The sequence below is a fragment of the Pithys albifrons genome, chromosome 3 (assembly GCF_047495875.1).
Source record: "Pithys albifrons albifrons isolate INPA30051 chromosome 3, PitAlb_v1, whole genome shotgun sequence".
Lineage (NCBI taxonomy): Eukaryota > Metazoa > Chordata > Aves > Passeriformes > Thamnophilidae > Pithys > Pithys albifrons.
The window spans coordinates 63,476,582-63,537,529 of NC_092460.1; the positions used below are offsets into that span (position 1 = coordinate 63,476,582).

Below are 60,948 nucleotides of genomic sequence, written 5' to 3' on the forward strand. Positions count from 1 at the left end.
AGAAGTAACCAGAAAAAAAGGAATTATTGAAAAACATAAACAGTCTCATGTGCTTCCCCATGAAATTGCAAGAGGTTGTCAACATCCCTAGGGAAGCAAAACAATGTGATTTTCTTACGCTTTAATTTCCCAGCCAGTGATTGTCAGACAATTCTTTGTGATTATGAATTCTCATTAACTGGAATTGATTTTGTGCAGAACTAAGTTTAAGCTGTACGCAACCTGGTGCATTTGCCTATTGCCATTTGGTGACAATATATAGTTTAGTGGCAATGGACTTACAATTACACAGAAGAAAAATTGGGAGAGAACAGATCCCTGAACAAAGAGTCTGTGCTTGGGCCCATGACAGAAATATGTTTCCCTTTCTTTGAAGGAACAGGAAATAGATCTTAAAGCTTTGTCATCTTTCTGAAGGTTGACACTGATGTATAGACAGAGGAAACAGCAAATGAGGCACAGACAGGGTAGTGGCACACAATAGATTGCATGACCTGATAGTGTGGTTGCTGTTAAAAAACATGGATTTACTGCAGTCAAGCTCAAATCCAGACACTCAAGGAGATGGGTTGCAGAGCGTCTTTCTGGGGAAAGGGCAGTTCTTCCTCCCCGGAAAATATGACAGACTGGAAAGGAGCTGGAGACCATGCTGAATACGATCTGCTAACCCATCCCTTCTGCCAAGTGATTAAATACAGGGGAATATTGAGTAGGAGTAACTAGGACATATTACCTTTTTGTTTGGCAGCAGCACACTGGCCAAATGAGTCCATTTCTGGAGTCTGCAATTCAAAGAGAATGTTGAAAAATTGGAGGGGATTCAAGTAAGAACTAATGGAGTGTCAAAAAAATAGAAGAAAAACATGAAGAATTCTCAAGGACAGCAGTCTGTTTATCTCATCAAAAACAAGGCTAGTGCAGCCTGTGAATATCTACAGAAGAAACAAAAATTTATGAGTGAATAGCTCTTCAGCCCAGCAGATAAATACATGGCATTGTCTATCAAGAAGAGACAAAGACAGAAACACTTCAGATTAAAACTATGGTGTAAATGTCTAATAAAAAGAGTAATTAACAATCTAATTAATGACTACCACAGATTTCATTATATTCCTGTTGAAAGACATTCTCTGGATTCAACAAGGGTTAACAGGGAAGTCTGAAGTTAGTGTTCTGCAAAATCTCAAACCAAATGATCTCAGCCATCCTTTCTAGATCTGGCTTTGAATCCTGTAATATATTTTGTTTCTAATTCAATGTTTTCCAGTGTTTTTTATTTCCTGTAATGAGATTTTGGCTGATCTCTAGCTCTTATGCATAAACATTGCTGGCAGATAATGTCTAAGGACTTGTTTCACAACTGAGCAGCAATATCCAAAGCTTCATATGAGCATTCCACAACATAGCATCCAATTATGAAAATGAATTATTAGAGTCTGATTCTGAGTTCTGAGGGAACTTCAGCCAAAATGCCATCCTTTAAAAAAAAATTCAGGGCTTTTACCAAGGGCTTGCAACAAGGAGACTGAAAAAACCTCTGTTTCGCTCCCATGTGTTTCCCATAACCATATTTTATTGTACTTGTGTGTTGTGGATGAGTATTCAGGAGTACACAATTTAAAAAATAAATCTTGCATTGTTTGTACGGGGCCTGATGACATTTTGTGACATGATGTGACACCTTGTTTAAAAGTAGTGCTTGCTGAAATGCATCTCTAATCTGATTTTACCTAGCCTTGTATGCTTTAAAGTCCACACAAGGTAGATGTTAGAAGCTACTGAGCTACAGGATAAATATTTACATTTGTTTTCTGGGGGGAAGAAAAGCAGGGCAAGTATCTGAGCTCAGTTATTGTACTGCTTGCAACACTTTGTCTGTGCTTTGCCTTTAGGAGAACAAAAGTTTCCTTTTTTGAGGGATTTCTGGGTTAGATCATTCACTGGGTTTAGGATATCATCAATGTATTACAATGTCCTTTCATAATTTTTATTGTCGGTATTACCTAAAGAGTTTACAAGGCCATGGCACTTGGACACATCATACATAACATTTGTATTACCATTCGTTTATGAATTGGCTGCATGCATGTGTTAAAAATAATTAAAAAGCACCTATATTTAAGGAGATAATGTTGCAAAATGCTGCTTATAAAATTTGAGGAAAGAAGATTTTTATTAGGTTTAGTTCAATGTGTTCTCTTGCTTTAAGATGTCTGTTTGAATGCCTTGTACAACTCACTTTTCTGCTCTTGACACAGAGCAGTCCAAAGCTCTTCTAATTTCATTTTCAACTAGTATGGTATGTGCAGACTCAGACTGATAACCAAGATCACGTGGACTGATTGGGGCACTGAAGTCAAAAGACCACATTTTCTCAATGAATACGGAGAGGCACACACACTTGTTTGACCAGCTAACTTTGTAGAGCTTTTTTACCAAAATGGAGGAAGCATGGGGGAAAAACCAAAGCAAACAGTATGGAATATTGCCTGGACTTTGAGAGCACCCACAAAAGGATTTACTCTTTACAGGGTTTTAGATTCAGTATTTCAGTGCTATGAACTTCAGTATTAAAGTCAAACTTTGTCTTCAGATTTACCATGTAAAAACACACAGTTAATATAAGCCCTCTGTATAAATAACAATAATTTGAAGGACCAGGAAGACAGACAAATTTAGCTAGAAACCTCCTCACCCTATTTCCATGCTTGCTTTAGAGATAACCTCAAAGACTTGGCTCATACCTCCATTTCTGTTCTTATGAGAAGCTAAAACCTCACATGTTCAAAACACTCACATCCTCAACTCAGATTTTGAGATAAATCTGGTCCACAGATACGTGGGGGCTGAGATTGAGGCTTCTGCCAGAAAAAGACCCAGAATCAACTTTGGTTTTTTACATCAGTAGCCAGTCTGGCTTGGGTTCCTCAGTCCTGTCATAGGAAGGCAGATATAGTTTCGGTGATGCTTCAGTCTCCTTGTTATTGTTTCTTTTTCTTTTTCCGTTTTCGTTAAAGGTGCCTCATGTCCTTATTCATATTTCAAAGCAACACTCCCCACTACAGGTCATCAATGGGAAAGAGGAAAAAGCCATGGCTGCCCTGTGAGGAAGACAGATAAAGATCTGGAGCTTTATACCAAATCCTCTTTACTCTGATATAAATGACCCATGGAGACCTTAAAATAAAATAAATATTTTTATTTAATTAAATTAAATATAGGTAAAAGATAAAAATTATAATTCTATGCTCCTATCAAGTCATAAGCAAGCCATTTTACTAGTGAACTTTTTCTAGCCTATCCATTTAAATGTTTTTGAATTTTTGAGGCTAAATTAGTGCTAAGCTTCGGATGCGCAAGGATATATGGCAGAATTAACAAGGCTAAGGGAAAGAAATAGCTGCCTGTGTTCAGTCTGTAATTTATCAGGTTTTAAATTCTGAGCACTGTACAAGAAGCTGTTCACATTTCTGAATATGAAACTTATGAAGGTGTGACTTCATTCTCACCCTGCCTTCCAGCCAGTTTCCTTGGTTTTGGTCCTGGACAGTCAATAGCCCTTTTAGTGTCCCTGTTACAGCAGATGGCTTTATATTGATCACTCCTGTATTGTCATAATGCAATGATGTACCTGCTTTGAGTTTGAATGTGTGTGAGTCATTAGTCCAAAACAAACATGCATTAGGCTCCTTGTGTCTGGGGGAAGAAGAAAATGCTGGGATGGGTATTTGTATGTTCCAGCCACTGAAATGTGAAAGCAAGAAAAACAGCAGAGGCAAACAAAAACACCATCCTAAGAAAGTCTGCTCTGAGAAGCCCTAAGATATAAAAAAAGAAGTATTACTAAATGTATTTCTGAGGTACGGCTTTGCACAGGATTGAGTTCTCCACATATGCAAGTCACTAAAGATTATTCTCATCAAACCTTCTGCTGGAAATGCTTTCATATACTGTGAGGATACTTGCAGGACATAAGTATTTTAGTCCCTTTTATTCATCTGTATCCTTCTAAGACTTGTTAATCTTTCACTTGGAGTTAGATGTATACATGGTGAAGGTGGGATTATTTCATCAGGACTACCACTCAATTAAATGTCCTCTAGGAATCATGGAAAGTGCATTTAATGCTCCTTCATGCTTCACAAAACAGCATAGGAGCATAAAAAACAAAGTAAAGATGTAATTGAGCATCTGCGTCTGTAAAAACATGGCTAAGTTCTAAGAGGGTTGTATCTGTTAAAAACAGACAGGATTCAGAAACATGGCTTTGCTCGGTGTTCATGTTGGTGTTGAAGAAGGCTGATGTAATTCACAAGGAGGCTTTATTTATCCAGTAATGACCCAAGACAAAAAAAGCGTGATCTTTTAATTATACCCCAGTGACAGAAAAGTGTGAAAACACTATACATGGTACCCTGGAGACCATACAATTATCTTGGTGGCAGTTGTGCTGTCCAAACAAAATTGTATGGAGGAAACCATTTACAGTTAGTGTAAACATGTTCCTTTGAAGATTAATTTTTATAGGGGATGTGGGAAAAATGGTTTCAAATCAACATAGATTATTTAAATGAGAAACTGGACATTTTGTAAGGGATAAAGCATTCCAGAAGAATATAAGACCAGTGGTTCCATTTGCTGGGACAGAGAAACATATGTGCTGGGAATCAGTCTGTAAACCTGACTTTCAGGAACTAGGTTTTAACTGATGCTGGTCCCACTGAGGATGCAGATGGGGCATAAGCAAAGGTGGCTGGACCTCCACAAAAACAAGGGACCATGGCTATCAGCTTTAAAGGAGGATGATGTTTGGAGGTTTGTGGAGTTGCCTCATTCCTTTGTTCGAGAGAAATGAAGACATTTTGAAAGTATATACTTCAATTCCCACTGCTCAACATTGCTGGCCCAGCTGGCAGAGAGATAGATGAGGCTGCCCACAGAGATACTTGTTTTGTCACAGGCCATTCTGGTAACAGACAAAGCTGATTTTCATAAGAAAAAGAGGAAAAAAATACTGGCATTATCTTTCATGTTTCTTATTAGGCTTGCCTCCCTCCCTCTGGGAGGTTTGCACCTTTTTTGGGATGGAACTGGGACTGGTTCCTGATGCAGGCAGGGTGCTGCTCTGCAAGGAATACTGTGGTGAGCCATTTTGGTCATTCTCTGTATTTAAAATGTATAGGTTTTTTGATATGATTTTTTTTATAAAGCTGGGGGAAGGGGGAGAGACAACCACAGCCTTTCAAGGAAGAAGGGAAGGCCAACTGGGGGTTATGATGTGCTCCCAAGTCAATAATTAATATCAGCTGATGAGTCAGAAAAATGTGGCTGTCTGCTGACTTGTATCATGTCTTAGTAACAAAACAGGTTCCTGTTGTTGCAGTTCACCGTTACTAATCCAGAGACAAGCCCTCTGTCAGCCCCACATCCAAATAGAGGGCTGCCTTTTGCTTCCCATTTGCCTTTCTAATCTCTTGGTCTCCCACACTGACCACTGCAGGCAGCCTGATGAAAATAGGATTTCTACAAACGTTTGTGTAATTATATGTTATAGTTTCAAATCTTTCATGGAATTTTTTTTCTGTCCCTTACCAACACCGTAGCTTGGGAGTTGGAGGCCAAGACAGATGGCTTGTTGAAGTCCAGCCCCCCACTCCCTGCTCCCAGAGTCAGCAAACTGTCTAAAGGCTAAACAAAGGGATGGCTGATAGCTTTGCATTCCAACGTGATGGCTGGGGAGAGGATTGTGGGAGGGGTAGGGGGGAGATGAGGGAGAGAGAAGTTTCCAAGTTTTTGCTACACTTCCCTCCTCTGGCTGCTGTGGGTTCCAGCCACCATTTGCTGGGCTAGTGGAAGCACTTGGAGAGGGTTCTGCTGGCTCGGTCCCGGACTCCGCATGCCACGTGCTGTTCTTCAGAGAGAACAGTCACCACTACCTGGATTCGCTACAGACTGTTTGAGATCTGACACCATCTGCAGAGGAGTCACTAACCTCCCCCAGTGCTTTCTGACAAAGAACGGTGAGAGGGGCTTTACACTGCCCATGGGAAAGGTTTCAGCCCATCCCTATGGCTGCCATTCCCATATGAGTTTTCAGCACCAGCACCTCTCCCTACACTCCATCTTTCCCTCGCCGGAGCCCGTGAGGCACCGCAGCTGCTGCCTCCCAAGGTGCGGCATCGCCTCCTGCTGTCTGTAAATACAACTGCACCGAAGGGGCAGAGATAGGACTGGATTTGTTTCAAAGTTTTGGTTACAGTGTTGCTGTTTGTTCTGTTCTGACTTTTTTCTTTGGGTTATACATATATATATATATATACGTAGTAATACGTAATGAACTGTTATCTTTTTTCTCTACATTTTCTGATTAAAGTCTCTTGATTTCAAAGGTTGTGGTGGGTTTTTTGGAGATGTCCTCCCCTTCCTAGTCTGGAAGGGTTCCTCACTTTGCTTGATAGACATCTTAGTTTTCTTTTAAACTAAGACAAGATATATATTCAATTTTAATCAATAAGGATACTAGATTGTGTAATATTTAATAAAAGGGTAATCTCCATTCCCAAGACCATTGAAACTGCAGTGTTTTTGTGAAGCAGTTTCAGATCCTGCTCATGGTGAAGTGCATGAGGCAGTGGCTCCCCACATGATGTATCCCCCCCACAGCAGCCTAGTGCTGCTTCTCTCTGCCCAGAAAAGAAAGCAGTGGCATCAACTATGATACACCACTGCAGGGACCTGGCTGTGTCTGCTGCACTACAATCTGCTCCGTAGGGTCAGCTGTAATGGAGCAGAACTTGGGAAAGACAAAGGCAGATGGCAAATGGGCTCTGAGTGGGAGGCTGGGCTCCTCTAACTCGCCCCAGAGCCACTCAGGACTTGAAGCCCTTGCACCCAGTTGCCTGAGTCAAATATTTTTCTTTCTGGCCTGTTTCCAGCCTTGGCTTTTGGCCACGTTTGTATCTATATCCTCATTTTATGTCTCAGAATTTTGGCCCCTGCTCTACATCTTCAAGATATGCACAAAAAAAGACAGAGCCTTTTATGTTAGGAGAATTATTCAAGCCTGTGTTTTCTGGTGGATTTTTATGTTATGAGACTCAGACTTGCTACCTGCTACTAAAGCTGAGAGAAAGAAGAAACCCTAGGACTCAAGACAAGAAGCATTCAGGGAGGCTGAGCTGGCACTCCTGGGGTATTTGTCCTCTATGATGTTGTGTGGCACACTTTGCCGAAGACACAAACTGCTGTGGCCACCCTTTCCTGACCAGAATAATGCTGTGGTAATGTCACTGTGAGAGGTCAAACACATTGGGATCACAGCGGAGCTCCCAGCCATCCTGGAGTGCCACAGCATCACACCCTTCCCTCTGCGGTGGCTAGGAATCTGTGCTGCCTGTTTTGGCAGGATACACCACCTGTCTGATCCAAGCTCTTGCTGCCTGTCCCACACGGTTGTGTCACGTGTCTTCATTCCTCTATAGATGCTAAAAGTAACAATGAAATCAGGCAGAAAAAAACAGGAGAGACCACGTGAACAAGTTGTTGAAGGATCACAGCTCCCAAAAAAAATGAAAGGAAAGGTGAGGTTGGCCCCTGCCCTTGTAGGGACTGGGACTGGGGAAGCACCCAGCAAGGATACCCACTTCACATACGACTCAAATCCACCACTCATTCTCCTCCATTCAAGTCAAAAAAGCCAATGGTCTCTGCTTTGGTGCCGCTCTCAGGGATCAGACTTCAAAATCACACTATCATTTGGTTTTACTAGAAAATGGGGAGCTGAAAGTGCCTTGGGAAAGTGCACACGGCCACCTGGTTTCCTTGCACCTGCTGGCTCACCTTCTTTTCCCCAGAAGTATCAGGATAGACCTTGTTGTGCAGGTTGTCTGGTGCACCTTATGAGCCTTTCCCCCAGTCCCAAAGTTTGCCAGAAGCTGTGCAGCTTAGAGGCTAAAAGCTCTATAATTGCCCATCTTTAGACTGATGTAGCCATTCCTCTTCCCACTGGTCTCCTAGTGCATCACTGGCTGCCAGTGTTCCTGGTCCCCAGTGTGATGCCTGCTGTGGAGAAGCAGCAACTGGGGCTCACTGGAAACAGCCACTGTGGAGTTAGACATCCCTGCTCATGTGACATGGCAGTGTAAATGGGAGTCTTGCTGCAGGAAGAGTTGGCATTCACATTCAGTGGCTGTGACACTGGGAGGGGGATGAAAAAAATCTAGTTTTCTTTTGCAGGTAGCTTTTAGATATATCAGCATCAGTCAGTGGTTCTGACCTTTAAAACTGTTTTTTTGGGACAACCTCTGGAGGGCTCTCCACAGAATGGGGAAGCAGCGTCTCTATGCTGATCACTGCCTGCTGTGGGAAGGACAAGGGGAAAGGGAACCACCACAACCCACGCCGGGAGGTACCTGAGCCATCCCCTGCACAGCCCTCCTGGCTCAGAGATGTCCCCACAAGTGACAGGCTGCAGGCAGCTCAGTGTCCGTCACCCCCACTGTGCTCCTTCCAGATACAAGCCCATGGCAACCCCGTGGGTTTGTGCTGAGTAGGGAAAGTTTTAGCCAGTGGCTCATCTCTCTGAACTCATGTGACCCATCTCTTTGTGGAACTGGGTTGCAAAAGGAAACCACATTGACTACAATGTGATGGGGGAAAAAGGCATTTCTAAATGTTTGTCCACATGGCAAAAGACCACAAGCAAAGGACCAGCAGTCTACAATATATGTATTTCACGCTGGGATTTTGAACTGCAGTGTCCCTGGTCAAACAAAGGTTCTGTAAATCTCTTCACTCCATCCTACAGGGTAGCAACTGCATGTGAATTATCTAAATTAGTTAATAGCTCTGATCAAACATGGTCATCTACTAATATAGTAAATAATTGCTGGTCTATAGCACCAGGTAAGTGATCACTTAGCAAAGATAGCTGGGTTCCAGGTACCCTCCAGTCACTGCTCATAGTGTTTGGAGACCTAATTGGCAAATAAATTGGGTTTTTAATGGGAACTACATTTTTTTTGCTTGTCTGATTAGTCTTATTTTCCTTCTGGTGAAGTTCTTGGTAGATAAAAGCCAGCTAAGCTAAAAATCAGCTTATAAGGCTGTCCTGTTTAGCTTCACTGGTTTCTATCTTGTTTTTTTTCCAGCTAACTGCAGATTTTTAATTACTTTTCTGTGACAAGCTCAAAGGTAAAGACTTAACTCCCATTTATTCATGTTCAGTGGAAACACAGGCACATCACAATTTGATCATGATCACTGAATCTGGTATTGAGGAAAAATGCTTCTCAGAACCCATAGAACATCACAATGCATGCAATGATTCCCATAAATACAAAGTGAACTAGGGAGCAGGGTAGGAGGGGCAAATATGTTGACATAAATAGATAAAACATGCATTTTTTCTCATAGTTAATTTTCAAAGTAGAAATCCTGTAAAATTTCAAAATAGAAATCACTTCTACGTAATTAAATCTTTTGAGAGGTTCATCTGCATGCATGTACCTGCTAAGGGATTGGTGTTGGGATTATGGATTGCAGGTCCATAATCAGGCTCAGATGGCCCCTCACGCCGTTCCCCAGTGAATCTGTGGTATGGTCAGCAGCTCCCAGTGTGTTTGTGGGGCATGTGACCGCACCTCCAGGCCACCACACACCTGAGAGAGGAATGGCATTATAGTGGCCCAGCTAAAGTAATTAGAGAAGTTATCACAGCCCCCTGGGGCCAGATTTTCAAAGATAAGCACACAAGCATTGTTCCCAGCAGTATTGCACATGTAGCCAGTATTGTCCACCCAGTCTGTACACTTGGAAATACATTAACTGAATGTAAAGAAAATTAAAATGATGAGCTATTATGGACATTTATTTTTCCCTCTCCATGAACTCAGGGTGGGGGGGGGGAATGCATCTGCAAACATGAGTAGTACCCCGCACTAAAAATAATTGGTTAGTTTTTGAGGAGACTGCTTTTGCATGTGAGTGTCTTCTCTTCCATTCTGTTTCTGTCATTAGGTTTCACTGATTTCTCTGCAGAGCAAAGAACAATGGCCTGTTATCTCTTGAAGCGTCTCGTCTCCATTTTTAAGACCTTTGCTGCAGGTATCTTGGGTATAAATTATCCCAAAAGCACCATGCCCGAGTGTGCAGAAACAATGCAAATGCCCATCAGCCAAGCAGTCATCAGCATGGTGATGTGGGAAGTCATTTGTTCCCATGGCGATTGCTGGCAGGCAGCCCTCATCCGCACGCAGGAGGGGGAACAGGGAGATGCTCATGGAGGGGTGACAGGACCTGAGAAATATGTCCTGTGCACTTGGAGATAGATCAGTGCTTGAAGGGAGGCTGGGGAGGGGAGAAGCAGCCCTCTTGCCCAGCATCTCCTGAACCACCCTCAGAACTGGGGTGAACTGTCGCAGCAAAAACAGTGGCTTTATGCACACAGAAAAATAAACAAAGCTCTTCCTAGTGTGCTGGATGTTTGACTTTCCCAGGCACAGAAGGAGGACCCAGATGCCACCAAGGCACCACCTTTTGCCAGTGCTCTAGGGTAGGCAAGCATCAGACAACCTCTGATAGAGGCTTTCCACCCATGGGGATGTCCCCAATAGTCCCGGCTCCCCTTGGTGTCTTTCCCTGGGGATGAAACCAGTGAGGAAAAGCATCACCTCACCAACTCTGCCTGCTGCCCTTGTGCGTGTGAAGGAGCTGCCTGAGTACCTGCTGTTGGAGGCAGGGCTCATTTTCACTGGTGCCTTTTACATGCTCCAGGAACTCAGAGGTAACAGATGGCAGCACTTATTGCGTTGCAGTGGCGTCCCCTGCCAGCTTCACATTGATCTATGTTTGGCAGCACAGGACAATTCCTCCCATTCATAAAATCCTGTGATTTTTATTGTTTCCTTTGACTTTTGGTTTTTTGAATGATACTGATTTACGCTCATGAACAGCTTAGCAATTTTGTGACAAATAACATGGTGGCATGGGGTCAGGGTCAGGGAGGCAAAACCATTTTTCTTTTTCCTCCAGTTCTCTCCCAAGCTGGGTGTGAATTATGGTCAGCAGTTAATGATGAAGTGCTGAGGCTGCTGGGACATTCTGCTTACCCAACAAAAAGAACAAAGCACATCTTTTAGTAAAAAGCAATATTTTTTTTTGTATTTGAAAGACCAACGGTGCCCACAAAGCACTGAGGCTTTGAAGCTGGTGTTTAGGGGGAGGTTAAATGAATGTGGCAGTAAAGCTAAGTAATAGCTTCAGAAATAGGAACACCTGAAAAACCTCCTCAGATAGAACAGTGATGCATTTAAAGTGACCAGGATGGGGTTTTTATCTCTTTATCTGCTATTATTTTACCCTCGCATTTGGATTTGAAGCTTACGAGGAATAAAATTAACCCTGTTTCCATTGCTTTTTAGTAGAATTAAAGATTACACTAACCACGTGTACAAAGTGTGAAGGCTTATTTCAAGAGTTTTCTCAGAGATTGCTTGAAAGAAAAACATCCTCTCCCATAGTGTGTAGTCTAACGGCTTGTAGCCGTGGTTACAGCTGAGAGTAAATGACTGTCAGAATAAAATGCTCTTATGGCATGGTACTTACATGATCCCTTATGCAGCTACAGCACAGTTATAACCTAAAGTCCTGCTGAAAAGGGACTGTAAATGTCAAGACTAAAAGGGTAATATGACAATATAATATAGTTTCTTGGCACTAAAGCTGTGAGTCTGCCCTGGATTTCATAAATACATGAATTGGTATCTTCTGGCATGGTGACTCAGAGAAACCCTGGGCCATAAGGCCTCTCAGTGGGTAGTAGCCTTGGATGCAGCTTGCATTCCCCAAAGTGCCCCAGCACCTCACAGCAAGGGGGGATCACTGCCCTGAAATGCCTCACTCCCCATTCAGAAGTGGGACAACTGGAAAATTACTGCCCCCCATAATCTGATAAATACCCACATCCTACTCATTCAGCATCCTCCATATGGTCCCTACTATTACTATGACTGTGGGTCCAACCCTCCGCTACCCAAGCCCTGTCCTCCTTCATTTCCTGAGGTTGCTGAATCATTAATCTCATCACACGGCTTCAGGCAGATGCTGTAGGGGTACACAGCACTGTAATCCATACTGGGGAGGGATAATAAATAAAATTAAATATTATTTATTATTTAAACAAATGTAACATATTTCTTACCAAATGTTATTAAATATAATTTTCTATGTAAATACTGACCAACTCACATAATATTTTTTTTTCCTTAAAATAAGTATATATTTGAAGTTTGATTTGCAGTCATGATGGTCTATTTTAAGGTTACTGCAAGGTATTAAAATAGCATGAACTGTTAGAAAATATTCAAACAATACTAATTTGCTTTCAAACCTTGAGACAGTTGGAACTCTAGGGCACTCACAGCTGACGATCTTGAACCCAAGTTTCACCAAGGAAATGTACCAGCTTGCAGCAGCAGCAGCATCTTCTCTCGGTACAGAAGCAATATCCACTTTGTTTTCCTTTAGTTGCTTAAAATCCTTGACTATGAATAAGGTTTTCAGCAACCAAGCCATTAATTTCTGGTACAAAATGTAGTTTGAGAAGAGTTATTGATACATATGAAACCAATTTACCATAGATTTAAATTTCTGCACTTTTATTAAATCTCATTTTCCATCCAGAAACAGAGGGATGAAAAAAGAGTTGGCTTTTTCAGTTTTCATTTGCTATTCTCTGTTACACAAAATGAAGAACCTAAGCAGGGTATTTTAAGTTGTGTAATGGCTTAAATATATTCACCATGTGTCCTCAAGGATAGCAAAAAAATGTTAAGTTCTGTGAAAAGATCATATACTATTCCAAACCAACACATCCTAGTGGCTAGTAATCAGCAAGGTCTAACTTTCCCTTGCAAAATAATCAAGGCAAAGAAAAGCAGACCCATATTCAAATCAATTATTTAATAGAAAGTGTCTTGCTGCTAATTTGTATTGCAGTTAAAGATATGATTATAACCACTTCGGTTGAGATTAGTCTATTCATATGCACTGTTCTCTGAAGATGCCTCTCACTGTCTTCTACAACCAGAAGTCATTGATCTGGGTGGACAGAAACTTTGAGGAAAAAACAATGACACTTTAGCCTTCTGATGGAAGTGGAATAAAAATGAAGACTAAATCTGAAGCAGGACCCACTGGTTAGGCAGGCCAGTGAAATTTGGTTTCATGAGAGGAAATGTTTTTTGGCTGTATGACAGGGCAGGCATAGTCAGGATCTCTTCTCCTACCTTAAGAACCTCCTATGAAAATGTTCCTGAGCCAAATCTTGTCCCATTGCAATGTATGCGCTGATTTTACTTCTTCAAGGCAGAGATAAGAGCTGTGGTCCCTGTAGAAGGGGCAATTGAAGGGATTTGTGAAATGTTCTTGCTGCTCTTTCTCATGTGCTACAGGAATTATTCATGAGGTGGTATCTCCTCTAAGATTTGTCACTCGCTATAGAATGTGACAGACTGCTTGTTACCAAACACAGTCTCATAAATTACAAGGAGAGAAGTTTCCTCCTGTATGAAAAGGAGTAAATGACACATTGCAGTATTCAAAACATTGCAGGAGTCATGCAGAGCTTTGTCAAGTGGGCAGGTGTTGCTGCAATGAGATTTCATAAAATCTCTTTAGCAACTTGGGGTCCCTTTTCTGAGTTGCATTGCTCTATGCTGAAACCAGCTCCATCCTACTACTTTGTTCACCCAAGGTCAAGAGATGCTGAGGTACTCTGAAGACTTTCCAGTGATTGCAGCATGCTGCTGGTTTGCAAGAGCACAATTTCATCTGATTTGCCAGTGTTTTCCATAATGTTTATCCCTCTTTGTTTTGCAGTCTCAGTGACTCCTGAATCTCCATGCATCACCCAGCATCTGCTCTGAAACATGATGCTTTCCTGGTGTTTTATCTGGGGTGCCAATATCTTTGCAAACCTGTCTCAACTGTTGAACAGATCACATCTGAAACCAGGAGAATTTTGCCTTAGTTTGGGAAACAGCAGATGCTAGTGAACAATTTGGATGAGGCTGTCTGTAGAAAGCCATGTTTCAGCCAAGCTACTGAAGGAGAACTTTTAGAACTTAATTTTCCCTTAAAAAATTATGACCTGAAATAACCATCACTTAATAGTTCCTGGTATATTAGTCTCTCTGATATTGAGGAAGCAGCAAGACAGAAACTGTTGGGGTTTGTGACTTAATGGGAAATGTAGTTTGTTTACTAGCAATGAATAGGAAGATCATGAAGATAATGGAAGAGCAAGAACCTTAAAGTAATACAGTACCTTTCCCTTCCCTGCCTCCCCCTCCGCATTTTACCAGGGATAGAGAGTTACTGTTTAGTCTATCATCTTTTGACCATCATTCAATTCAATCATAGTGATTATTAAATTCCTGCAAGGTAGATTTAACTAAGTAAGTTTAACTGTTCTCATTTAAAAAACAATCCTCTCTGCAAACTTTCTTTCTCCCCCCCCTTTTTTTTTTATTGGTGATGAAGCAGTCTGTGGTGTCACTACAAATGCTGTGACATTTATAGCAGTCCATCTGGGAACATACTGCCTGCCTGTTCCTTTTATTCCTAATATGCTGATGATTTCCAACAGTGTAAGAGCACAAGCAAGCACTCTGTTTGATAGCAGTGTCTGCTGGTGCCCTTTTTTTTTGGAAACCCTTATCTAATTTAGGCAGGACCGCAGTTCCTGCTCTTAAACCTGGTAACAGAATCAGCCGACAGCCCAAATCTACAGTAAAAGGCTTTGAGAACACTTAGGCAGGGTTGCTTCAGTCCAGCACATGCTAAAATGGGGCCATCTGACACAAGACACTGGCAGTGTCCTTCAGTTCTGGTGAGCTTGCTGGGTGCCCATGACCCTAATAATCCTACCACTTATTACTGCTATTGGCATGTCTTGGCTTTCTTGCTAACTCCCTTTGTTTCCTCTCTCCTGATCTGAAAATTGTCTCAAATCCTAAATAAGAAGTGCTGCTTAACCCCAGTCATTTACATTTTTTAATATTTTCCACTTTATTTATGGTTTCCACAGTGCAATCCTTAATGTGGAGAGCAACGTGGGTAGAGAAGTGGGAGGGTCACTGATCTTAAGGCAAGAAAGAACTATTAGTTTTAGCACAATTACCTGCAAGGAGCAGATCATTAAATTTTGAGTGTTCATATATTCAGCTCAATAACTTGTGTTAGACTACAGCATAATCACCCAGAAAGGCACCAAATCTTCAGCTGATGTCATCAAGGAGTGGGGAAACAATTTATATCTCAACCCTTTGTTAATCATCCTTCTTTCTGAAAAAAGTGTTTGTGTAAAAAATGCATTTCTTATTATTGCTACATAAACCTGATGATTACTATCTGTTGATAATTTGAGTATTACCATTGAATCCTTTATCTGAATTAATACCTTCTTAATATTAGGCATTTTGAGGCCCTATAGAAGCATTGTCTACAGATTTTGACAAGAAAATGACATTTCTTCACAGAGGTTTTGGCAATTTTCCTGTGCTTCAGTTCTTTCGTAGGTCTCTTTTGCAAGTTAAATTTATTTTGTAAGAAATGTAGTTGCTAGCTAACTTGACAGAGGTGTTCAGGATCACCTCACCAATGTTGCATTTAAGTATATGCATCACTGTGTTGCTCACTATCTTCTTGTCCATATATTCTTTTTTCCATAGCATTGTTCCGAGCACTTTGGTTGAATTGCGTGTCCTCCTTAAATTCCCAAACACTATGGAGTCATTTCTTTCCAGCATCCTGTTTTCCATCACACAGGTCCAGCCAGCACACCTCCTCCCTTAGATCTGTGGTTTTGCACTGCCTTGTGTTAAAATCTTCCTTTTTTGGGTGACTTGAGCTGAGCAAGTGCCTCAGTTCATTCTGCATGACTGTGATATCATAGCATATTTCCCTTGCTGCCTGGGCGTATTCCATACATTGGATTTGCAGTGTTCTTGAATCGCTTTGAGGTACTGAACAACTACACTGCCTGGGTCCTACACTGACTGAGTCAGAAACATGGTGGTTCCCTTCATGACTGTTCCTCACTGTTAATCACAAAGGGCTTAATCCACTGGCTCTGTCCTGTGTTATGTAGTGGGGAGGTTTTGTTGATATTGGTGGAGTTTTGCTAAGATAACACCCAGATAGCTTGTTACAACGAGTATGGATTAGCAGTCAGTCATGTGTCCACAATTGCCTTTTTTCAGCCAAACTTTTAAACCAGAAAATAAGAGATATGTTAAATAAACTCTGTTCTTATGAAGAATGGTGTCAGTGATTAAATGTACATCTTCTTGATCACTGAATTGCACATCAAGCTTCTCTATAGTTTCAGTCAGGATGGACATCAGCCAGCCAGTCTATAGCTTTCAACCAGTGACCTCCTACTTGTCCTGTTTAATTAGCACATCACAGTCTTACTTCAAATTTTCTGTAATTTCCCTGGTACTTAAGAAGCTATTCAAAAATCATTTCCTTCTCAGCTTCTTTTGGATCATTTGGGATGCACAATGCACGTTTTCCTCCTGTTACAGGAGCCAGCATTCTGCATCTTCCAAAAGTACAGAAAAAGCACTTTACATTTCTGCTCTTTTTTGTCTCATTTGAAACTCACTTCATTCTCCAGCTATTGGAAGTTCTCAGTCATTTTAAGTTCTTGTTTTGACTATATTTACATTGAATAATTTTCCATGAAAAAATGGTAGATTCCCACAGTAAAAAGATGCATCTATCCAGGATTGGGCATGAGATGTACTAGAGCTACCAGGACAGGTTGTCTTTCTCTAATTTTCGAGAAAATCCTAGCACGTAACTCATGCAGCTGTGGAGTGATGGGACTAATATTGCGATGGGTGCAGCTGTGATGCTCTGCATGGGAAGCTTTGTAATGTCCCCTCTTTCCTATAACCTAGTGATTGTGCTAAAGGAAGGCTGGAGCCCAGCATCTGCTGCCTGTCCCACGACTGACTGCTCACTCTACTTTCCACTTTTCTTTGGAAGCTGCAACAGCAACTTTGTCCTTTACAAGTGTGAGTTCATTTGAGAGAATTCCAAAGCACCCTGCAGCTTTCCCAACCTGCTCAGACTTGGAGTCTCCTTGTATGACAGCCTTTTGAATGGGCCACAAAAATGTTTTCTCGTTACCCATTCATGTATTAAATAATCATCTGAATGATGGAGTTCTTGCCCGGGTCTCTCTTAATGAACAAGTGTCAGATGTTCAGCACCAGTAGACTTTACTGCTCAAAGGCACAGGCTTCTTGGAGCTCCTCTTAGTTACTTCTAGCTCTGTCTGACTTGAAATAATGGGGAAGAGGGAGAGGGAGAGGGAAAGGAAGAGGCTGTTCCTGTCAATGGAATTCCAGCTGGTTTGTATATAAAATCTTTCCAGGACACCCAAAATACTTTATTCACTACTTGGATGTCATATTCTAAATAAAACCAACTATTTTGTTGACATCTACAACCCTGCTGAGGTATGTGATAATGGTGCCCCTTGTCTGCTAAGACAAACACATGCATTCTCCCTGCAGTGAGCAGCCAAGCGGTCCTTGCCAGCCTCGGCAGTGGAAGAATGCACCCCTATTCCCTGATGCTTTCTCTCTTGGCCTGCCCATCCTGGTGAGCCAAGCCTGTGAGAATACCCTGGCATAAATTCCTGGCAAGTACCATCATTTTTATTCTGCTTTTGGGTAAACTTCAATGACTCATCTTGTATTCATACTCATCTATGGCTAGGCTTTCAAAAATTTTTTTCTTCTAATGTTCTGATCTGCCAAGCTGCTCGTAGTTTGCCTAACAAAAAAGTGCAATGCTTGGAGAACAGATGGGCTCTTTTCTTTCAGCCAGTGGCATGCAAAAATGAAATTTTGTCAATCAAACTTCAGTCTGTGACATTTTATTATTTGAAATGGCTGTTTTAACAGCTACTTTGCCACCCACCAGCTCCATTGTATTTCCTTCCACATTGGATATAACTGTCCTAGTTCAGCAGGAGGGACCAGCTAACCCTGTGTGGGGGTGATCAAAGCTGTGTATTCTACCCCCTCTATTCATTCCCCAAGGACAATGGGCCATTAGCAGCAGCTGCCCAGGGAGTCATTATCACCTTCACACTCAGTCTGAGGGGGCGGAGCTGCTAATGGGCCATCAACAGTTCAACACCCCCTGGCTCCCAGAGTTAATCACCCATTGTGTGAGTCCCCGCCCAGGGGGAGGGATTGGGTGCTCTCTGAGGGTACATAAGTGGTGGGTAAGAAGACCTTGGGAGCTTCTCGTTGGATCCAGAGGAGCAGCAGGACCTTGACAGGAGGAGATCACCACTCTTGCCCAGACCACAGCCCTCGCCTGCACCAACAGGTTTTTCATTTCCTTTTGCTCTGGACTTGGGGGAACCACAGGGGTCTCAGCACAAGGGCAAACAAACCCCCTTGGGTTTGTGCCCCAGGACACTGGGTTATACTGCTGGGGTTTTGTGAGTTGAAAGCAATTTCCCTTTTGTGTCAGTGTTGTTATTGTAATATTATTATTAAATTTTAGCTCTGACTTATAATCTCTCTCGTGGTGAGTTCATTTCCCCTGCTGGTTCACCTTTAAACCAGCACACAAACTCAACACTGAGAAGCCAGCAGTCTGCATTGCAGTGGTACAAGATCATCTCAAATGGCTCTCCTGAACAAACACTTGAGAAAGTTTGCACTCTTGAAAATTTACAGTATAGGCAAGGAAAGCCATTTTCCAGGCTTAGTAGCAGCTATGGAAATGGATACCCAGGTCCTCAAGCTCACTGAAGGGCTGAATACATTGCTTGACTCTCCTTTGCCAGGACTAATGCAAAGTCACTATTATTCAACTTACAAACTCTACCTAAACCCAGACAAAACATTTTTGTGAAACAGCATTATGCTTTTCCATACACCACTTCATGAATAGCTAAAGAAAAAGATGAGAAGGAATGTTTCATGCTTTGCTGCTCCAGTTGTTCAGCAATCACCTTTCTAGAGGGTTGAGTAGTATTGTTTTCACTGAAACTTTGTTTGCTACCATTAGCAGCCAGCACGTTCCTCAAATGCACACTGCTCACCTACACGAAATTCTAAGGGCTAAAACCGGAGCTAGCCCAGGACATCATGAATATTGAGAAAGTCAGGTCTGGAACTGCTGCATTGCATACACTCAGTTCAAATGGGTCTGGAAGCCTGTATGGCCAACCATGCAAGAAGAAAGAGTTCACTCCTTGGTTGACTGAAATACATATTTCCCTGTAGGTAAAAGAAAATGCATGTAACAGCTTGGACATCCCATACATTGCTGGTGGAGCTTGCCTTCTTGAAGGTGTTGATACCTGGCACAGTGGTTGCCTTGTTGTAGTTTGGGATTATTATGTAAATTCTCTCCCCTGCCACTTAACTGCCCAGGCCAGCGGTTAACAAAAGAAGCAATTAACTGTTGATCGCTGGGGTGGGGGCAGGTTTGTCTCTTTTGGGTTTTTTTTGGATATTCTCCGGAGTCTTGGCTCGGCGGAACGGGGGAGTGGGGGCTCCAAGGAGGCAGGCTGCCCTGCTGGTTACTGCTGGGGTTTTTCCTGGCTGTCTTGCCGCTGCCCACCTCGGACTACTTTTCGTGCCGTGCTGCTGCTGCTCCCTGCCTTGGATTGCTCGTACCTTTCTGCTTCTTGGACGGGGAACACAGGGGGAAGAGACTGAGTCCATCTGAAAGCCCACTGCTCGTCTGTCTCGCTGGAGAGGGATTGAAACTCACTCTGCAGCCAGCCGGGCTGTGACAAGGACACTTAAGTATAACCTTTCCTCCCGGAGAAAAAACCTGCTGGGTTTTTTTGGGGTTTTTTTTCCTCTCTTGTGGTGTTGGGGAAGTGGGTTGCACTAGTCTGTTTACATATATATATATATCAGTTATCCTTCTTGTATTAAAATTCCTTTTCTTAAATTTGATAAAGAGTGGCGTGATTATCGTGGAGGAGGCCCCTCCCCTGCTTGTGGGTAAAACATTTTGGTTTTTTCCCCTCAAACCGAGACATTTCTTGGCGCCCAACATTTGAGGCTTGTAAACAAAGAAGGATAACTGCTATTTTGTGGCACCATGTGGGTTTTGAGCTTAGGGTTCATCAGGACCATCCTGTATAATATATTGGCTTTTTGTTGGTACAAATTCATGCCAAAAGGAGCGGCAGGTTTAAGTCTTATCAACAAATCAATGAGTAAAACTCAAATAGCCGCAATTATTATTGAGTTCTTACTCTGGATTTATGGTGCCATGAATTCGATGCCTTTGGATGTCATGTGGGTGGTGCTCTCCAGGCTGTTTTCCTGCCGCAACCTAAGCTGCTACCTCTGGGGATTCAGTGATAATAGTACGGACCCTTGGGAAGGAACAAAGGGGAATCTCTTCTCCCAACCCTTTGTCCATTCCCCATTCAAGTCTGCTACAACAGCTTTTGAGATGTTTAAATTCTCCCTGGATGCCAGAGATATCTTGCTCTTTATGGTTTTTCTGCAAGGTTGTATCCCTGCGGCTTGCAGAATGTTTAAAGGTAGGGCCAGGGTTTTTCCAGAATGCATTCAGAAGCCTAGCCCTGTGAACGGGGAAAAGCAAGAGAATAAAACCCCTGATGCCACAGTGAAAGGGGAAAAGCAAGAGAATAAAACCCCTGATGCCACAGTGAAAGGGGAAAAGGAAGAGAATAAAACCCCTGATGCCACAGTGAAGGGAGAAAAGGAAGAGAATAAAACCCCTGACATTACAGTGAAGAGGGAGAAGGAAGAGGGTAAAACCCCTGACGTTACAGTGATGCAGGATGGGGCTAAAAAAAGGGAAGAGGGTAAAACCTCTGATGTTACAGTGATGCAGGACGAGGCTAAACCAGGAGGACAGGCCAAGCCTATGGAAGTTGCCCCTATCCAGAAAAGGAAATATAAGACCAAATTAGACCATCCAGCGGACGATGAGGGGGCTGCTGCACCTCCACAGCAAGCAGACCCAGAGCCTGAGATCATCACTGAGTCATTGTCATTTGATAATCTCCGTAGTTTGCGGAAAGACATTGCTCGACACCCGGGTGAGCCCATCCTGACTTGGTTGATCCGAGTTTGGGACCTTATGGGTGAAACCTTACAACTGGATGGTGCTGAAGCCAGGTTTTTGGGGGCTCTGGCCCAGGATTTGGCTACTGAACAGGTGTTCGTGAGGGAATCAAAGCCCCTTTCACTCTGGGCACGACTTCTAATGAGTGTAAGAGAGAAGTTTGTTTATAGAGAAATCCTGCAGGAACATCATATTAGGAAGACTTGGAAGACGATGGAAGAAGGAATTTTACGTCTGAGGGAGATGGCAATGATGGACGTGCTTTTTGGAAGAGGTGGGCAAACCAATAATGACCCTGACAAGGTCAGATGCACACCACATATGTGGTGGAACCTTTTACACTCGGGGCCAGCTGAATACACCGATTTCCTAGCATCCATGTATAGGGAAGAGAACCAAGAAACAGTGGGCGCGGTAGCAAATAAGCTCCGGATATATGAAGGCATGACCCACAGCCCAATGCAGGCCCGTATTTCTGCTGTAGAGACATTGGTTGAGAGTCTCAAGACGCTGCCTTCAGAGGTAAAAGCGATCAGAGAGGAAATTAGGGAAAGTCTCCAAGTGGCACCAGTGCGAATGAGAACCTCTGAAGTCAGAGCCAGACGCCCCCCAGCCAGAGGAAGTGGACAGACCTCATGAACTGAGATGTGGTACTTCCTGGCCAAACATGGAGAAGACATGGGACGGTGGGATGGGAAACCCACCCGTGCCCTTGCAGCCCGAGTACAAGAACTGAAGGAGAATGGAAGAAGGTCAGTGAGAGTAAGTGCAGTCCCAGTTTCCCACGGGCAAGAATCTGACCCACAGGAGGGCACCTCCCAGGTGTACTCATCGAGAAAAGGTTCTGACCGCTATGACCAGGATCAGTGTTAGAGGGGCCCTGCCTCTAGCCAGGTAGAGGCACGGGACAACTGTGTCTATTGGACTGTGTGGATTCGATGGCGTGGTACATCAGACCCACAAAAGTATAAGGCTTTGGTTGATACTGGCGCTCAATGCACATTAATGCCATCAGGACATGTGGGCTCAGAAACTATTTCTATTTCTGGGGTGACAGGGGGATCTCAAGAGTTGACTGTGCTAGAAGCTGAAGTGAGCTTGACAGGGAGAGATTGGCAGAAACACCCCATTGTGACTGGTCCAGCCGCCCCATGTATCCTGGGCATTGACTACCTCAGGAATGGATATTTTAAGGACCCAAAGGGGCATAGATGCGCTTTTGGAATAGCCACTGTACAGACAGAAGGGATTGAACAATTGAACTCATTGCCAGGTCTCTCAGAAAGTCCTTCTGCTGTTGGACTGTTGAAAATTGAGGAACAGCAAGTGCCAATTGCCACCACGACAGTGCACCGTCGGCAATACCGAACGAACCGTGATGCTGTGATCCCCATCCATAAGATGATCCGTGAACTGGAGAGCCAAGGGGTGGTCAGCAAAACCCACTCACCCTTCAACAGCCCCATCTGGCCTGTGCATAAGTCTGATGGAGAATGGAGATTGACTGTGGACTATCGTGGCTTGAATGAAGTTACCCCACTGCTGAGTGCCGCTGTGCCGGACATGCTGGAGCTCCAGTATGAACTGGAGTCCAGGGCAGCAAAGTGGTATGCCACTATTGACATTGCTAATGTGTTCTTCTCCATTCCTCTGGCACCAGAGTGCAGGCCACAGTTTGCTTTTACCTGGAGGGGCGTGCAGTACACCTGGAACCGACTACCCCAGGGGTGGAAACACAGTCCCACCATCTGTCATGGACTGATCCAGACTGCACTGGAGAAGGGTGAGGCTCCAGAACACCTGCAATACATTGATGACATCATTGTGTGGGGGGACACAGCAGAAGAGGTTTTTCAGAAAGGAGAGAAAATCATCCAGATCCTTTTGGGAGCTGGCTTTGCCATCAAACGGAGTAAGGTTAAGGGACCAGCCCAAGAGATCCAGTTCCTGGGAGTGAAGTGGCAGGATGGACGCCGTCAGATTCCAACAGAAGTCATCAATAAGATCACAGCAATGTCTCCACCTACCAGCAAAAAGGAAACACAAGCCTTCCTGGGTGCCATAGGGTTCTGGAGGATGCATATCCCAGCATACAGTCAGATCGTAAGCCCTCTCTACTTGGTAACCCGTAAGAAGAATGATTTCCACTGGGGCCCTGAGCAGCAACAAGCCTTTGACCAGATCAAGCATGAGATTGCTCAGGCTGTAGCCCTTGGACCAGTCAGGACAGGACCAGACATACAGAACATGCTCTACTCCGCCGCCGGGAATAATGGCCTGTCTTGGAGCCTTTGGCAGAAGGTGCCTGGTGAGACTCGAGGCCGACCACTTGGATTCTGGAGCCGAGGCTACAGAGGATCTGAAGCCAACTATACCCCAACAGAGAAAGAGATCCTAGCCGCCTATGAAGGAGTTCAAGCCGCCTCAGAGGTGATTGGCACAGAAGCACAGCTGTTTCTGGCACCTCGACTACCAGTGCTGAAGTGGATGTTGTCAGGACAGGCTGCCTCTACACATCACGCCACTGATGCTACCTGGAGCAAGTGGATTGCCCTGATTACGCAGCGCGCCCATATAGGAAAATCAAATCGCCCTGGGATCCTGGAAATCATCACAAACTGGCCTGAAGGTGAAAATTTTGGTCTAGCAGATGAAGAGGAAGAGCAGGTGACACGTGCGGAAGAAGCTCCACCATACAATCAATTGCCAGAAGAAGAAATACGCTACGCCCTCTTCACCGATGGCTCCTGTCGCATTGTAGGGACTAATCGCAAATGGAAAGCAGCTGTATGGAGTCCCACACGACAAGTTGCAGAAGCTACCGAAGGAGAAGGTGGGTCAAGTCAGTTTGCAGAGCTTAAAGCCGTGCAGTTGGCCCTGGACATTGCTGAATGAGAGAAATGGCCAAAGCTTTACCTCTACACCGACTCATGGATGGTGGCCAATGCTCTCTGGGGATGGTTAGACCGATGGAAGAAAACCAATTGGAAACGCAGAGGGAAACCCATCTGGGCTGCCGATATATGGCAAGATATTGCCACCCGAGTAGAGAAGCTGATTGTGAGAGTCCACCACGTAGACGCACACGTGCCCAAAAATCGGGCCAATGAGGAACATCTCAACAACCAACAGGCAGACCGAGCTGCGCAAGTGAAAGTATCACAGACAGATCTGGACTGGCAGCACAAGGGAGAGCTGTTCTTGGCTCGATGGGCCCATGATGCCTCGGGCCATCAGGGCAGAGATGCCACTTATAAATGAGCACGAGACCGAGGGGTGGATTTAACCATGGACATTATCTCTCAGGTTATCCATGACTGTGAGACATGTGCTGCCATTAAGCAGGCTAAGAGAGTGAAGCCCCTGTGGTATGGTGGACACTGGGATAAGTATAAGTATGGGGAGGCCTGGCAGGTTGACTACATCACACTGCCACAGACCCGCCAAGGCAAGCGCTATGTGCTCACCATGGTGGAAGCAACCACAGGGTGGCTGGAGACACACCCAGTGCCTCACGCCACTGCTCGGAACACCATCCTAGGCCTGGAAAAACAAGTGCTGTGGCGACATGGCACCCCAGAACGAATTGAGTCAGATAATGGAACTCATTTCAAAAACAGCTTAGTTGCTACCTGGGCGAGAGAACATGGCATTGAGTGGGTGTATCATATCCCCTACCATGCACCAGCTGCCGGGAAAGTTGAGCGGTGTAATGGACTGTTGAAAACCACTTTGAAGGCGTTGGGTGGAGGGACTTTCAAACACTGGGATCAACACTTAGCAAAGGCTACATGGCTAGTCAACACTAGAGGCTCTGTCAATCGAGCCGGTCCTGCCCAATCAGAACCCCTTCACACTGTAGATGGAGACAAAGTCCCTGTAATACACCTGAGAGGTATGCTAGGGAAAACAGTCTGGATCAACCCTGCCTCAGGCAAAGGCAAACCCATTCGTGGGGTTGTCTTTGCTCAAGGATCTGGTTCCACCTGGTGGGTGATGCAGGAAGATGGAGAGACACGATGTGTACCTCAAGGGGAACTTATCTCTGGGTAAACGACTCATATTACTGTATTTGTAAACACTTAATTATTTGAAAGAAAATTTAAGTTTAATGTAGAGTATCAGCATGGAAGAGAATTTAGGGGTGGATAATGTTGTAGTTTGGGATTATTATGTAAATTCTCTCCCCTGCCACTTAACTGCCCAGGCCAGCGGTTAACAAAAGAAGCAATTAACTGTTGATCGCTGGGGTGGGGGCAGGTTTGTCTCTTTTGGGTTTTTTTTGGATATTCTCCGGAGTCTTGGCTCGGCGGAACGGGGGAGTGGGGGCTCGAAGGAGGCAGGCTGCCCTGCTGGTTACTGCTGGGGTTTTTCCTGGCTGTCTTGCCGCTGCCCACCTCGGACTACTTTTCGTGCCGTGCTGCTGCTGCTCCCTGCCTTGGATTTGCCGCTGGTTGCTCGTACCTTTCTGCTTCTTGGACGGGGAACACAGGGGGAAGAGACTGAGTCCATCTGAAAGCCCACTGCTCGTCTGTCTCGCTGGAGAGGGACTGAAACTCACTCTGCAGCCAGCCAGGCTGTGACAAGGACACTTAAGTATAACCTTTCCTCCCGGAGAAAAAACCTGCTGGGTTTTTTTGGTTTTTTTGGGTTTTTTTTCCTCTCTTGTGGTGTTGGGGAAGTGGGTTGCACTAGTCTGTTTACATATATATATATATCAGTTATCCTTCTTGTATTAAAATTCCTTTTCTTAAATTTGATAAAGAGTGGCGTGATTATCGTGGAGGAGGCCCCTCCCCTGCTTGTGGGTAAAACATTTTGGTTTTTTCCCCTCAAACCGAGACATGCCTAAAGCAAGATCAGCACATGGACATGATAGGCTTTTGTGAACTTTGAAGATGGATTAAAGTAGAATATTCACAAAGGCTAATTAGCGACAGCAGCTGCTCTTCACAGGTCGATCTGCAGGCAGTGAAGAGAGGCAAGTCCTCTGGAAGTGACTCAGAGCCTGTCCCTCCATTAAACTCGTTCTGAATCACCTCCCCAGGAGAGCCTCTACCCCCCTTGGAGATGCCCATTTCCACCATTTCACATCGCTTGCCTTTCCAGGTGTGTCCCCTGGGCTCCTTTCCTGCCACTGAGGATATAGACAAGGGGAAACTACTGTGAAAGGTGTTGCAGGTGGAAGGACATGCATGTTGTAAATGGCTTCACAGATTCAAAGGGGTTTTATCTTTCCAATTACGAAACACAGCTGACTAAATTCTGGGTTTTGAAACTTACTGCCAATATTTTAAAGTGAAAAACAATAACCATATGGGATTTAGCAAAGCCACATGCCAGGTTATGATGAGCAGCTTGGTTTGTCAGTTCCCCACTGCTACTTTGACAAATCACCAGGGGAGTTCCTCGCTGGCTGGGCTGCTAGCTATCCTGGGGTGAATACAGGGAATAAAAAGTTTTGTCTTAGATTTTATGGGTTGGAGCCTTCAGCATGCCACTATCCCTCTGAGCCACACCAATGTGAACCAAGGACAAATTGATTCTGCTGAATCTCTGTGTTTATGAGGAAAGAGCTCCCTGTGGGCACAAAACTGGGGGAAGCAGTGTTCCAGATCCATATTTCAGACAACGCCCTCTGGCACAGAGAGGTAGGAGGATGGGAGATATGTGGGAATAGGGTTCCTCTGTGGCTTGTCGTCTGTCCGCTGTCTTCCTTTGAGCCCGAGTTACAGCTTCAGCAGAAGCTGCAGGCTTATAGGCTTCTCTTACAGCTTCTAGGGGCATCTGTCCATCACCTACAGCTACACATAAGCACATGTACTGATATGTACATCTAACAAGGACAAGAACTGAGGTCTTACATGCTCTGTGGCACAGAAGGTGTGAGAGTGTTTCAGGGTGAGCCAGCTGATTGTTATCATGCCTTTTGTCCAAGAAAACCTTTGCCCCCTGGAGCGTCTGGCCCCATCAGCAGCAGCAGCGAGCTCGCCCACACAGCCTGGATGGACTCTGTGCAAGGAGCAGCCATGTGGTTGGCTGTAGAAAGCTCTGTATCTCAAAATTAATTTGCCTGTGGTTCTGCTGACACCTCCTGATTATGCTGCTCTCCCAGTAAAGAAAGGGTGTGCTGAAATCAATTTCCCACCCCCCACTCCACTCCAGATAGAAGACAAAAGATATATTGCTAATTAAAACGTTTTAATCTGCTGAAAAGCAGTTTTGTAGGATTGATTTGAATAAAACTGATGATGCAGCCCACTCAGATCACTGGGAAATGACCTCTCTATTATGAAGTCCCAGAATAACATAGCCAAGCAATCTTGACTTCCTAAAATCCATCAAAGGAAGAACTTCTCAGTTAGTTACAACATATAATATGGATATTCCTGAAATGTCTTCTGCTTAATGAACAGCCGATATTGGCTAACCTCACAGAAATAAGAGAGAATTAGTACCAGCTGCAAAATGCATTCACTGGATAGTGAAACTGGCAGTTGGTATTATGCCTGCTATAAATATTTTTAATTAAAAATTGTCTTCTGTCTCTTCAATTGGTATAATAGTGATAATGCTTACTGAGAGTTACTGAAGATGTAATAGGATTCCCCTTCATGTATAGCAGAGCTATTTATTCTGCTGTAATATTGCTATGGTGGCAAGCTGCGTAATAATGTCCAGATTCTAGTACAAGAGAAAAACAGACCACATCAGTGATTTCTCTGTCTGTTTCAGAATAAGGCACATGAGCATTGTTGCAAATTCCTAAATAAAAACCATGTTCAAACTCTGCTTGCTCTGGTGTGACTTTAAAATTATTATAACAACCTTTTTGGGGTAATTTTTAGCTTCAATCCACAGCCCCAGGGCATTGTATGTCTTTGGGAAATGGTCTGCTCTTTGCAAGTTTACAGGGTGCAGCACATCAGATCCTCTTCTGCTGTTCTGGCCACACCCTGGCTCTGTCAGGGAGGATGGGGACTCTGGGGTGTTTCTCCTGCCCTGATTCAGAGAGGGGCAGCTGTGGCAGGGCTGGGAGAGGCACTGGCAGAGGCAACTCTGCAGTGCTGCTGCAGACCTGAGCTTCTGGCCACCTGATCCCTGCGTGGTGCTCTACTGTCACAGCTATCCAGGGGTGATGACGGACACCTTCTTTGGGGAGCTGAGAGCCATTAGGCCAGCTATGCCCTGGCAGGCATAGCCTATATGTAAGCCATTACCCAAATAAGATGAATATTGCTACAGTTAGAGAAATCTCTGTTAACAATCCCTGCTGGGCCTTTGGGAAGTCCACACTATGTGGGAAACTTTCTAAAGCTGATGGGATCGATCACTTTCTCATCCCTGCTTGACTCTTCTCCCCTCTGAGCCTTTGGACCAATATTGTGATTTAGGCATTTCCTCACACTGCCTTCCTCAGCCCCCTGCCTTCATCCTCCCCAACTTCCCATACATCTACGCCTCATAAGCACTCACCTTCAGTCTCCCATTTTCGCTCTCCTGTATATATCTGAGAGGCCCTGGTGCAGCTTGCCTTGGTATGGTGTTTGCTTTCTGACAACTCCCAGAGGCCCAAGTCAAGACAAAAGCCTCATTCTGTCAGTCACTGTATGAACACGTGATTAGGCACATTTCCTGCTCTAAAGACCTTTTGATCTAAACCTGCTGCTTTGATTTCATGATACCAAACTTCTTTCCCAATCTGGCTCTCATTCCTTTCTTCTCCCTAAACTGACAGCAATTTTATTGCAAGCAAGTCATTCCCCAGACAAAGCTATCATCTCTTTTACCCTTCCTACCCTGGCTTCTTCCTTCTGCCACAAATTATCATTGCTTTGTTTGTCCAGGTAGCCCTTTCAGATGCTTTTATGATGTGCTGTCCTCTGATTTTCCTGTTCCTTGTTACTCTTAGGGTTCAGTATGTACTCTCCTCTCTGATCTCTTTCAAAGGGAAGCCCTCACTTTCTCACAAAATCAGCCATGCCTTAGCTGAGCTGAATTTATGATGAATACTCTTCTCTCTTTATCTTTTCATACTTAACTTCACAAGGGTCCTTATGGTAGCTACCTCTAAAAGCTTTGCCATCATAACAGTGATATTCCTCCCTATTTCTTAGAAAAATTTCCTCCTGTCTCTCCAGTCTCAAAAATAAGTAACTTCACTGTGTGTTAGCTTTTTTCCTGAGTTTTAATCCTACTAACAGTGAAAGTGAGTTGTTATTCATCTATCATGTCCTTTTGGTAAGATGCAGATTTGTTATCTGGTTAAAAGATGACACCAAAGGAGAGGAATTAGCATATGATACAGTAAGTCTCTTTCTTTTAAAATTCATGTTTTTGATTCCCGCTTACTTGTTTGTTCTTCCCTGTGATGACCTCTGCCTGCTTGGTCATTTCCTCCTCTCCATGGATAAGGCAGCAGCACCACTGCAGTGTGGTTCCTGCCTGGTTGGATTTGTGAGGGGCACTGATACCATCATCTATCAGCACCTCTGCAGATCACTGGATTCCACAGCAAAAACAAGAATAAAACAAAACCAGAAAAGGGACCCACACCACTGCCCAGAGAGAGAAAGGGAGAGGGAGAGGGGGAGGACAAAGGAAAGAGAAATGAAGGCCACGACCTCATATTTTCGTCACTTGAGAGGTTTTATATGAAATAGCTGGTAATTTAAGAACCTGTTACACCAGGAGAACCTCTCACTTGCATGTGTACCTGTTACCTGCCCAGCTGTAAACTTAAAGAATTAAAAACACCCTAAGCCAAGATAAATTTGAAAAACAATTCTCTAGTTATTTCAATCAAAAGGCAGTATTGATTATTTAATTATATAGAAATGATCCAGATGCTGAGCATTTACTACAGATTAATGGCTGTCCCAGAGTAGTTAATGGCCCTTCTTCCTGCAATCAACACAAGCTGCTTATTAATCCCTGGAAAACGGCTTGCATAACAACCATAACCTGCTGTTAAAAGTTTATAAATAGATAAAAGTGTCACATGGATTTATGAGTGCTGAGGCTGAATGGGATCTGTGTGGTGTTCCTAGCGAATGAATGCCATGTGCATGAGCTCATCTGATTGCCTGAATTATCACAAAATCCCAAGTTGCTCTTTTGGACTGGAAAATGGCACATAAGAAAGTGCCAAGTGGCTGGAGTCCTATCTACTGACTGAGACATAATTACTTTGCTGCATAATAAAGAGGCACCTTCATTCTAACAGCAGCGCACTGCCCTTTTTATCGTTATTGCCTGAAATGCATGGAACGGAGGCTGTGTGACTGTGCTGCTCCATTCCTTTGCCTTGCTTTTAAGAAGAAAAAGTGCTTGCACATATACACAGAGACCTGACCCAGGTTCTCCCAAGCCCAGCAATGTGTCCAGCAGTTGTAGGGGTGTTGCTAGGCTAGGATATGTATTACCCAGGAGCCCTTTGCATCAGAGTCTCTCCATCTCACACTGGGCTATTAGAATGCTGAACATGGTATGTGCTGCCAGTGTAAATACTTTTGGAAACCATATTGCCTCTTGGTACTGGCCCAGCTGGGAGGGCATGCAGACTCTGGAAGATGGGGCAGTTGAGGGCTGGGAATTCCAGTGGTGCTGCATCCCAAATGCTGTGTGGTAACTGTGCCCCACCACTGCACTGCTACTCACATTGTCCCTTCTGCCTGGGAGCCCAGCTTCAAACCAGCGTGCAGAGGACCCACCTACTGTGGCATTAAACCATTCCTATCACAGTGCAGCTCAGCTGAAGTCACTGGGCACCAGCTTTGGTCCCTGTCTCCTCAGTAGCCACTGTGCCCCCAGATAGCTGTACTCAGCTTCCCAACCCTGCCAGATACCAGTGGCTGGTTATTGCATTTGAGCAGTGACTAATAAAAATTATATAAATATGCTGTTGTCTGCAGACTGAGAAGGCTGCCCGGAGGAGTGGAACAGGTCTGTGTGAGCACCCTGTTCCTACCAAGAATTTAAGGAAGTGGCTTCCCTGTATCTGACCAGACCACAGATACTGAGAAGAGGAAAGACAAAAAATTACTGCGTCCTTCAAAGAATCAGACAAGTGAGGACATGAGACCTTTCCTGAACAACAACTTCTAAGCCTGCTAGCATTACAGCATCTATTTTCTGTTATTTTCAGTGGACCTGCCTCAATTATGCAAAGACATACTTCAGTGCGTTGCTGGACCAGAGAGGGCTGTTCATCCTTTGAAAAGGAGAAGTTGGGTGCCATACACTGCACACTTCTCCTCCAGCACAAAGGCTTGGGGGGGTTCAGCAAATCTCATGCAGCATCAGCTGGCACAGGGACTGCGATGCAGGGGAGGAGTGTGCATATCAGTTGGCTGTCATTGCCACTGCAGAGGTGTGAGATATAGGGTGAGATATGAGAGGTGTATACATGGAGCAAGTGCACTACCCGAGAGGTTGGCAGGTTGGAGGAAAAACAAAGGTGTATCTTGCCAGAGTCCTTTCCTCTGACCTTTAAAACTGCCCATTCAAAGAGCACATTTGCCTCTTGTCCCGTCAGAAGCCTGAATCCTCCTGCCAAACTCCGCTGGCACGCCCTTTCGACAGCCCACTCCAGTGATTTTTTGTTGGGTTGTGTCTTACTAATAGAAGGAGTTAGACAATAAACAAGTGCTGAACTAAAGTAACTATCCTCCCTCAAACTCTTCCCAAATCTGCTCTGCTGTACTTTTATAAGTGGCCAGTTTTCAGTAAGACATACACCATGCACTTCATGCACTTCATTGCGCTACCTCCTCGAGGAGAAATGCCTTCCAAGGACCCCCAGTTCTTCCTTTGCATCGACCGGGTGCCTACACCCGGGCAGGAACCCTGTCCTGTGCTTACGAGCTCTGCAGCACTGAGGGACACAGCTAAGCAGACTCCTGTATCCAAGAGCTGAGAGAAGCAAATTTTCCTCCCTGCTCTTGTCCAGAGGCCCTGAACCTTTCCGTCAACGGCATTCGGCATCCAAAGCGCGGTGTCAGGCGAGGCAGGACCCCCTCCCCTCCACACGAGGCAGTGCTGGGCGGGCAGAGGGAGCGCGTTCCCATCGCCTTCATCGCTCCCGTCGCCTCTCCGGCAGGAGCCACCGGGCGGGAGGCACCTCGGTCTGGGATGCTGCACTTGACGCGGCGGCCACTGCCATCTAGTGGGATCGGGAATGGATGAGCCACCAACCTCCCTAAAGCGCCGCAGGGACCGACAGCACCCTCTGCCGCGGCCATCGGGGGTCCCTCCGCTTCCCTTCTGTGGGAAAGGGCTCCCACAGCGAGCTCCCTGTTTGAAGGATGTGGATAGACAGAAATTAAAATAAATGGCTAAAAACATGCATCAACTCGATGTCAAGCGTGGGATCTTGGGAGTCCCGTTTGTTGTGGGAGATGGGGTGGGTGAAGGGCTTGGGAGATGGAGCATGCCAGGAAAGACAGCAGTCCAAAGGAAAATCTGAGGGAGGTCAAAACTGATTTTTAAATGAATATTTTAATTATGTATGATCAGATGATAGAAACATCTTTCTCATCATTATGGTAATTAAACATTGTAGAGAGTAGGTTTTTACAAACAGGTCTGATAAACACCTGCCAAAGACAACTCTGTGCTGCCTCAGTGTTGTTGCTCTTAGAGGTCTCCAGTACTTCACTGCATTGGCTTTTCATGGTCTCCATAAAAGAGAGCGAAGGAGGCAACATTTTTGCTTTTACTGCAGTGAATGCTCAGTTACAGGTACAGGAAAGGGGAAGGAAGAGGATGCAGAGCATCCCCCAGAGAACCCTAAATTGCCCATTCAGGTGAATTATTAGGTTTCACCAGGAATCCCTTTTCGTTAGTTTTGAGGGCTACAGTACTTCAACTATTTATGTACTTGCACTTTAGCGCACACTTTGACCAGGCAGCTGCTTTTCCCATTATGTTGCAGATTAAAGACAGAAAATTCAAAACAGAAGAGCATGGCTGGAAAAGATGTTTCACACGAAAGAGGAGGAAGGAAAGAAAGAAGATACCTGGCATATTCCTCCCACCTCAACCATGGCATTAATCTTAGAGACCATTCCTGTAATCAGAGTAGAGGCACCGAGTCCAACGGGGGCTGCAAAGCCACCCTGAGGAAGCGAGGGAAGTCTCCAGCAGAGAAACCACCCACCAGACCCCGCTGGCGTGGGAGAGACCGCGCTGTGATCGGGACAAAGTAACGCAGACGGGGATCGCTGACAACCCTCCGCGTTCGCAGGCAGCAAGGCGAGGTATGGGCCCAGCAATCCCGTGACCCTCCGAGCCGCGCCCGTCACAGACGTGACAAGGTACAGCCCCGGCCCCGGCCCGGCCCCGCCCCGCCCGGTTCTGCCCCGCCCCCGTTCCCGGCGTGCAGCGCGCCCCTTCCGGCGCGCGGGCAGATATGGCTGCCGCCGAGGCGGGCGGGCCTGGGCCGGAGCTGCAGCAGAAAGAAAAACAAAAGAACAAGAACAAGAAGAAAGCGGCGCCAGGTGCGGGCGGAGAAACGTGGTCGTGCGCGGACTCCTGGGGCTGAGGAGCTCCTCCGTGGGGCCCTGGGGAAGGCAGGGCGACTGTTGGGTGCTTGGGGCTTGTTGTGCTGCGGCCGCCCTAAAGGTGCCCCCCTCACCTTGTGCTTCTGTAATATACACATACAGTAATCTTGTATATACGCGATCAACAGCGTGTGTCTCAGCGGTGAATTTCTCGTTTGTTTGCTTTAAATATAAATAGCTTAAAGCAGCAACTTCTTTAAGGTCAGCAGAGATGCAAAGCACATTGAAGTGAGTTTCAGTTTCGTGCCTCTTCTTTCAGTTACTCTGTTTTTGTAGTTAAACGGGGAGATGTGTAATAGTCTCTGATGCAACAGGAGAAGAAAACAACAGCTGTATTTTGTTTGTTTTAATACCTATAGCAGTAGATGAATCGGAACTTCTCACTGTGCCAGATGGATGGAAGGAGCCAGCCTTTACAAGAGAGGATAATCCCAAAGGGCTGTTGGAAGAAAGCAGTTTTGCAACATTATTCCCGAAGTATAGAGAAGCATACTTGAAAGAGTGCTGGCCACTTGTCCAGAAAGCCTTGGGTGAACATGTATGAATTCATATTAATTGTGATATTGCATCTTATTTTTCAAGACACACAGGTGTTACTTAATCTTATAAAAATAGTGCAAGTTGCTTTTCTCATACTGTGTTTTAAATTTCTACTGTGCTTGCATTTACAATTAGCAATGCCATTTTTTGTTGGCATCAAAATCAGTGAGGAACTGGGTAGCCAGACTTGCAGTTCTTTACAGATGATGTTAGCAAAGCTCTCTGCACAAAAATGTCTTCTCATCCAGAACCCTGACAGCTTTGTTCAGTGCTTGAATTCAAGGAGGTGAAGAAGGTGCTTTGGGCCTTGTGACACATACATTGTCTGATTTTTGTCTGTGTATTTGAATTCCCTTGAACTAAAAGTTGCTTAAGAAATTTTGGAAAATAGATCTATATTCAGTATATGGTACTCTGTTTATTAACTGCTTACTGCCAAAGCTGAATTGTGAGGTTCTCATTTAGAGATTGAGTCTCTGTTTCTTTTCAAACACCTCAGTATGTGAACGCAGCGCTGGATCTAATTGAAGGAAGCATGACTGTCACTACCACTAAGAAGACTTTTGATCCATATGCAATCATTAGGGCTAGAGATTTGATAAAACTGCTGGCAAGAAGTGTTCCGTTTGAGCAGGTCTGTGTTAAATTCTGCAAGTTTGTATCTATCATAATATTCTATCTTAAATTCTGTTATATATTCTACTCAAATTCTGTCCCAATACTTATGAAGTAAAACATTCTCAAAATGTGGGACTTTCAAGTGAGTCAAGTAAAATAAAATAGATATTTAAAATAAATATATCTTTGAGCAAAGTGAGAAGAATAAACTGAAGTGTTCTCTTGATTGTTACGAATAATATACTTGCATTCAGAGGATATTTATTGCATCTTGTCTTTTTAGGCAGTTCGTATCCTTCAAGATGATGTCGCGTGTGACATCATTAAAATAGGCTCTCTGGTGAGGAAGAGAGAGACTTTTATAAAAAGAAGAGCACGGCTTCTTGGACCAAAAGGATCTACTCTGAAGGTATTTCCTCCTAAGTGTAGTAACCAGGCAATTCTTAGGCCCAAATTTGTGTCAGGTCTTCATACTTAATTCATTTCTTTTTTTTTGTGTAGGCCCTGGAACTGTTAACAAACTGTTATATTTTGGTGCAAGGCAACACCGTTTCAGCTCTTGGACCCTTTAGTGGGCTAAAAGAGGTAAGGGGATGTAGATGAGCTGTTTGTGTAGCAAACACAAACCTCTGTGCCTTGCTCAGGGGCAGGTGCTAGGCAAAATCTGGCAGCTTTGGGAGTATTGTACTGACTTTTCAGCTATGTGTTAATAACCTATATGAAAGTCTGTAGTGTTATTGTTTTAGCTGCTGAATTTTGTTTAGGCTCTGAGGTTATTCTGTCTTGGAAGAAAAGAAGTGTTTGTATTTCTTACCAGTATAGAAGAATGCTTGTTGAAAGTAAGTTCCTCGTGACACCATAAGATCCATAGTAGCATAAAAATAATGGTTTTGGGTCCTGCTGGAGTCTATCAGAAACATGGCAATAATAGTGGTATTTTGAAGTCCTGTGCTTTCCAGTTAACCCTGTGCATCAGCTTTTTAAAGGCTGTAATCGATGGTCTTGGAGGTCTTTGCCAACCTTTATGTTTCCGTGATTTTAAATCTTACTACTTTGGGGAGGCAGAGGCAGGGAGAGGAAGCCAAATAATATAGCTGGTATTTTAAATTATTAGAATATGAAATACTTGATGAGTTTTCTGTTCTTTTTCATTTTGTATTAAATACAGGTTAGAAAAGTTGTTCTGGACACAATGAAGAATATACATCCCATATATAACATCAAGGTTAGTGTGGTCCACTTGCATCTTTGTTTACAAGAAAATACTGTGTCTTCCCAGAGAATTGTTATGTTAATAATTTAAACATTTCTATGTGGATTTCTGTAGTGTGCTGCTTTAAAAGTACCCCTGACTTTGATATCCTCCATGTTATTATTAGGATGTATCACCATAATACCATTAACAGTATCTGAGAAAACATCAAAGGAAAAGTGTGTACAAATTTCCGCCCTTCGATTGTTTGCTTGACGCTTGCTCCTTTAACCTGAAGCACCTTTTGCAGTGCGTTCTGTCCCCGTTCCAGATATATCATCTTTCTGGTTCTGCCGTTCCTAATTAAACCCCACTGCCCTCACTGAAGTGAGAGAGATGGAATGTTCGGATGTAGCATATTCACTGTAAGACAGTCTAGTAGAATTTGTATTTTGGATCTCTTGACTACAGTTAGACTGGTTTTTAATATCTTCTTTATGACATTCTGAAACTACTGAAGACTTTGATGATCAAAAGGGAATTAGCAAAAGATCCTGAACTGAGGACACAAAGTTGGGAAAGATTTCTGCCTAAGTTTAAGCGGAAGAACTTGAAAAAACGCAAGGAGCCCAAGAAGAAAAATACGAAGAAGGAGTACACACCATTCCCACCTCCACAGCCAGAAAGCCAGGTTAGCTGACACTTTATTTGGTTATGTAGGAATATAGCATGACTTGAAATTGTGTTCTTTGTAAAAAGAGATTGGGAGGCTTTTTCTGTCAGGATCTTGACTTCCTGATACTAAATATGTGGCCTATAATCCATAATGACCTAAGGCTTCTTGGTACTTGTCTTACACAGATTGATAAAGAATTGGCAAGTGGTGAATACTTCTTGAAAGAAAGACAGAGGAAACGCAAGAAAATGGAAGAGATAAAGGTAAAGTTGTACTAGCCCACTGTCTAGTTAGAAAGCATTTGACTGCTGACTTGGAATTTGAGGGGTTTTTTCCTCCTTTTTGCTCTGTGCTACTGCTACTTTAACTTTTTATGGTAACTTTAGGCAAAGCAAGCAGATGCAGTCAAGAAAAGACAAGAAGAAAGAAATAAAGCTTTTATTCCACCAAAGGAAAGGCCAGCTGTGAAAACAAAGAAAGGTAACCTTTTTTTTCTTGTCTAAAACCTCCTATTGTTAATTCCTAAGCTAAGTGATTTTGCAGATACAGCCTAGGAATAAAAGGTCATGCAAAAAAAATCCGTGTGGTCAGAGCCATGCCTAGAGTTGCCAGGGACAATAGAAAGATCATGCAGCCAAAAATACTATACCTGTAAAATGACAATTTTGTTTAGAATGATCAATCTCAGTTGGTTGTTCTGCCTACGTCAATTTTTAGCTTTCAGTCTTATAGTGAAGACTGAAAACTTTGACATTCAACTGGCATTTCTAAAAGGAAACCCAAAAGCAGTATTTACTTTAAAACTTTAAAACAAGTGAGGTATTGGTACAAGACAGGGTAAATAGCTTTTCTGAAAGTTAAAGTAAAACCACACTATATGCAAAGTAAGAGCTTATGTTCTTACATGAATTTTCTTTAATGCACTAGAGAAACAAGTCTTCAGTTTTCTGGGTTCATTGATTATGCTGCATATTCACTGTATTAGATACAGTAATGTTTTGTATTGGCTATACTATCTACGTATTATACTATATATTACACAATTTCTTATGGACTTAACAGTTTGTGTTTCTTGGAAAGCATGTGTTCTGCAGCACTGATACAATGATGCAGTATTTTTTTTGTGATGGCAGTGAATTTCCAATGATCCTGTTGTTGACTGCACTGTCTCTCAAGTATGGTGCTTTTCTAGTTGATGTGTGTTTTGAGCTGAAGTCCTTCAGGCGTCCAAGAAAAGATGACAGCAGTAGTTTGTATGCAGAGAACTGAGATCCAAAGAAGACAGCTGATACCCACAGTTAGATGTAGGAGTTAACTGTGTGAGATAGGAGAGTTAGTTCCAACCTCAGGATTTGTGCTCAAGGGAGAAACTACCATCACCTAGGTGAATGTTAAGAGTCGGTTATTCCTGTTGCTCAGCATTAAGGTTTTAACTTCAGTATTCTGTAGAAGTCTCTTATAAAGGTCTGCACGAAGGGGTCAAAGTTCTGCACCGTATTTCTCCAGCCAACCCTTCCTCAACCTTTTCCTGGCAGCAGCCATTAATGGATGGCCAAGGAGAGCGTATAAGGATGGGACAAGCATGTTTGGGATCTTACCACTTTAGTTACTTGTAGAAAGACAAAACACCATGAAAGCTTTTCAGGATATAAGCACTCAGCAGTTATTTTCTTCTCTTATGTGAGATCAATCAAGCTAATAGGCCTGTGTCTAAGGCAGTGTGTGTGTGTGTGTGTTAATTTCAGAGGAGTACAACTGTGTTGTGAGGATTGGGGGATAGTAGTTTATATTGTGGCATCTGTCTCCAAATGCAGTTGTATGGGACTTTTTATGACTGTCCTCCTTTGAATTTTGCTGACTAAGATTTGTAGATAATACAGTTTCAAGAAAAATTATTATTAGAATAATCTATTTAAAATCATTAGTGAACATAAAATGAGTCCTAGCCAGTGCCACAGGATGCAGTTTACTGTGTTTATATATGAAGTCATCTTGTAGACTTAAAATTTTTAAGAAGTAAAATTCATGTCTGTTACTTTTGTATTTCTTACTATGTAGCCTCTACTGAGAAAAAAATTGATATTGAAGCCATTAAGGAAAAGGTAAAGAATGCAAAGAAGAAGAAATTAGGAGCACTTCCTGAGGAAGAAGTAAAGTTAAAAATGGCAGCAGATGAAAAGAAAAAAAAGAAAAAAAAGTAATTCGCCATCCAAGATGCTCACTTTCCTCTGCTGATAATGAACATTTTTACCCTTGGACTTTTTGCTGTTGGTCTAATCTGGACAAGGAAGGACTAGGTAGAAAGATCATTCAATTTTCATGAATACAGTTTAATTAGTGGACTTAAAGCAGCTGTAAAGACTTGACGAGGTTGGTGAAGAAAACCAGTGTTGCTGTGTTGTTTGAGAAAGTAAGAGAGTGGATTTGGATAATATCCCATCTGCCTAAACGGAAGGTTTCATAATAGAAACATTTAAGAGTTGGATGCGGAGTGTTAAACTTTAGGGTCAGAGGACTCTAGAAAGGTGAAAGTTCAAGGTAATTCTTCTCTGAAAGACTACCAGGCAATATACAGCCTCTGTTGTGGTGATAACTTTTGTTAAACGGGCAAGATCTTTTACTATATTATGCTTTTGTTTCTGTAAAAGCTGATTATTTTTGTGTCTTGTCTTGATGTTAATAAACTATTTTAATACAGTATTCTGAAATCCTTTAATTAATAATCTACTGCACAACCTTTGTGTTGTTTTCCAGGAAAGGACCTCACAGCTTCATAGGAGAATTAGACAAACCATAATCTTCATTGAATACCATTAATAAACTATCATTTATTAGCATTAGCCTTATAGTTTTTTTAGACAGAATGTGGTATGAATACGGGGAGTGTGCTTCAGGGAAAGCATAAAATTGTTTTATCTACTTTTAAATATATATTTAATTTATTTCCTGCTTGCAAGAGTGTCTTAAAAATTGTGTTCCTCTTTTTTTTTTTTTGAGGCCCTTCCCCTATTTTAAAGGAAGTTTAGCGGTTTTGCAGTTTCCTGAAAATGCAAAATGCAGAGCAGCTAAGGAGGTAGAACCACACTAATTTCATGACTCTCTTAGAGTGTTTTTGCCAGGTTTTCAAATTTTGATCACCTGCACATGCAGTGGAAATGAGTATGTGAGAACAGTGCAGCTTGCTGCTTTTAGGTTGGTGACCTTTTATTTGGAACTAGTAGGTGAAAATACTATTTATTTACACGTATAAGAATTTAGACTATATGTGGTTAGATAGCCAGTACACGTGCATTGAGACATAGCTTAAGGTGCTTGACTCAGGATACGGCACAGCATCAGCCTTAATGTGCCTTTCAGTTATATGATAATTTCTTGGCAGTTTATTGTTAAACAAAAAATACTCTCAACTCTTACAGACGCATTGTTCATCAGTGGCAGTTTCTTGTGGAATCAATCAGGAAAATGCTATTTAAACATATTTCACTGAGATTATGATCATAAGTCACAAGCCACCCATCTCAGAAACTGTAGTGAGCTGATGGGTTCAGTGATACCAGCACTATGAAAAGGTTTTTTGGAAACTCCAACTGGTGTTGGTAGCTGACAGTGTAAAGGGGAGACCAAAGTTCAGGGCTTGTCAGGTAGTTCAGACCTCTCACATAGTGCAAGGAGTAATTTCAACAGGACACACTGCAATATTTGAGGTTAAATGCCAGTTCTGAAGAGTGTGTCCCTACGAATGTGCTTCAGCCAAAGAATCCAGTGAGAATGCAGTAAGGGGAAGTTTTGACTGTAGCCAGGGAAGGAGCATAAGCAGCTTAAGAGTCCTTGGTTCTAACCTCAGCTGTCTGAGGCCCCTTTCATAATGGAGGAGTCGTACACATACTCCATGTTTAGAAGGTTAAAGACAATGTAGGGCTGGTTACCCCACACGGTCTAACAGGTTAGCCTGTCATTTCGGGAACCTGATGGCTGTGAAACTACCCTACAAAAAAGTGGTTTTCCAGCTGCATCAGCTAAATGCTTTTTTGACTGAATTGCAGTGCAGGAAAACATAGCTCAACTTCGTGGCAGCCTTGCTTTAAATTATACTTACTTCTGTGGAAGTGTGCTTTATTAATGTAGGACTCAACTGAGTCATGTATGTAGCTTTTACATCAAATCCCTATCCATAGTAAAATTCTTAGCACTGTCTTCAGGAAGTCTCATCCTGTTATTGTGGGGTGGAAAGGCATCCTATAAGGTATTTTTTGTATATATGTGTATCCCATAATATTGTATGCATATATATGTAGCCCATAATAATTGTATTTAATATTATTCCTTTATTGTTGAGAGGTTTCAGAGATTCCTGGTTGGACACTTCTTTACTTAGACTGGAAAATCAAGGAAGTTTACTCATGTTCCTGTAAGCAAGTGAAACCAAAGGATTTGTGTATCCAAGAGTCCATATCTAAACTGTAACTGGCTGCACGGTGTCACTGTTGGGGCTTTGTGCACCTGTTTTCTGAGAGAGTATGGTTATATAGTTGTAACACTGGTATAAAAAGCAAGAAACAGAAAATACAGTGGATTTGGAAGGGTGGAAAAGGGTTTTTTTTGTATTTTCAGAGCAGCTGGAACTATTGCAAATTATCTCCATAAACTGATTTTAGACTTTACAGACTTGCAAAAACGTACCTGCAGTCTGTATTTATATATCAATGTTTTGCATTTATCATAGAGAATTCATGAGCATATGCCATAACTGCGGACAATTCAAAGTGGTTTGATAATCCAGAGGTAAATACCTGGATTTTTGGATATCCTTAAGATGACAAAGCTACTTGTTTACCTTTGGCTTCCTGCTTTCAGGCTTTTTTTGTATGAAAGATGCCACATTGTAAAGTTTGGGAGTTTAATTCCCCTAAGCCCCAGTGATTCACAGGTTTTTTAAGGAAGCTTTTTCTATGGTGTTGCCTAGGAGTTGCTGAAGCATATAGTTAAATGACAGTGCTGTGAATGTTTTGAACTTCAACGTCCTCCAGGAGACCAAGCATAGATTAAGCTAAGCAGGGGGGAATTCCTGCTGAGATCATTTTAAGCTCCATGGATACAGCAGTGTATGCAGTTCCCTTTCCTGCATTTCTAATAGTAGGATCTAAGCACACAGGGCTTCATAGGAGCAGACACTAGTGGACTCCATGCTGGTGTGGCAACCCTGTGCAAGAGAGCGTACACAGAGTAAGTCCTGCTGCCCATGTGCCACTTGCCAGCCCATTTTTAGATGGGACCTTGCAATACATGGAGCTTGAGACTTGGTTTTTACATAAGAGTGCACACACAGAGTGCATGAGTGATATTTTCAGGGAATACTGTGATGCTGAAATTATTCTAGCACAAGCAGATAGCTACCTGGAGGAGTATGAGAAATGCTGAGTCCCAGTTCCAGTGTTTTCATTTAAAATCCATGCCAGCAGTGGGATCAGGAGAGGGTGTGCGGGAACACTGACAGGTACTGTGGTGACAGTATCCCAGAAATGAAGGGGTGAGGGGAACTTCCCAGCTTCCTTTACAGCACTGTGTCAGTGCTCTGCTTCTAAATGGATAGATATGGATCACTGGGGTCCAGCTGTGAGTTTGTGCAGCTCTGCTCCTTCAAGACTCTGCTTGAGCTGAGCAACTGCAGTTGGTAGAGGACGTGCCCAGCTGAACACAGCAGCTGTCCCCTCAGCTTTCCGCCTGCTCCAGATTTGCAAGTTCCAGGAGACTCATTCTTTGGTAGCTGTTGAACCAAGGTTGTAACTATGGGTACAACCTGATTTTATTTGGAGTTCTACCTTTCCCAGCATTGTGTTTCTCATTTGTGCAAGCTAGAGGTGAATGTGGGGTTATTTTGTGCACCAGCAGTTAAGCTTTAGCTCATGTTGCAAATACACAATTGCCATACATGGGAAGAAGGAAATAATGATTTATTGTTTGAAACAGCAGTAAAACCCGTATTCTCAGAAAAAAAAATCAACAGGAAAGATTGGTGTGATACATAGCCATGTAAACACAGCTGAAACTGTCTTGACATAGATGATATGTGTTTAAAAGCCAATTCTAAGCAAAGAGAAGTACCAATGGCCCAAGTGCACTGTGAGACTGGGAAACATACTGACTGCCACAGGATGCAAATGCCAGAGCTCACAGGGATCCAAAAATTCTTAAAAAAATTATTTAAATTATGCAGGTTATTCTGCATCTTGCTGTAGGAGCATCCAAGGAAGAGTGCAATAGGAATGAGAGAGGTGTGTGCTCTGCCTGGGCCTTGGCCAGGGCTTAGGCTCCTGGGCTGGACACCCTCCAGCCCTTCCGAAAGAAAGTGTATTGGGCAGCTGCCTGCACCTTAGTGTGCTTCCTGGATAGTGTGCTCCCTTTACCCACCAGATCCCACACACACCACTCCACTTCAAAAAAATTTTAGCCTTTTAACTTTTAATTTTTAAAGCTATTTCAGCATCTAAAGTCATTTTAACTTTTTAACTGGTTCTGAGAAATGTGAAAGCTGCTTATTTGCTCTCATAGCTGCTGCCTGCAACAAAAATGGTATTTCTGTATTTCTAAATCATCCATGGATGCAAAACAATGTCTTTACCAATCTTTATGCTGCCAGTAACTTATGTGAAGGGAAGGGATGAGTTGAGTCAAGCCAAGTGCTCTTGTGGTCTTCTAGATGTGTGTCACCCGCTGGCAGGTGCTAGAGACCAGTATTTTGGTACAAGCCAGGTGGCCAGAATTGTCAGTATAAGGAGTAACAACCTTGAAACAATAACAGAAATGCAGTACTCGTCACATGCAGGTCTGTCCCAATCTGGTCGCCACTTGGAATTATCTGTGAAGAAAACAATTCACTTGTTTTCAAGTGTGACTGCACAAAGAGCAACAAATGGAAGCGGTAATTTTGGTGGTACTTACCAGTGACTTTGTCACGCTCTGCATTGCCTGGAGAGAGAAAACAAGTGAACGTAAGCAGACTTACATGTTAGAAACCATTTGACTCTAACCAAAAGGTCAAATGGTCTCCTTCCTTCCTGACACCATGCAGCCATTACAAAGTCAAGTGCAGGCTAATCACGTAGGTTGCTAGACTCAGGCTGTGCACTGCATCCCCACGAAGGGCTCTTGCATGTCAGCCTTGTTCTCTCAGTGCTTAGGGGAAAGCAGATGGCCTGGCTGATGTTCACTGGAGCAAGCAGCTTTGGCAGTGCCATGGCTGCTCTCCCCCCTTGCAGCAGCATGGCGGGGACAAGGCTTGCTTGGATCTGCACCAGCTCAAGCCACAGCTCATGCATCATATAATAAGCTGGAGCCTCCAAGGACAGGACATTTATCCCATTCTCTGCTTCCCATTTCTGCAAGCAGAAACTTCTGGTGGGGGTGGTAACACCTTAAACTGCAGCCACCCTATCTCCTTCATCATACCCTCCAGCACCTGAAGAGCAGACCCCATCCTGTCACTCCCCAGGGCAGAAAACAGGCTCTTTCTACCCTCCTCCCCCCTCTCTGTGCATCACTGCCCACTTGGATTCTCACTGCAGTTCTTCATCCTATATTTAAGAAGAGTAGAGTGCTGTGCCTCCCTCCTGTCAGTATCTTTTGTGTGCTATTTCTCTTTCTACATGTGCTTAGGGAGGAGGACTGGTTGTCCTCTCTAACTTACGACACAGGTTGTTGGTACACTGCTCGCCACCGCAGCCACTGCACGCTGCTCCACTTGTGTACGGGTGCCGTGGGTAATTCCCACTGCAAAGGAAAGCAACACTGCTCTCAAACAGCCCTTGGGAGGAGAACACTAACACCTCCCACTAGTTAGATTTTAACCTGAGTTTTGCTTCACTTGTGTTGACAGAGTGATGGGTTTTGTACAGTCCTGTCTGAGTGCCCTGTGCCCAAGACAGGCCGTGAAGCAGAAGAGGTTAAGTGTAATGGGGCACCATGTTGCTCAGGAACCTGGAGACAGCAGTATTGCAAACCTGGGAATTAAAGCAGTCTCAAACCTCGATAATTTGTGTGCGTGGAGACTGTAGGGTCTCAAAGCTGGCTCTAGTTATGGAAACAAGGGCAAATTCAGTTACTCTCTATGTACATGCATATTCAGCCTTGAAGAGGAAATCTCTGGTGTTGGAGAATCACAGGTAGTGATTTAATCCATTTGTTGGTAAATATTTTAGGAGTGATGTGGGTGTCCCTCATGCTCCCTCCCTCTGCCACTGGCATGAGTGGCACCAACTACCTCTGCCCAGGCTCTTGGCTTAGTGTTACCTGCCCATATATCTGATACTGCATCAAACACAGCTTAGGGCTTCCCTTTGCTTGGAGCATGGCCAAAGCAAGATTTACGGCATGCCTCAAAGTTCCCATAAACACAGAGAGAAGTGCTTTTTAATTGTGCAATCTCAGCTGTGCTAAACTTCACGGTAAAACCTCATTACTTTCAGCAAGGTGAGGCTTTTATTGCTCCATCTAAACTAGGAATTGAAATTGTATATGCATCTTTCTTGGGCCCTTTGCAGAGTTGAAAAGAGTTCAGGATTATATAACAAAAGAACTAAGTTGCTGCTTCTCAAAAGCAAGAGCTGGATATGACATTACTTCACTTGTTGCATGTAACAGCCCATTTCCAGTGTCCTCACCCAGCAGGGAAGGGCCCAGCTTTAAAGGCCTCTCTAGAGCCCTAGAGAGCATTCTACCTGCTTTGCTGAGTGCTGGTGAGGGCACCACTACTCTTCCCCACGGGTTCGCCAAAACAGGGCAAACAATTAAAGGTGATTTTGGTCTTCTGCACAACACATTTGAATGTGGGGCTTCTGGGAAGAGCAGCAGCTCTGTCATTTCAAGGTATTGGTCAGGAGTACATATTCTTCCAAGGACAAAGCATGGGCTAAAGGAATGCCAAACTTGTTTGAGTTCAAGGCCTTGCCTGGTCTTGGCCCAGACTCTATGCATGTAAAGCTTTTAAAGCTGTATTTAGACTATGGTAGCATTAAGTAGCTGGAGAAGTGTAAAATACATCCATCCTAGCTGGATATCCTACTGACTATGTGTATGAAGGACCTCTGGATCAAATTTTGCCTTGTGCAGCCCCAGACTCACAAGCAGCCCTCAGCTGCTAAGATAGCAGCTGCAAGCATTGAAAAACTTAATATTTATCAAACCTTCAGCTTAATATTTATCAAACCTTCAGCCTAGGATCTTAATTCTGCAGGCATGTATGGGAGTATCTTCAGACTTTTGGGTTCCACCTTGCAGTCATCTGGAGCCATCCTGGGACTCAGGAGCAAGGGATTGATTTTCAGATGATTACTTCAATATTTTCGTGTCAGCATCTTACATTTTACCCTTTCTACCAGTCCCACTGCTTTTCTGGATCCAATACATAGCCCTCATCTAGTAAATAAAAAAAAGCTGTTTAGACAGCTTTATCTATTTTGAGAACCATTTCCTTCCACAAGACATAAATAGATGAAGTGATCTAATAAAGTTGCATGTTGTGGGAGGAAAGGGGTAGGAGCAAAACCCTTTGAAACAATAAAAAACCTTACGCTGGGCCGTAGTTGCAGACGAAGTGTCCTGCATTGGTTATAGAGGTGTATGTCACCTTGGGACAGAAGTGGACAGCACAGCCAACCTTGTAGCTTTCAGCCCAAACAACCTGCAACAACAGACAGGTACACTGGTGACAAGGCTTTGATGCAGCACCTGAAGTGTTGAAGATCTGCCCTGCTCTGCTTTACAAAATACAAATGGACTGAGGAGCACTCCTTGGGCAGGATTCATAGGGAAAAGCAGCAGTGAGGGATCCCAAAACCATAGTTTGGCCTGAAAAATGACTGATTGTTTTACACCCAATTTGCCACATATTTTTTCAAACAATGCTCAAAAAAGGAGTAACTGGCTGTTACAGTTTGTTTTCCTTCTTGCAAACGAGAAGGTGAAGTTTGTCTCATTTGCTTCAACCTAACCCATTAGCTTTCTGCCTTTTCTGACAGGGAAGATCAGTTCAAACCTGTGCAGAAAAGGCTGCATGATCGTCTTCAGGTTCTATGAGGGCTGATTGCCCCTTTACTAAATCCTGTGGGGACTTATAGGCAAATTGTCAGAAGGCACTTGTGTTATGGTAGGAGCAGGGAAGAGGACTGTATTCAGAGTGCAGTCCTGCCTTTTAGCATCATGACTATGACTAAGTTAAGGTAGAGGCAAGGGCATTAAATCATTTAGTGGTTCTCTGCCTATTAGAAGATTAGAGTGCAGTCAAATGCCACAATCCTGGAAAAATAAATCCCATGACAGCAACAAAGGGGAGACAAGGCTGCAGTGGTACCTGAGGGCAATGCAACAGCAGCATTGACTATGTAAGCGATATGGAAAAGATCTTGGCAGCAGAGGAAACAAACACACTCGTGCCCCTGACTCCAAGGGGTGGCATGGCCCTTTTTGAGCCTCTCTAGTGCCAGGTCTGGAAGAGGGGACAATGCTAAGGCTCCTGAGGATGTTCTCAGTGCAGTGGCAGAGCAGAGGCTGCTCCTGACACCAGCCATAGACAAGTGCATCCCCAAGGACTGGTGAAGGACTGAATCACAGGACCTCCCCCATTCCAGGTGGCCAGGTAATTGTGCCCAGGGAGAATTCTCTTCTCCATGGCTGGGAAGGAGGAAGAGGAATGAGTTCCCCAAAAGTAAAGACCAAAGGATACCTCCCAAAGCTGCCAGACACACATCTTCTAGCTATCGTCACTACCACTGACTCCAAGGGGGAATAATCTTATTTTTTCATTCTCCCCCATGAAACTACCTGGACTGCTCAACTACAAACAACACCATACCTTAGTGCCAGATAAAGTGCATTTCACTGCAGTTTCAAGATGCTGACTCTTTCCATGTCCTCGTGAACAAGGTCAAAAAGCAACACCCTGTCACCTCTCACAGCTTCTGCATCCACATATCCTCTCGACACACAAGTACCTGCCCATGTTGTTCAGACAGCCCACCAGCTTCATCTCATCTATTCCAGTCTTAAATGCAAATGTATACCTCTGCAGAAAAGATTAAATAGCCTCAGGTCAAAATCTAACTCTAGAGCTGCTGTTGCAATCTGTCCTCTCCTGTAGCTGCAGGTACTGATTGCAGGGTTGCATGGCAGTGGCACTCCTCACCGTCATTCTGCCTTCTTTCTTTTGGGAATAGTGGTTGAGAAAAATGTGCCCATGGTACTTGCAGAACTGGAGACACCTCTTTCTTGTGATGGTATTTCCCCAGTCCTTGGCATGTGAAGGCTGCCTGCCAGAGCTGGGACCTCATCCCACCATGCACTGAAGCCCACAGCCATTGCCATTGCCCATTTTTTGACTACTGCTTAACTAAATCTGACTGCTTGATGGCTTCAATTTTATTTCTGAAAAAAACCCAACTTACATACTTAAAATAATAATACAGTGACTATTTTCCTCCCACAAATGGGAACATGAGAACATCTTGTGAACACAAACATAAGACTACAGCACTTAGAAAAGTTAATTGAATCTTCAACAGGAATGTAGAGTTTCTGTGTAAAAATGGCAAAGCTGGTTCATGGTTTTAATGGAGAAATGCAATGCCTACCTGTGTATAGTGGCCACATACTTTGCTGCACTTACGGGTGTCGTAAGTGTAGAATCTGACCTCATTGTACCAAGAGGTGATGGCTTTTTTCACAGTAAAGGCAGGAAGTGAGCCAGTCCAGAGGTTTTCTCCAACAGGGGTAAATTTGGGGTGAGCTTTCCCTGGCTCTCTGAGGTGCGTATTGTGTTTAAACAGGCATTTCTTGGCCCAACCTTTTGCAGTCTTTGCCAAATCTGGATCCCAACTCTACAAAATAGAGAGATTTAAAAATCTTTGTTATATTAGCTCTTCATTAGCAATGCAGTAATTCAGAACAACTTTCAGGAAAAGCTGGGGCTCAGTAGTGCATGTGCTTTGGGTTTGTTTTTTGCCTCTGTTGAGACTTACAGAGCTACATGGTGAATTGGCTGGTAGATTCATTTCGGATTTGCACTCAGTTACTCACTAAACTTGAGGAAGTTTTTTGGGTGCTGTGTGATCTTGGCTGACTGGTTTGCTGGACACTGAGAGCTGTATGTCACTCACATGCAGTGTTAGTGGCACAATGTGAATTTCAAGGCTGTGCCAGCCATGAAAGAACATTAATGTAAATTTAACAGTGAATTTGCATGAAATCTGAAGAATGAGAGTTATGCTTACCGTATCAATCAGGCAGAAGTCTTGTGCATTAAGGCCACTGCTTACAGGTCACTTGACAAGCACATTGGGATTTTGGGGACAGTTTAAACTCAACCCCTTGGTTAGCATCTTTGTGTTTGGCAGCTTCAAATGTTAGTGCTGAATTTGTATTTGTAGAATGACTCATTCAGTTGCTATTCGATCTTACAGAAAGTGATTATTTAAGCAATTGAGTTATATAAATGTCTTTTGTTTGCACTGGAGGTGCTGTCTGCTCTTGCTGGGTTTTTTTGTGCACACACCCTGGTTAAGCGATTACAACATTGTACCTCCTGGAATATACAGTACCACAAGTATATGCCTGTAGTTCTAGTTACACTTTGTGTTATGTAAATAAAGTTGTCTGGCACCGCTGAACTGTCTCGAAGTTTTTTAAAAAAAACCCTCCTCTTTTTATTTCTCCTTTTCTGAGTTAATTAAAATATCTCATTTCTGCAAATGATGAAATAACAATTGTTTTGAATGATCAATAATGATGACAAGGGAAAAGGTGGATTGTAAATTAGTAATTGTTAGATTTTTTTGTAGAACTCTAATAAAGGTAGGTTGTTAGATTTTATGGCTATGTTTTACATAAATAACATTTTTTGTACAATAGATAAGTCTGAAACATTGTGTATTGTTTATGCTACCAATTAGTAATTAAAAATCACAAGATCATATCAAAATGCATCTACAGAGATTGGAAAATATTTTGTAATGTGTGCCTTCCATTTCTTCCTAGGGCTAACATTTGGGGGGTGCATATTTGTGCACTGTGGTGGGTTGACCCTGGCTGGATGCCAAGTGCCCACCAAACTCACTCTGTCACTGCCCTCCTCGGCTGGGCAGGGGAGAGAAAATACAACAAAAGGCTCACGAGTCAAGATAAGGACAGGGAGAAATCACTTACTAGTTACCATCATGTGCAAGATGGATTCAACTTGGGGAAATTAACTGAATTTATCACAAATCAAATCAGAATAGGGTAATAAGAAATAAAACCAAATCTTGAAACACCTTCCCCTCCCTCCCCAGGTTTTTCTTCTTCCAGGGCTTAACTTCGCTCCTGATTTTCTTCTCCCTCCTCTCCCCCAGCAGCACAGGGGGACAGGGAATGGGGGTTGCAATCTGCTTGTTGCATGTTCTCTCTCCCACTCCTTCCTCCTCAGAGGAAGGATTCCTCACACTCTTCCCCTGCTATAGTGTGGGATCTCTCCCACAGGAGACAGTCCTCCACAAAATTCTCCAATGTGAATCCTTTCCATGGGCTGCAATTCTTCGCCAATTGCCCTAGTGTGGGTCTCTCCCACAGACTGCACTCCTTCAGGAACAGACTGCTCCAACGTGGGTCCCCAACAGGGTCACAAGTTCTGCCAGCAAACCTGCTGCAGTGCAGACTCCTCTCTCCATGGGACCACAGGTCTTGCCAGGACCTTTTTCTGGTGTGGGCTTCCCACTGGGTCATAGACTCCAGACAGCCACCTGCTCCAATGTGCAGTCCTCCACAGGCTGCAGGTGGACCTCTGCTCCACCATGGACTTCCAGGTGCAGGGGCACAGCTGCCTCACCATGGTCTTCAGAGGAATCCCTGCTCTGGCATCTGAAGGGTTTCCTTGTCCTTCTTCTCCACTCACCTTGGTGTCTGTAGAGTTGTTGTTCCTCTCACATATTCTCACTCCTCTCTTCTCTGGCTGCAATTGCTTGTGCACAAAAGGTTTTTCCCTTCTTAAATGTATTATCCCAGAGGCACTACCACAGTAGCTGATGGGTTTGGCCTTGGCCAGTGGCAGGTTCATCCTGAAGCCGGCTGGCACTGGCTCTGTTGGACACGGATGAAGCTTCTGGCAGCTTTTCACAGAAGCCACCCTATGGCCTCCCCAATACCAGAACCTTGCCATGCAAACCAAATACACCCACAAAACTAACACATAAGTAATTTGTCTAGGAAATCAGTATATCAAATATTAAAGGTAAACTTGGGCCAGGGGGGGCTTATTTCAAGTGAGCAGTTGCTGTTTCCTTAGATAACTTTTAAGATCATGATGAAAGATGTATGGTAGTGTTGGATGCACCTTAGTGCTTCATGGCCTTTTTTGTTTACATTCTGCTTTGTAAGAGCCCACACATCTCTTTTCTCTTTCATCCTATAAAAAGTTTGAAGTTACATAAAGGTATACAAGTTTAAAGGTAAGTTATTAAGCTTAAATGTACTCTCCATTTTTGTGTGAATGCTTAAACTGGCTGGCAGTTGAAAAGCAGTATACAGAAAACTGATAGTTCAGAACGATCTTTAGTTTAACTGTAGTTGCACTACTTATTTATTTGTAACACTGTACTTATGCAGAAAGACTGGACTAAACGTAGGTGAAAAAATTGCACAGGACAAGGAGATTCACATATAGGTGTCCCTGCTGATTGAGAAAGCAATACTTAAGTTTTTTTTCCCCTCATGAACTACTTCTCTGTTTTGGTTTTGTAACGAGTTGATTGCTGATTTAAGGAGGAAAAATTGAATGTATAATATGTGAAAAGTGATGCGAGGCAGCAGTAAATCCAAGGACACTGTTGTGAAGTCCTGATGAAACTGGTGAGACTCTTTCTACTGCTTTTGAGAGGCCTCAGAACAAACCTAAGCAGTGCTTTGGGTGGATGAGAAAGGGCTCGCATTTGTCAGGTAAAAATTTTTCAGATCAACATTCTCATTTTATAATACACGTATTACAAATATTGCTGGGCATTGTTACTTGCAGTTAGAGTTTCTGTCTTGTATTTTCTTTTAAAAAGTAGTTTTCAAAAAGATGGAAATGCCCTGAATTCAGTGTCTTACTTTTATGTATCTAAGTGGACAGTTATCTACAGCAAACAGAAGTTCCCTGTGAAATAAAGAAGCCATCTCCTTTTCCTCCTTTTTGAAGTGCTAAAGGCCACTAAGAAATGAAGAAATATGCTGTTTTCCATTCTAGTGATTTTACTTTCATAATAGATTTTATCACGTGTTGTACTGCTTTCTTCACATTAAAGTGTTCCTAGGAGAGGTCATATTACAGACTAGGGGTTTTGCAGTGTTTTAAAAGAAACTTACCATGATTTATGTTTTTTTTTAGATGTAATTTATTTATTTGTTTCTTAAGCTAACTCCCCCCCCCCCCCCTAGATTTCAGTTCTTTTTCAAAAGGAGAAAGTAGGCCCAATACTGCTCTTTTAACACATTCTTTCAAGATTTTGTTAGTGTAGGGCCTGTACAGAAATGTAGAAAATACGAGTTCAAAGCAACATATAGTGGAAGTTCAGGATGCCCAGCTGAAGGATGCATTTAAAAAAGAAACTAAATTGTTTCCTGTCATGTTGCAATTCGAGTTTGATTGCTACTTACTTACCCCTCCCTAATGGGCACTAGTTTTCTAGTGTTTGACAACTAGAAACAGAAAATGACCTTTCTCTTTTAACTTAGGTTGGCGTGTTGCTCATTACAGATGTGGTTATGTGAGATAGTATGGAAGAGGAGCAAAATAAAACACCAGAATTGGATAATGGCTATGGTCCACCTGAGAGATCTGTGGCACTTATCCCAAGAAGGACTGTTTTTGTGTGGTAGCTGCAGGCATCACCCCACTATGTGTCCAGGGGGCAGGGAGGGGGGCAGAGCAGCGTGGAACCTGATGCCCCCAGCACTCACTGCTGCTGCACTGCTGCTTTCCCTGCAGCCCCAGCACCAAGGAACAGCTGCTCTGTAGGCTCAGTGCGTGAGAACCTTGCAGGAAATGACTGAACCACAAAAGGATGTGCTGAGGCCTGTGCATAAATCACACCTTGGGCTGTTGAGCAGCCTGTGGTGCCTTGGAACGAGGAGGCTTTTCGCAGAACAAAACGACAGTGTTAGGTCATTAGGGAGCTGAAATCTTGGTTTCTAATGAGGAATAAAAGTCAGGGCAAAACCATACACATACCCAATTGCATAAAGGCACCTGATAATCAAAGCCTTTTCCTTCGCTTTAAAAAGCAGTCACTCATATGACTCCAGGAGGTTGTTTTTTCCCCTTCCCCCTCCTCCCCCCCCTTATTTTCTGCGTTTGAGCAGAAAACAATCTTTGAGAACCATGAACACCATCACACTGCTACACACTTGCACATAAGTTATGAAGAGCCCTTACCATGTAGCGCATGTTGCTGGCTGGTGGATTCACCTGAGACCGGAATTGGTTATGGGTTTCCACACATTCCTCAATAAACTTTGGATCTCGAATATCAGGCAATGTCGATGGTTCATAGGAGCCAGAGGAATGCCAGAGGAGCAGTAAAGCCAGTACACAAGCAGAAAATCTGCTAGTCATTGAGAGAGGGAGAAGAGAGCTGGCACAAGCACAGACTGCAAGTCCCCACCGTGGGTGCAGCAGCAGCAGCCGCTGCTCAGCCCGTGCCTCGGGCTCTTCAATGGTGCCCAAGTGTGGCTGAGTGAGGTTTATGCTGTCCCTCACCAGCACTGAGATGAGGGAGGCGCGACCTCAGTGCCTCAGTGGCTGAGGCGAGGGCTGGGCGTGGCTCGGCAGCGCTCGGGGCTGAATCGGGGCCGTCGGGGGTGTGCTCTGGGCGCCGTACGGGGCAAGTGCCCCTTAGATCAGTGTGTGACCAGCTCCTGGTGCTTGTGCAGTCACTGTCTTGGGTGCCACGTCCCGCGGAGTGCCGTGAAGAGCAGTGTGGGGGCTGTTGGGCTGTGGGGACTGCCGGTGCCGGGCCTGCCCCCGCGGGGCCACGGCTGGGACTCGGTTTCGCTCTGCCGTTTGGGCTCAGCGCCCGTCAACTTTTCTGCAAGTTCCATCACCGAGCGCTTTTTTTTAAGGCATATACTGCAAATGTGATCAACCCCTTCCTTATGCTTCTCAGCATCTGGTCTTCCAGCTTTAAAAGCAGAATCTTTCAGCTGATTTTAGCTTTTTCAGGTGGTTTTGGCTCCAGCAGAGCGTTTTGCTTTGGAAGGCCTGAGGGTTGGACTTATCTCAGACATGGTAATTGAATATGGCATTAGTCACAGGAAACAAATCATTTCAAGAACGTTGCTATAAGGAAATTAAGCTACAAGTTCACATCACAACTGTGGCAGCCTTGCCTCTCTCTTTTTTCCTTCTCTCATTAATTGTGGGGGACAAGCTTCTCCCATGTCCTTTGGGCTTCTTTGTTATTGTTTTTTCCCAGTCATCCCTTTCATAGCAATCACTAAGGATTGCAGATAAGTTTTAGATAAATTTTCTGCTTTTGATGAAAATAAATGGTGTTAAAACATTGCTGGGTCTTTCTTTCTTTTCCATATGTATTTTCTTTGTGATATTTTTTACTTTTATATTGTTTTATTTCTATAGATAAAAACTCAAACAGCTACATACCTCCTTTCCATTGCAACCAAATTGTTCTAAAATAAAGCTGCCTTTTCTTTCTTTTTCTTTCTTTTATCTTTCTCTCTCTTTCTCTCTCTCTCTCTCTCTCACTATCTCTTTCTGTTTCTTTCTCTATGTCTCTCTCCCTCTTTCTCCCTTTCTATTTATTTTTCTTTCTTTCCTTCCTTCTTTACACCAATCAGTCACTGTTGTTTCATTCTACTACACCCCAAGAGATCTATTAATAAGAATGTCAGTTGGGGCTCATTTTTATTCCGTGGGATGCCATACTCCTTCAGACCTGCAGTGTGGCTCAGAATTTCAGTCACTGTGTTCTTAAAACATTAGGACAAAGATAAAGGCTGAGAAACAGCTTTAAATATTGATAGCACAATTATGCATTGCTAATATTGGTTAGTATCTTTTAGCTTGAAAGATAGGTTTGTTTCCCTTACTAGGAAGCATATATTGGAACAATAGGAGTCGAGCGCTAAATGTCTCTTAAAACAAAATGAATCCATCAAAGGTTTGGGCTTTTTAAAAGAGACTGAGATCTCCCATTTCTAAATCAGAATCTATCCTGGGCTCCTTTCATCTTCTATCTCCTGTTCTCCTCCATGCTCCCCCCATCTTCCCCTGCCTGAAAGCTCAGGATGGCTGTCATCTACTCTGCATTTTAGATTTTGGCACCATCTCAATCCTAAAATTAAGCTCTCCCCATTGACACCCCACCTTAATCCTTGTTCTGTCAACTTTTCCTGGTATTCTTCTAGCTATGGAGAGCAAAGCTTAACACTGAGAGGAGAAGAACAGAATGGTAAAACCAACAATAGAGTAATTTTAATGGACATTGACACACGTAGGCTATATATAGTTAAGGACAAACTTTATTCCTCCTCATAGAAAGTCATACATACAGTTAAATCTCTGTTATCTGGGGAAAATTGTGTCTGGGGTAACTGAAGGTTAAATGGAAATGAGTTATTACTTCTTTTGGATATAGTATGCCACTTCAGATATGTCTTTGTGATGCCCAGGTTTCCAGGAGGTTTGTTGGCACACATAGTAGTACATAGTAGTACATAGTAGTACATAGTAGTCCCTCTAGCCGTGAGCTCGGCTGGAGCCAGGGCTAAGAGGCTCGTACAGACGTGGGAGCATGTTGTAGCTACTGCCAATAAATTATAATATCAACTCTATGCATAGCCATTTATATCTTGCTTGAGTGAGGAAGCAGCCTTTCCTATGCTGGATAAACATCACAGGGATAATGGAGAGATGGGTTTTTACATGTGTGCAATTGTCTGACAGTAACACAGCAGTAGGAGAACTATCACTATCTTAATTGACTGTTACTCATAAAAAAAAGTGTATGGAAATCGCTTTTGTATTAAAAGAACAGCACTAGCACTCAGCACCAGAAATAGTGGCCTTAACATTAGAACACTGAGACAGTATTGGTCACAAGAGGAATGGGGACGCTCAGCAGGTGGGACATATTTTGGCACAGGAGGCTTAGGGGGATGGGGCTGCGGTGGCTGGGGCTGCATATCCCAGTCTGGATACCAGTTGGCATAATCTAAAAGTCAGTGAAGAAAGAGGTGTTAAAAGCTATCAAACTTAGTTATACTTATAGGAAAGCAATTAAGAACAATTTGATACATACTTATCAGCTTCTCACGTTCTGAATTTTCTACAAAGAGATCAGAAGAGGAAAGAAAAAAATATGAGTATAATTCAGTAGTAGTTCTTAATGAACAAGTAAAACTTTGCTGGTGCCTGGCTGATTGCACTGATGGTGTCAGTCACTGACTAAAACATCCTGCAAGGGGGAAGCAGGCCAGCAAGAGCAGGTTCCCAGTTGGTGTGGAGCTCTTACTGAATTGAAGAAGAAGCAGAAAAACCCCAGCTGTACCAGGAAGAATTTGTATCATGGGGATGAAGGAATAACAAATAACAACAAAAAAGGAATTTATTTAAAATCATTACATATAGCCAATTTAGGTAGTTATGGAAAGAACAAATATAACTACTAAATTTATCACAGAAGTACATCTTTAAAGTTTTGACGCATTTACAGGATTGCCTACAGGCATCCTATTGGAATTGCTCATTTGGCCTATAGGAGAGTAAGGTAAAATGGATTGTAGGATGTAACACTTAATTTTTAAATACTCTTCCTTCTCCCACTCCTAGTCTTTGAGATACTTCTATTTTTCCAATGACACATCAGTCTGAGACTTTAAGATGAGTCAGCTATGATATCACAGAAGGAAATAAGAGTACCAGATGCTCAATAATTTCTACAGCTGACGCTGTCTAGAGCTCTCTGTAAAGACCATTGCCATCAAACCTCAGTATAAAATTTTATTGAAGACACTGTAGTATGTCCTTTCATTTCAGTTTACTTAAAATATTGACTAATTTGGGACCAAGTTTAATGACATAAAGGTCTACAGCTGCAGACTGCTGTGGAAAAAGTTCTCGCTGCTGTTTTTCAGATAATTGTGGAAGTTAGAAATATGTGTGCTTTTCAGTATTGTCTTACTAATGGTTAGAAGTATAATTGTCTGGAAAATGTTTTAGGACATGCTAAGCAAGCAAGAGAGCAGAAGTTAATCCTATTTCTACTGGGAGAGAAAAACTAGGCACTAGTGAACATTTGTTAGGCCTCAAGTTTTAGATTTGACTTCCTGATCAGACAAAAGGAAGGAAGTAGTCTAACTGATACTTCCCTGAATCAGAAATTCTGGCTTCTGCTTCTGAGAGCCTTCAACAGCAAAGTGTTTCAATTAATTCCTTTTTATACAATTACCAGGGTTTGGTGTTGTTGTTGTGTTATGGGCTACAGACCCACTATGCACTTAGTGCAAATTGACTCATTGTTGTATTTCTGCTGCTAATTATGCAACTTATTTCTATGCAACTTTGGTCTTACCACAGAGCTTGTCTACACACTTCTCGTTACTGCATCCACTGCATGGTTGTCCTGCTTTATACGGTTTTCTTGGGTAGTTTCCCCTGCAAAGTAGAATAGAATTTTGTTAGCTGTCATTGAAAAGGGGAGGGGGGCAGGGAAACCCTTTATAAAAAAAATTGGTCATTGCAATTGTTTGAAATTCATTTTAGATCAGATTACAGCTCTGAGTAGCACAGGGAACAGTTACCTGGTGACTGTCACCACTGGAAACTATGAGACTTCTCAGTCAATACTGTATTATTCAGTGTAAACATACAAGGATCTGCCTTTAGTCCCCGGATTATAAAAAACCCTGTAAAAGGTAAATTGAAATATTGCAAGGTACAAGATAAACTAGAGGACTGTCTTACTTTTATTTTTCTACTAAAATGTCTTGTTTGAAGTACAGATGGGGCCATCCAGAGATGTAATCTTTCGCAAGTGGGAAGCTTGCACCTTTCCCACTTTTGCTGCAGAGACTGAAGTCAAAACAGGTTTTATTCCACCATCTGCATTATGGTGAGTGCTCTCGCCTATGATCACTTTTGCTGCTCTTTGAGAAGGGGATTCTGCAGGTCCAGCTAAGTCCAGCAGCTTTTGTTCTCAATGGCCAGGGGAAATTTCCCTTGGACTGGTGACATGAGGGTGTAGCTTATTCTGAAATTTGTTACAACCTCTCCCATCATTGTTGGCATCTGACACCAGGTCAGCTATAGGATATTTAAAAAATTTTAAAAAACCCCAAATGCAATAATTAACTTACGCTGGCCCATAATTACAAACAAAGTGTGCTGCTTTGGACACTTGCGAAAAATGTTCAACTGTATTGCAGAAGTGAACTGCGCAGCCAACTTTGTAACTCTCTGCCCAAACGACCTGTGGGAGAAAGGGAAGTATGTAATGCACTTTTCAAAGACTGCCAAAGCAACAGCATCAAGTGAGAAAGAAGGGAAGTATTTAATAAAAATATAAAACAGCTGACACAGGAGCAATGTCAACAGCCCAAGGGGCAGCTGAAACAAATGACTGATTGACAGACATTTACTATCTGGCTCTGCTATTAACATGAAATTGACAGGGGATAATGCCTTTCCACTGTTAGTGAAAATAGAATTTGGGCTTGATAATATTCATTTTTATTACCAATACTAATTTTTATTACAAACCCTGGGGTTCGTAATATTTACTTCCAATTTCATGCAACAATAAACTGGGGGGTGAAAACCCCTACTGTAATACCTGTTCCACAGCAGTCCATTCCAAGCCTGTACTCAGATTTTTCAGTGAAATTATTAGATTGTAAACCACTGGCCATGTAAGACTCACCTGAGTGTAGTGACCACACATGCCAGTACACCTGTTGGTGCTGAAATCATAGCTTCTGACTTCATTAAACCAGTCACTGAGAGCTGCATCCACAGAGAATATGGTGGCTGTGCCAGTCCAGATGTTTTCTCCAACATGTGGGAAGGTGGGATGCATCTTCCCTGGTATTTCAAGGTTAGTATTGTGTTTAAACTTGCACTTCTTTGCCCATGCTTTGGCAGTCTTAGCTAAAGCAACATCCCAGGACTATAGAAAAGGGAAAAAACATACTATGACCTGTGCTACAGTGACTTAGCTGATTTCAAACATTTTAAAACAGAAACTTATAAGGTTTCTTTTTCCCCTTTCTGCTTCCCATCCTTGCATTCTGTTTCTTTCTCTGACTTGAAATTGGTACTCCCATAGCATTTTTTCTTATTTCTACCTTAGTTATTGCAGGACACACAGTATCTATCCACTGTAGTATTCTATCTGACATGTTAAAGTATTTAGAGCTGGAATGCAGTCCAAAAAAAAACAAAACCATTAAGAGCTTTCAAGTACCATGCAACACCTTTGATTCAAGAGGTTTTTATATATTAGTTCTGCTGTTATTCCCAGCATGCTGGATCTTTGTTCTGAGCAGATAAGTTTGTTCTTGTGCATTAGCTTTTTTTAATTAAACATTGTCTTTAAAATGGCAAGACATTAAAGTCACTGGTACTCTGAATTTTACTCCTTTACTGTGAACTTCCATTCATAGAAATTACTCATAGTGTGCACTCAGTTACACATTTAACTTCCTTTCCAGCAGCACTGCTGGAGGTCTCAGAGAATGACATGAACTGACAGGGATTACCTCCCTCAGCCATGTACCTATTTCTTTATGTATTCCACTGAACAAACTTAGACCTACCCATAGCCTTTCCTGATATTCATTGTATTTGTAGAAAGCTCTGCTTTCCAGCCCAGATATTACTATCCCTACTCTTCAAACCCTGCTACAGCAAATGAAGCTCAGGTATCCAAATGGATGTCCTGGCAAATCCCTTTATTCAACATATGTTCTAGATTGGAAGAAACAACAGGAGATGAACTATTTCCAGCAAATCCTGTTGTGCAGGTTGCATACTTAGGAACTTTTTAATAGCAAACAGCTTCCCTGTATGAAGCCTAACCTGACAGAAAACAGATTAATATCTATCTTAGAAGGAGGTAGATAATACTGAACTGAATGCCTTTTTTTTTTTTTTTTGCAATACAGCCCTTTGCTCAGATGTTAAAAGTAGCAATCTTTTGCTAAACATGAAATTCTCTTCACATTATTAAAATGAAACAACACTGTGAAAATATCTTTTCTATTTCCTATCATTAACTTGAGGGAAAGAATAACAAAATGTAAACAAAGAATAAGATGGGCTAAATCAGCAGCCCAATCTATAGTCATTTCAAACAGATCACAAACACCATCTTACCATATGAAACATATTGCTGGCTGCTGGATTCACTTTGGAACGAAACATGTTGTGAGCTCTCACAGAGTCTTCAATGAACTTTGCATCTTCTATGTCAGGCAAGGGATATTGCACATAAGCATGAAAGCAAGTGAAGAAATCCAGTAAGAGCAATGCTGCAAAGAAAAATGTGATTTTCATAATTCTTCACTGTTTTTTTTGCAAGTTTTTAAATGAAAAATCTCTTAGGTGGAGATGATACCAGCAAGCAATTTTTCAGATTGTCCTGTGGGTGTGGAAGCACTTGCAAGTCTCAAAATAACAGGAAGTGGAGTGAAATTGCTTCATAAGGTAACATCATAGCTGTCTTGCAGAAGCTAAAGTGTGAAACAGGCATATGCCATGCATATTAACATGGAGCAACACTCCAAGTATACTTCTGTCTTTTCTTTGAGTGTGCCTCATCCTGGTTGACTGCCAAACCATTCTGTGATTGTAGGTCTTATCTGAAGAGATTCTGAAGAACAGCTTTCTTAAAACCTGCATCGACTATAAAAATAGCTACTAGCCATTACCTGCTAGCCTGAAATTACTAGAGGAGCTTCCTATGGTCCTGGAGAGCAGCTACAGGTTTAGCATTCCAGGTGTAATGTTTCAGGTATGATCACTTCTTGGGGTAGTAGGATGGTATGTGTTGGGATTTGTATTGTCTCACCAACTGTTCTACAAGTGGGTTGATTTTTTTTTCTAAACTTAAATCAAATTGTACAGACATGCAAGAGCGTAAGAAGAACTGTTTTAAGAGTTAAGATCCTGTAACCTGGGTTTAGGTAGG

The 60,948-nt window shown here is 43.1% G+C and overlaps 3 protein-coding genes across 4 annotated transcripts; 1 reads left to right on the forward strand and 2 right to left on the reverse strand.

Moving 5' to 3' along the window:
• The first annotated feature begins 33,532 nt into the window (after positions 1-33,532).
• On the forward strand, positions 33,533-39,445 carry KRR1 (KRR1 small subunit processome component homolog). Of its 2 annotated transcripts, none has more exons than XM_071552193.1 (10): positions 33,533-33,656; positions 34,079-34,257; positions 34,759-34,893; positions 35,161-35,286; positions 35,379-35,462; positions 36,046-36,102; positions 36,590-36,760; positions 36,931-37,008; positions 37,132-37,225; positions 38,804-39,445. In XM_071552193.1, the coding sequence occupies exons 1-10, from the start codon at positions 33,569-33,571 to the stop codon at positions 38,944-38,946; spliced, it is 1,155 nt and encodes a 384-aa protein (XP_071408294.1). In that variant the 5' UTR covers positions 33,533-33,568; the 3' UTR covers positions 38,947-39,445. The 2 variants fall into 2 exon arrangements, with proteins under 2 accessions (XP_071408294.1, XP_071408296.1); XM_071552195.1 differs by having other exon boundaries at positions 34,082-34,257.
• Positions 39,446-42,671: 3,226 nt separating this feature from the next.
• Positions 42,672-53,517, reverse strand: GLIPR1 (GLI pathogenesis related 1). Its single transcript, XM_071552196.1, has 6 exons — positions 53,178-53,517; positions 48,367-48,612; positions 46,312-46,421; positions 44,430-44,512; positions 43,685-43,711; positions 42,672-43,601 (listed from the first exon to the last, which is right to left on the reverse strand). The coding sequence occupies exons 1-6, from the start codon at positions 53,355-53,357 to the stop codon at positions 43,450-43,452; spliced, it is 798 nt and encodes a 265-aa protein (XP_071408297.1). The 5' UTR covers positions 53,358-53,517; the 3' UTR covers positions 42,672-43,449.
• A 1,747-nt stretch (positions 53,518-55,264) lies between these two features.
• LOC139669460 (glioma pathogenesis-related protein 1-like) lies at positions 55,265-60,410 on the reverse strand. The gene is made up of 6 exons (XM_071549953.1): positions 60,135-60,410; positions 58,681-58,926; positions 58,118-58,230; positions 57,334-57,416; positions 56,062-56,088; positions 55,265-55,974 (listed from the first exon to the last, which is right to left on the reverse strand). The coding sequence occupies exons 1-6, from the start codon at positions 60,312-60,314 to the stop codon at positions 55,748-55,750; spliced, it is 876 nt and encodes a 291-aa protein (XP_071406054.1). The 5' UTR covers positions 60,315-60,410; the 3' UTR covers positions 55,265-55,747.
• Positions 60,411-60,948: the final 538 nt, after the last annotated feature.

Bases quoted from the DNA above. Each gene is read 5' to 3' on its own strand.
- KRR1 (XM_071552193.1), top strand. From the start codon at position 33,569: ATGGCTGCCGCCGAGGCGGGCGGGCCTGGGCCGGAGCTGCAGCAGAAA. The intron at 33,657-34,078 runs GTGCGGGCGGAG...TAATACCTATAG, and splicing joins CAAGAAGAAAGCGGCGCCAG to CAGTAGATGAATCGGAACTT. The intron at 36,103-36,589 runs GTTAGTGTGGTC...AAACTACTGAAG, and splicing joins ATCCCATATATAACATCAAG to ACTTTGATGATCAAAAGGGA.
- GLIPR1 (XM_071552196.1), bottom strand. From the start codon at position 53,357: ATGACTAGCAGATTTTCTGCTTGTGTACTGGCTTTACTGCTCCTCTGG. The intron at 46,422-48,366 runs GTAGGCATTGCA...CTGTTGTTGCAG, and splicing joins TATGTGGCCACTATACACAG to GTTGTTTGGGCTGAAAGCTA. The intron at 44,513-46,311 runs GTAAGGTTTTTT...TTTCCTTTGCAG, and splicing joins GTCTGCAACTACGGCCCAGC to TGGGAATTACCCACGGCACC.
- LOC139669460 (XM_071549953.1), bottom strand. From the start codon at position 60,314: ATGAAAATCACATTTTTCTTTGCAGCATTGCTCTTACTGGATTTCTTC. The intron at 58,927-60,134 runs GTAAGATGGTGT...CCTTTTCTATAG, and splicing joins CCAGCAATATGTTTCATATG to TCCTGGGATGTTGCTTTAGC. The intron at 56,089-57,333 runs GTAAGACCAAAG...ATCTCTTTGTAG, and splicing joins GTGTGTAGACAAGCTCTGTG to AAAATTCAGAACGTGAGAAG.